Genomic DNA, 72,089 nt, shown 5'->3' on the forward strand with positions numbered 1-72,089 from the left:
AAGGAGGTGCAAAACTGAAATTTATAAAAACCTAGTGAGATGTTTTATGACCTCATGTATCAGATGTCTCAGCTGGGTATTCTAGGGAAGGGTGCTAATGTGGATGCTGTAAGCCTGAGAAAATCTGGTGTCCCATGTTTTGGTGTCAAGTAAAGTCCAGGTGAGCAACTTAGAAAGGTTTGTGCCATCTTTATCTCACCTTCAACTGCTGTCTAAAGTAGCGGTCCCCAACCCCCGGGCCTCGGACCGGTACCGGTCCGTGAGTCGTTTGGTACCGGGCCGCGAGAGTTGAGGCTCAGGTGTGAAATGTATGGTTTTCAGGGTTTTTATCGGTTTTCAGCGTTATTTTGTTATCGTTTACTCGGTTTTCCTGGGTCTTTTCAGGTGTGTTATGAATAAATCTTCTTTTTTTTCGGTACCGGTACTAGTTTTATTTTGTTGTATATATCCGTGACACCTTAAGGCCGGTCCGTGAAAATAATGTCGGGCATAAACCGGTCCGTGGCGCAAAAAAGGTTGGGGACTGCTGGTCTAAAGAATAAAGCTGATATGCTGAGCCAACAAGCAAGCAAAATGTCTTACCATGGCCTTATCTTTATCCATAAGTTAGCTATATAAAAAAAAACAAAAAACAAAACAAAACGTGGAAATCATGTGTGAGCCTACACTCAGTAACGGTGTGTGTGTGTGTGTGTGTGTGTGTGTGTGTGTGTGTGTGTGTGTGTGTGTGTGTACTATACTTGTGGGAGACCAACAGCCTTTATAGGGGACAAAACCACCATCCCCATGAGTTTGAAGGCATTTTTTGAGATTCAAAACGTGGTTTTTATGTCAGGGTCTTACAATTAGATTAGGGTTAGGCTAGGGGGCTTGATTAGAGAGTAGAACCACTGATCCTTCATGTTGAAAGGAACCAATTGCAGTGGTTTGGGCATCCAACAAGGATGCCACCAGGATTCTGGTGGATCTGGGTATGTCCAATTGGAAGAAGACCACAAGTCAGACTCAAAATATCCTGGAGCAATTATACATCTCTTTTGGCCAGAGAATACGCTGGAATTTCCCAGTAAAATGGATACAGGGATTTGAACCTTGGGGTACTTACTGCTGCCATTGTGACCACATTCCAGATAAGTGCCCACTACTGCAATCCACAGTACATCCTTTGTGAAAGGTACTTGGTTGGGATGGACGTGTTGACAAAGCAATGGAACATAATACAGGGCACTGCTGTGCTCCTGCCCCTTTCAAATCACTGGTAAATGTTAAAATATGACATCAAGTTTTAGAAATCCTTAATACTGTTTCTCTATTGTAACCATAATTGCAACCTTAGTTATTTTAATCCAAACCTGAAACTAACCAGATTTGTGCCTAGTGGAAAGCCAGGTTCAGTGCATCAGGTTGGCTTAACGAGCTAGCTCTAAATATGTGCTCAAAAAGCATTTTTGGGGGTTAGCTTGAATGTATGCTTCTCAGTGTGGATATGTATATACACTAGAAGTGGTTTTTGCCTAATTTGTGAAGCATTTTGCATTAAAATTGGCTTATAAAAAATTAATAATGATTCATTACATTCATAACCACAAGAAAAGCAGACCTTGAAATCAGATATAAAGTATGTGGGGCTTGTGTCAAAATTGCTGTATCTAACACAGCTCTGTATATTCTGCCTGTTATGGTTCATATAATGCCGGCATATTCCAGCACACTTTCCTTTCCCACAAAGAACTTTGTTTGATAATAAAAAAAACATATATCCAACTGAAATGGAAATACTTATATTTATACACAAGAGTAGATTTTTGAATAATACATGCACAGTTTATCACAGGCCAGTGCAAAAATGCAGCATGCATTGTATCTCTGTGGGGAAATCAAGCTTGTTTTATGGCTGAAACGTAATTCAGTGAGAAAATATCTTGGCAAAACATTCCAGTGAAGCAAAGAGATATAAGAATGAAAAGATTTTTCATAGATAAAAATATATCTGATACTCTTAAATATATCAATGCAGAATAATGCATGGAAACTTTGCACTTGTGGATATAACTTTTTCTCCGTTTTGCTGCAGTTTTTCTTCTCTTTTTACCTGCTTGATGGTTCAGGATACAAAAGAGTAGCCTACATAAAGTATTAGATACATGCCTGCATAATTTATGCCCACAGCTGCCATGCCACATATTTCTGCTTTGGTATGCAAGCATAAATACTTGCGTCATGATACACAGCTAGAAAGTAAGCGATATGAATAAACAAAAAGTATAAAAGAGAAGAGAGAATGATGAGGGATGCTTTCATGCTTATAGGATTAAAAAAAAAAAAATTGATTATTTGAATAATTGATTTTGTTTTTTATATTCAAAAGGAAAGTACGGTATGGGTGGGGATGCCCAGCTTTTTGCTTTGCTGGGAAACAGTTGCTAAATTAATTTTTCAAGAGTTTATAACTTTAGTTGAGATTATTTGAGCTCATTATCTTGAGCTAATTTAATAATCCTTTGTCTGCGTTAGCACCATATGTTATGTATAGGTGGGAGTTAAATGTATTCTTTTAAATCAGAAGTGAGTCACAAGTTCATGCGGTAGAACAATGTCTACTTACACAGTCCAAGCCCTTTTAGTATTATATATTTAAAGCTATGCTCGAATGTACTTATATTATACTCTAATCTATTTATACTCTACTCAAGCATTCAAAGCACTTTTTACAACATGTCTCAACATGTCAGCAAGTACTTTTTCTGTAGTGCTTTCTATCTAACTTTCACACTCCCATGTATGCATCCGAGAACAGCTTGGGGTTCAGTATATTGCCCGAGGACAGGCATGCAGACTGGAGCAACCAGGGATTGAACCACCAACCTTTCAATTAGTATGTGGCTTGCTCAACTACCAGCCATCCCACAAAAAGAAGTATAACATTGCAAATAAACTTACAATAATGTCAACACTATCTCAACATTCTCAACACTCCAGTGGTGGACTGGGTGCAATCCACCACTGCCACTGTCAGTTTTATGGAGACTTTGTCATTGCCAGGTCCCACTGGGCTTACGAATAGTGCTGGATGTAAATCCCCCAAACAGCTGGGAAGTCGGGGAGGAAAAATTAGTAAGCTTCCCTTAAGATTAAGTATTGTGGTTCCATTGCCCAAGGCACCAAATAACAGCTGCTCACTGGAAGAAAGTAGAAAACAGTTTTAACTGGAAACCTTAGCAATGTCAGTAATAAAAGACATTAGTTTCTTCAACTTGTATAAAATCACAATATATGTGGACTGCATAAAGAAGTTGTATTTTAATGCTCTCTATCCAACTTTGAAAGGACTGTAAAAAAAAAAGAAAAAAAATATGCTACAGGCAGTACAAAAATCCTCTAGAGGACATTTAATGATATATTTCTATTAAAAACAAAACTCGGCTAACAGCTCAACTATCAAAGTAGCATTAAAGTGAAGGATGTTATTCCATTATTCTGCCCCCCAAAGGAGGAAGAAACACTGGTTTATCTGCAAACCAAGCACAGAGGCTGTCTGTTTGACTGACAATCATTAAATTATCATCAAGTTTAGATGTTTATGCATGTGGAAGAGAGGGTGTAGGTAGGTAGTGAAAGAGGGGGTGTGGGGTGTGGGGTGTGGTGGCGGGGGGGATTTTAAAACTCTCACCAAGATTAGAAAGAGATAAGAAGGTGTTAGGGATGAAGGTACAACAAAGGCTGTATCTATTTAAAAAAAAAAAAAAAAAAAGTACAGGGTGGGCCATTTATATGGATACACCGTAATAACATGGGAATGGTTGGCGATATTAAAGTCCTGTTTGTGGCACATCAGTATATGTGAGGGGGCAAACTCCTCAAGATGGGTGGTGACCATGGTGGCCATTTAGAAGTCGGCCATCTTGGATACAACTTTTGTTTTTTCAATAGGAAGAGGGCCATGTGACACATCAAACTTATTGGTAATGTCACAAGAAAAACAATGGTGTGCTTGGTTTCAACGTAACTTTATTCTTTCATGAGATATCACTCACGATACTCCTTAGCAAAAGTAGGAAACAGTCTACACTAAGGTCTGTGTTTATGTTCAGCAGCAGTCTTATTAAGATAAGATAAGATAAAACTTTATTAATCCCTCGGGTGGGTTCCTCTATAGAATAAATAGGAATAAAAATAAAAATACAAGTGAATTGCACATTTCAAGTATTGAGGTCTATTGCACCATTGACTATTAACAAAAGTATTGCACAAAAAGTACTGCACAGTGAAGTGAAGAGGCACTACAGCTTAGTTGTTCCCCCCTCCTTTGTCCTCCTGTTTCCCCTCCCCCTCCCCTCCAGAGAGGAGTTAAACAGTCTGATGGCGTGTGGGACAAAGGAGTTTTTAAGTCTGTTAGTTCTTGTCTTGGGGAGAAGCAACCTGTCACTGAACAGACTCTTCTGGTTGTTTATGGCCGTGTGCAGAGGATGCCCAGCATTGTTCATAATGTCCAGCAGTTTTTTTTAGTGTCCTTTTCTCTGCCACTGACACCAGAGTGTCCAGCTTCATGCCGACCACAGAGCCAGCCTTCCTGATCAGTTTCTCCAGCCTGGATGAGTCCTCCTTTGCTGTGCTGCTCCCCCAGCACACCACAGCATAGAAAAGTACTCCAGCAACTACCGACTGGTAAAACATCCTCAGGAGCTTCCTGCAGATGTTAAAAGACCTCAGCCTCCTGAGGAAGTACAGTCGGCTTTGGGCTTTTTTATACAGGTGCTCTGTGTTGCATGACCAGTCCAGTTTATTGTCCACCCACAGCCCGAGGTACTTGTACTTGTTGACCACCTCCACCTCCTCCCCCTCTATCTGAACCGGCAGTGGACCTTCTCTGGACCTCCCGAAGTCCACAACCAGTTCCTTAGTCTTTGAGGTGTTGAGTTGCAGGTGGTTTGTGTGACTCCATGTGGTGAGTTCCTCACCAGACTTCTGTACTCCTCTTCCTGATCATCCCAGATACACCCCATGATGGCTGTGTCATCTGCAAACTTCTGAATGTGGCATAATTCAGAGTTGTAGCAGAAGTCAGAGGTGTACAGGGTGAAGAGAAGAGGGGACAGCACAGTTCCCTGTGGTGCTCCTGTGCTGCTGACCACAGTGTCAGACGTGATGTCCTTCAGCCTGACGTACTGTGGTCTGTCGGTGAGGTAGTCGGAGATCCAAGCCACCAGGCAGGGGTCCACCTCCATCCTGTTCAGTTTTTCCTGAAGCATACAGGGCCGGATGGTATTAAAGGCACTGGAAAAGTCAAGAAACAGCATCCTGACCGTGCCTTTTCCCCCATCCAGGTGTGAGTGGGCTCTGTGCACGAGGTACAGGATGGCATCCTCCACTCCGACATCCGCCTTGTATGCAAACTGTAGTGGGTCCTGGGCATGTTGTACCTGTGGTCGGAGGAGGTTGAGGAAGAGCCGCTCTAGAGTCTTCATAAGATGTGATGTATTGAAAGTAAGTGTGTGATATATACTTTAATTACATCTGCATCACAGATCTTTTTTTTTTTTTTGTGTATGTGTAAAATTTCAGTTTTTAAGGGTCATTATCCCCTTATCATAATTGGTAATATATTTCAAAAACTGGTCAAACAATACTTGAGAGTGGCTCAGAGCATTTGGATTTTTTTCTGTTCTAAATTCACAGATTATGTTTTTAACAGTGCCTTCATGATCACAATATGTTTTCACAGATCTCTGCATTGTCAGAGGATTTTCGTATCCTAAAATTAAAAGCACTTTCAATCTTTTGCAGATTTCTAAACATGAATCCTCTTCTCTTTCTCTCATCATGTAAAGTAAAAAACACTCCAGGGTTGAAATTTCAGAATACCAATGAGTGCTCTGCACATGATTAAAAGCCACATGATTGCGCAAAAGTAATTTTACTAGTTTGGGGACAAAGGTGTGCCAACTCTGTGAGAAGCCCTGAGGCAAATATTTTTCGGGGCCCTTACCACCATGTTGCACCAGAGTAAACACAGCATCTGATATTCTTTCCCTTTTACTATCTCTGCATGTGCACATGTAATAAAATAACAATAATCAATAATATCAATAACGTCATTCCAACTTTTGTACATCAGTACCATAGACAACTGCATCACAGGTTCTTAGAGATCACTCTTTAACAATTATTTAATGTGGACAAGCTTCTAGGATAAATCGCACACACGCACATTATGCTATGAATACATATTTTTAACACAAGTGGTAATAATGTTTCAATCCAAAGTCCTACCGGTACACTCATTCTGTTTTTTCTCCTTGTGCTTTTGAGATAATTTGTTTGACAGACAGGTGTAGTGGAGCAGGATTTAAGATACTCACAAAAAAGTGGTCTGTCTCTCCCATTATAAATACAAGATTATGGTGAAAAAAAATAATGCAACTCTGGACGGAAGCACTGCTCTAACACTCCTTAAGCTTTTCACACAGATGCCAATGTCAATTGTGGTGGCAGATTTCTTTTCTTGTGCATTAATCACATATTTTAATCATATCACATTAGTAATAGTAATGTCATTTTCTCACTTAGTTGTATGCATGTGCACTACAAATGAGCCTTGTGCTCTACACACACAGTGAGGCCATTGTTATGGGAGACGTTAAACAGATAGTGAGACTCCTGCTTATCAGGGATGTAAATCCTTAGATGACGGCCAACACGTAAGAGTCGTGGAATGTTCTTTGTTTGAGAAGGTATAAAATAATTCAGAGCGGTGTCCTTCCTCAGGATACTGTTTGGTGTTTGATCTGAACGTTTTCTCCATTGCAGTGTTTCTTTTTCTTTTAATAAACCTCACTTCAAAAGACACGGTCACCTAGAAGTTACAGATTTATTTAAGATTTTCCACAACACAATGCTGTCATCAAAGAGGGTCCAACGACTTTTTAGTTGGTGAAACCACAGAAACAATCTTAAAATGCCACAAAAATTAATCTTTACCAGAAGTCTAGTATGTGAAGCATCTTTGATCTGAGTGCAGCTTGAGTCATAAGGTCTATTGTGATAAATCAAAGGATAAGGAAGTTGCATACTTTCTCTGAAAGTGTCACAGAGTATTGGTTTGTTAACTCTTAATGCCATCAGTATTGCAAAGTGTTTACAACAACCGTCTAAAGATCAGCAGCCTTGAAAGCATAGTTTCTTAGCAACGGCTCCATGACAGGGATTTACAGGCAACTCTGCTACCATTCAGAACACAAGAGGTTGAACCTCTTCTGAAGCTCTGCACTTCACACAACAGCCTGTTGAAAGTGATCTCTTCAAATTATACAACAGCAGATTTATTTCAGTACAATAACCTCGACTGCACTGCAACATCACCGTGTGTGCAAATGTTTTTCAGGGTTTTCCGTTTGTTTTGCAAGTAATACCAGCAAAACACACACACGCCCACACAGGCACTTACACCAAAACCCATGCACACAAAGGAAGCTTTTGGCAGTAGCAGGCTTTATGGAGCAAACAGCCTGATTCAAATGCCTGAATGCTCATTAAACCCCAGCTCAACCTTCCTCACACACACACACTGAAAACTGCACGTAAAAAAAACACACGTATGAATCCGTTCGACACACCTGCTGACACGCACATGAACTTTATATTAAGCTGCTCTAGCACAGCTTAGCTTAGTGGCCTTTGAAGCTGAGTGCTAAAGCAGATATTGATCTGATAGGCTTATCTCCCTCACTTTATCCATCTCCTTCTTCCTCTAATATTACCTATACCCGCTTTTTTCTTTCTTTTCTTTATCATTTTCACAAACTCGCTCCCTCACCGGCTGTCTCCCCTTCCATATCTCCTCTCCTGCTTCTTTACACCTGTCTGTCAAATAGATTCTCTGCTAATGAAAATTTCACGGTTTTATGAACATCAGTGTTTTACTTTGAACTTGTGTTTTACATATTTATGGCACTAAAATCATTTTTATTTCATGCAAATTTACTAAGGAGCTACTATCCAGACTTATGTTGGGTCTAAAAAGACATTTGCCTCACTGTCTTATGTCATTAATTGCTTTATTATGCATGTATGCAAACCTTTTTTTGCAGACCTTAAACACCTTCAAAACACTTCAGTTTCTCATAAAAATACAAATTATTTGTACAAGCTGAAATACATTTATCGCTAATGCGAAAGCTTTTGTCATGTCATTCATTAAGAAGTCTTAGTGGCAGTCATTTGAATCAATTTACACAGATTATATATTTTATATAATCTCAATTCAAAGGTACCTTTGCTTTCAGAAGCATTCTGGGTGACCAGTTTGACCACCTCTGATCTCTTTGTACAGTGATGCCCTAAAAAGGTCACGACTAAGCCCAGACATGATGGGTTTAGTTGTGACCCTTTTAGGTTATTAGTTAATAGTTGATTAGTAGTCATTGTGCAATTTTTTGTATCTCAGAGTTTGTCTTTGACTCTGCCCTTTACTCCTATTTTTTGGCTAAGACACAAATGCAGTTTAACTTCAAAATTGATGCTGAAATATAAATTAAGTGTCACAGTTTGCACCGGCAGACCGTGTGGAGGGAGGAGGAGGACCCAAATGCAGACACTTGGAATGAAACTATAATTTTAAAAAGGTGAGCCATTTATTTGTGGCTGGGAAAAGGTACAAAACAAAAGGCAGATGCACACTGAGGAAAAACTAGCAGGAACTAAACTGGGGAAAACTAAATGCTAAGCACAAAAGACAAAGGACAAAACCTGAACATGGGAAAAACCTGGAAACATGGAGGCATTGAAACATGATGAGAACTCGACAGACGAACTGACACTGAAGGAAGACAGAGGACTTAAATACACACAGGAGGTGATCAGGGGAAGTGGAAACACATGGGGAAACACTGACTGGAATGAACATAATGATGGCACAGGGAAGTGAAACTAAACACAATGAACATGGGACATCAGACCTCTTCAAAATAAAACAGGAAACATAACGGGATGCAGACTTGGCAAGCGAGCCTTGAGACATAGAACACGCAGACATGAAACATATAAAGGATGGGGAAAATTTAAACACAGGGGGTGAAGACACTAATCTAATAAACAATGAAGTATAACAGAGCAACCTAGCCCAAATAGAAATGAGCTTAGTTTAGCTAATGAACTTAAACATAAACAATTAATTTCAAAATATGTGAAAACTCTAAACACTGGGTCAAGTGACCCAGGACTGTGACATTATGTTTCTTCGGGGGGTTTCTAGAAGTTCTTACTTTATAATATTACTCAGGTACACCCAGTGTTAGCACAAGCTATTACTTTGTTGTTATTTGGATATGACTTTGGTAACTATGTGCAATTAATTTGATATTTCGATATTGTTACGGGTCTTTTCCACCTTATTACTACACTGTTACCACCATTTTCACCGAGCTGTAATAGAACGTGCCGTCAGCATGTCATACTTATTCAATTTGCTTTTAAACTGTCTTGCAAAATACACACATGGGCAAAAGAAATGTTGATTCCGAGACAAACCCCCCCCCAAAAAACACAGGAACTAAGAATAAAATATCGAAGAACATTTTTTGATTATTTTGTAATCTTCTTCTAAAACTAAAATGCCAGAAAAACAAAACCACTGCCAGCTTTTTGGTTGTATTACGCCTTAATTTAACAAGGCGGGAGTCTTAATCAACAGATGGTGTTTTTATTTCTTTTTCTATCTGGTCTCAAGATGGAAATTACTAGCAGTATAGTGTGGAAAAGAGACCACTAAAGGAATGCTAATTTGACTGTTTACCAAAATTTGATACGTTTACCCTGGGCTGCTTTTGTCTGCAGTGATAGATTGGGTCTCTCAACGAAGCAATATGTATCTGTGAGTTATTTTCTGCATTCTGAATAGGAAATGTGAGGCCATAGTGTCTGAAAGTAAAACATATAGGATATAAAACTGAAAGTCACCTGTGTTTGTGCAAAGTGACATGGGCTCAGTTATCATTTTTTCCTTCTTTAATATGGAGTAAGAACATCAAGAAATAAAGACAACTTAAACATTGCATGTATATCTTTCACACATGAAGGCATGGCAAACTAGTTTAATTACAACCATGTGGCATTTGGATAACTAAACTGCGTTCCACCATTTGCTGTTGGTATTGAACTTGAGTTGATATGGTCTCTGCTTACGCAGGACAGACAGCCTGTCGGCACAACAACAAAGACTGACAGAAGGGTGGAGAGGGAGAGCAGATGCAACAGTAACACTGTGTCAACTGTTTGTCCACAGTCCACTCATAAGCTGTTCAGTATGCTGTGAAGTCAGCATGGCAACTCTTCAAGGTTCCCACTTTATAGTGAGCCAGCTGCACTCCGAGTCCTCCTGCCTAGCTTTGAGTCTGCAGCAACAGATACTTACACCAAATGTCTACAACCCCGTTTCCAAAAGAGCAGGCAAGATAGTGTAAACTATATGAATGAATACAGGATGGAGCTATTTGCAAATCCAATTGTGTTTTGTCTGAGACAGTGCTACTTATAGTTAAAAAATATATATAAAAATAAAATGCAGGTGCCCCAAGGACATGTAAATTTAAATTCAGTTTAAAGGCAAATATTTTCTGTTCTTTATAGTTAAGTATATTTCTTTCAGTTTTAGTCACCAGCTCCAGCTCTGGCAATAGTAAAAAACAAATTAAGTGTCTGTGCTGTAACCACATTTGTCCAGTTAAGACTGAACATTAATGGAGCATAGGTCACAGGAAATTTGCTTGTTACAGAAAACAGGATGATTTGAAGTGACAACTCACTGCCCTGTGGTGCTGTGCTGATAAAATAAGGCTATCAGACTGAGCATGGCCCTGTAAGCTACACTGAGCTCAATAAGGGATGCTTTAAAGGTCAGGGAGCAGCAGTTAATCTGGAGAGCACTGAAACCGAGCCAGCAGGAAGGCCAAGGAGATCTGATAGTGCCTCTTTCTCCCATACACACACTCATTCCTTTCTTTTCCCTAAAAGAGATGCTGCATTGTGAGGACTGTGTTTGTGGAAAGCCAAGGCCTGATTTAATCTGCACAGCTGAACTAGAGTATTGTCTCATTCACCAGACCTGCTGTAGATACTTTTCTCCCCTGAAACTGAAAGACAGATAGAAAAAAGGAACAAGAAGAAATGAAGTGAGCAGCATGGAGTGGGATTGGACTGTCACTGTCAAGACTAACTACGTGAAATATCACAGATAGGCTACACTCCACCTCCATCCCGTCCAGCCCACACTAGAAAACAATAGAATTACTGACGAGTGAAGAAAATAATGCTGTCTGACTGCAAGGATGATGGAGGTTTGGTTACATTTTGTATTCATTTATTCACTGATTCACTGGTCAATTTATTAAGTTAACATGTTCAAATGGCCGTTAATACAAATATCTAATCAACCACTCCCATTGTAGGAACATGGATAAGAAAACCTGAAGTTCAAAATGACATCAGAATAACGAAGAAAGGTCATTTACGGTAAGTAAATGGGGGCGACCGTGGTTCAGGGGGTTGGGAAGCTCATCTTGTAACTGGAAGGTTGCGGTTCGATCCCCAGCTCTGTCTGTCTTGGTCGTTGTGTCCTTGGGCAAGACACTTAAACCTACCACCAACTTGGCCAGAGGGGCCGATGGCACAATATGGCAGCCTCGCTTCTGTCAGTCTGCCCCAGCTGTGGCTACAAATGTGGTTTGCCTCCACTAGTGTGTGAATGTGAGAGTGAATGAATAGTGGAATTGTAAAGCGCTTTGGGTGTCTAGAAAAGTGCTATATAAATGCAATCCATTATTAAGCGACTTTGAACATGGTTGTTGGTGCCAGGTGGACAGATATGAATAGTTCAGAAACTACATATCTACTAGGATTTTCCTTCATGAGTTTATGGTCAGAGATAAGAAAAGACAAACAAGTCCAAGTAATAAAATAAAAATAAAAACACAACAAAAAACAAACATCCAACAAGCAGCAGTTCCCTGGATGAAACATGCCTTGTTGATATAACAGGTCAACAGTAACTCAACCATGCTATACAACCAAGCCATGCAGAAGAGCATCTCTGAACACACAGCATGTCAAGTGGAAGCAGATGATGGGCTACACCAGCAGAAAACTACACCAGGTGCCACTTCTGTCTGTAACAAACAGGAAGCTGAGGTTAAATTTCACATAAACACACAAACATAAAAAAAATGAATTTAAACGGAAATTTGGAAAAAAGCTGGCCTAGCTGGATTTATTCTGCCTTGTATCAATTATTCAACATGATACCAGCTAGCTTCAAGCAATACTGTTACAATGTTTTTCAACATTAAGTATACACACTACATGCACAGCATTTGGGAGTCATTTTTATCTGAAAAGGAGCTTTGCTCAGCTGATCAAGAGCATCTCATAGATGGTCGCTAAATTTGTATGTTTAATAATTGTGACTAAGCCTTTATTTTTACAATAATCAAGCACATTTACCTGCAACAAATTACCTCAGACAAATTATTAACCCTTTTAATCTGCAAAATATTTTGGTAATAACTGACAGTATAAAGTTAAACTTAACTTTATATAATAATAAGTACAGATTCCATTTTGTTATCTGGAGTCAGGAAAACTGTAAAAAAAATTATTCACTGTGAAGAGCTTTTAGCTGATGAGTTTGAGCAGTAACAATGACAATGGAAACTATAAAATAGAGAATAAAATGGGCTAAGTGTGATAGCAGTTGTTACACTGATCACAAAGAAAGCGATTTTTGAGCAACAGAGATTCAGAAGTAAAATGTTTGATAAGTGGCAGCATAAGTGGCAGCAAAAAAAGAGTGCTTTTGTAAAGCTGTGTATATCACCAACAGCTTCATTCTCTTCAAGTGCACTATTAAAAATTGATGAGCAACCTTCTTTGTTTCCTTCCTTCTTTCTTTACTTTTGGGACCATGTGAAATAAGATTCATTGCTACATATAGAGTCCACATACTTCTCTGTGCAGTAAAACAGAGCCTAGACAGACTAAATGGCCAAGATAAATGCAAGAGGACAGACAGAGACAGTGCCAAGAAAGAAAAGTAAAACAGTAAAGAGAGCTGAAAACATGACTGCATAGATTTTATTATTGTGCTCTGAAAGCTGAAAGTGACTGAGTGACAGGAAGATGGAAAAAGGAAGTGAGAGAGGAATATTGTGGTCGAGATGCTAACATAAGTGGCAGTATTTTCCTCTGTCTGCAAACAGAGTTGGATTTCAACCCCGTTCAGTCTGTGCCCAGGGGAGGGAAATTAACAATCTGTCTGTTCGTTTAGTGACTTGTCATTCCCTGACGCCTCCTGGCACCTCCTAGGAATCTTAACAAGGACCAGAAATGGGAACGAGTGACAGGGAAGGACAGCGACAAAGGAAAGGAAGGAAGAAATGTCAAAAGCGTTAATACCAGGGTGTGCTGTTTGTTCTCCTCGTTAAATTACAATCAAGGTTTTTATTGTTACTCTTGACTCTTTCCAAAGACGTATGAGCTCATATCTAACAGGGGAGGGTATGAACCAAATAAACATAAACATATACACATTCTACATGTAGGATAAGAATGTAAATAAAAGTAAACACCTTAAATAAATTACTTCAATCAAGTTGCAGCTGGAGTTTAAGCCACAGAATCTCACAGCAAAAAAATAAGCAGGTTAAAGTTCTGATCATATCAATTTTCATTATATGGAACCCAATTTTTTACAGTGTAAAGTAATTTTATGAAAAGGGTTCACAAAAAAGAAGAAATGTGCACTGAAATAACAGAATTGTTCTGTTGTTGTGCAGAAGACCTTAAATTATATATTTATTAGGAATTGCGTTACCGGAGGTGCTTAAGCTTTTGCAGTGACTGTTTTAATCCTTATTCTGCTCTGACCAAGTCTGTTCTTTGTGGTTTGTAGTTTCTGTGCATCTGCATACCCCACTGAGTATGTGTCACTAGGTCTCAGGTCTGTATCTGAATTGGTGTCTTCTACAGTATATAACTGTATTCATCCATGCATACATACAGCTGGTGTGTCACAACATGTGTTTCAGCATCCCCGAGTGTCTGTGGGTGTTCCCTGCTTCCCGCCCGGGGCTTTAATTAGTTCTCCCTTAGTAATCATACTGTGCAGTTCTGATTATTCTTGTTGTCATGGTAGCACTCTGAGGTATCAACATCTGTGAGATGATGGCATTTTTATGAATGTGATATACAAGGCTAGAGGAAATTCAATTACATCAGGGATAAACATCCATTTGGAATCAGGGATAAATGGATCAGAATTTGATGGTCAAAGATCAGTGTGACCTCATGAAACACGTTTCACTCAATGTCATGTTTAATAAACTAAAATAATGAAGTGGCTGACACATTATATGCCAAAAGTCAAGATTGGAAAGCCATGGCTGAAAACATAACCCTAAGTGATGCATACATCAATAATCTAGTTAAAAACAAACTCGAAGATGTGTTAAAAAGGCCAGACTCTTGACTTCAGCATGAAATAATTCAATACAGTTTTCAGCCTGTTTAACCCAGCTTGTCTCTCTATATAAAACCACAATAATAATAATAAAAAAAAATAACGTCCTGTTCTAAATAAGAATCAAACTAGTAATTTACATTATACAATTACAATCCTTGATTTAGAGAGGTAAATTTTGAATAAATTTGTAGGTCCTTTTCTTTAGATTGATATTTATACAGTAATAACAAGAGTACAAGTTATTGTTACACATATAGTGTATCTCTTACCAAATCATAATTTGAAATTAATGAGCTCCAGCACAGTGTTAAATGTTGCCTTGGTTGCAGAAATACACGCAAAAGTAAGCATAACTAAATGATAGATTCAGCCTTTTTCCAGCTGAAGCCCCAGACTGAGAGACATAAATCGTGTTTCTTCATTGTTGTATTTCTGAGTCAAAAGAGAAACTGCTGTTTTGTTTCTATTGCAGACACGTCTGACACCGAGCACTGCTCCTTATCTTTGCTTTTTGTAATTATGAAGAAGGCTGCAATTGTATGGCAAACTTTCAAAGTGGTACAAATGAGTGAAGCATCCCTCTGTGATTACACTGTATAGCTATGAATTCCACAATCAAAACACAAAGGAGCATTAAACAGTGTCTAAAAACTGACTGCTGCCCATGGATTTTTTTGTGTGTGTCAGAAACTTCAGAGATTATTTTTATTCTATTTTTTTTATGTTTACCTGTTTCAGGATTCTATTTAGCAATCTACGTAAAAAATAAAAGACATATTATGAGAGTCTACTATGAGTGCAAGCAACTTCTGACAGCAATTTACAGTAATATCAGGTTTGTAATGACATTGTTTTAATTCATACAATTCATTTTTAATACTATTACTTGTTATTTAATGGTAATAATTCAAAACTAAATCTTTGATTTCAGAGGCAGGATTCTCTTTCCTGCTCAGTAATGGACAATTTAATAAAAGTTGTGTTGTTCTGCCAAAATAGAATTATTGTTATTATCTGTAAATTTTCACATTTACTATAGTAAAGCATGTGATTACTTTTCATTAAGATGCCAAATTATAGTAATTTACTTGCATTCCTTCCTTTCTAATCAGACAAATAAGGCCATGATTCTCTGAAAACAGTATTTCTTATAAATCAGCAGTATAATGCATCATAAAACAGTGTAATGATTTCACAATCTTTAATCCAAGGCATAATGTGGCCTACAGTCGTATAATGACTCAACAATTCTTTGATTAGAAGTATAAGGTGGCATAAGATAGTATAATAATCTCGCAACACTAAAACAAAAATTGTTTTAGTGGTTGAATATTATGGTTGATTAATTTCCATTGTGCCAGCTCCAGTTTGGGTGAAATCAGTTTTGTGTAAATACGTTTTTGATACGTTTCTAAAATATTTCTGTTCTGATGTTTGTATGACTGCTCTAATCCACATATCATTGTTTTTACTATGCTACTCCACCCAGCCATACTACAGTAACTACACATTACCGTATAGAAAATAATCTTTTCCGTGTAATCATACATTATGATGTTTTGGGGTTTTTTTTGTTTTTTTTTTTTTTTAAATAGTCATGCTTCTTGGTGCAAAAACTCAAGCTACTGATGCTACACTCTCCCTACACACTTTTTGCTTCAAAAATAGACGCTGGTATCTAAATGTTTTTTTTAATTAATAATCTGCAAGAACAAAACATAAGAGAATAAGAACATAAGAAGCCTAAGAGCTTTCAAATATTAAGCCCCTTCAAGATAATGTTTGTCCTCTAAAAATCTAACCAGTAGATTATTAAGCAACACGGCAGTCTACCAACATGCAGTGCTGTCCTAAAAGGCTTTACAGCATCTGTTGGATCCATTCATTAGACCGAAAATTAGAATATAATTTTTCACCTCAGACAAAAATCTGAGGTAATGCATCATTCCAGACAGCATTACTTTGTCTTTCAAGGTCTCATGAACTGTCAGGAAAAGAAGCAGGAACAATGAGAGCAAGCATTGTGACAGAGATGATTAAATGCTCGGGACTCTAACTGGTGGTTGGGTGACAGCTCAGCATGGAAATAAGAACACTGACACATACTCACAGGATTAAAGGTGTGTGTGTGCGCGTTTATTCCACAGCACACACATATATAAAAGGACATGAAATTAGTAGATAAGTCAATGTCAGTCGTTTTTAGTAATACGATGGTTTTCTTATGTAATTAACATAGCTACTGAAATCTTCACCCTAATAAATGCTAAGAAAACAGAATAAATTAATAAAGTGGGACAACCAGTGTCAGTTTCCTCAAAGCATCAGGAGCTTTCTTATGTGGTGTATATAGTGCTGCTTAAATAACTTACAAAGGACATCTAGCATTACGGGGGGAAATTCCTACATTTGGATTTAGTTTCTCTCTATCAATGTCTACTGATTAACTGGTAAGTGCAAAAAAACTATAACTGTAATGTGATTGAGAAAGCGAGAAACCTACAATATCATCCACATGTCTGTGAATAAGTCAATACTAATGTTCAGTAATAATGAATGGCTCACCCACAACAACTTGTGTTATCTCGTAGCCATCAATGAGGCAGTATGTTACACATGGATGTCACAGCATCACATGATTATTATTTACTGAAATCTGCAGGTTTGATGACTTTGGTCAAGATTTAATTGTATTTATTCATTTAAATTTATTCAGTTCATACTGGATAGTAAGATCTGTCATTGTAGATTTGAATGTGCAGCACATGAGTCTTAATTCTGTATAGGAACTATGTCAAACTGCATCTTCCCTTTAAAATACAATTATTACTAATATTTTAAATTACGTACTCTGTATTAGGGCATTTTTTAAATTTGCTAAGCAAAAGTGCATGTAAGTCAAATACACAAGACACAAATATGCAGTGCCAATTCTGACACATTTTACTGCTAAAACGCTTGAATAAGTATGTTTGTCCAAACCTTTACATAGTACATTCGTACATATATTAAGTAAATATTTTGCTGTTCCAGAATACATCTTCGATTTATAACTGCATTAGATATGACATTTATCTTACTGAACACGTTGCTCAGTTCACGTCTGCAAAGCCTGACATTTTCACTGCGAACTTTTCTGCACTGTTAACAATTTGCTGGTAAAAAAAAAAAAGAAAAAAGAAAAAAGCTATGAATCACACTCTGACCCAGACATAAACCCCCACTCACTGTGATACCCACATATCTGACAGGAGTTCCTCACGAGTGTGAGGAGGGTGGGAATGTCGACATACTGTGGGTCTGCTGAAAAGAGAAACTACCTGTGTTTGCTCTGTATATTTGAAACCTTTGACATTTAACGTTGTCTCAGAGTGCTTTCTAGGACAAATGATTCAGGCTTAATGTCAACATGCTATGAGGATCTACTCATCAGCTCTGACTAATTTACCTGAGAGCAGTGAACTGATGCTAGCAGCACAGCAAGGCTTCAATAAAACATGATGCTCCAATAGCAAGATTTGTGAAAAATACAACTATTCTTCAAGAATGTTGCCAACAGCCTCAGAATAATCTTTAAAGGAGCTTAAAACATCATTATTTTCTGACAAAGGCTGAAATCTTCGGAGTTTAAATAAATAAAAGCTTTGCACCCTCTTGGCATTCTGCTAGCCGACTTCATTAGGTTGTCACCTTGAGGTGTCACAGGGATTACCTAATATGCTCAGCTCTTGTTGGCTGCTTTTCTCTTTTCTTATAAAAGGTCAGATCATCTGATGCAACACTTAATCACTTTCCTCTGGCTCCTCTCACAGTACATACTGGACATGTCGCATAAATTTTACAACAACAACAACAAAAAAACAAAAAAAACCACACACAAAACAAAGAGCTGTACATTTAGTACCTTCTTTCTGTCCCAGGCCTTCGAAGAGTTCCATGTGTGACACACACACACACACACACACACACACACACACGTGTGTATATACACGTGTATACACACACACACACACACACACATATATATACATACATCGCCATCACAACAGTAAGGGTATAGGGTAGCTACCAAGCGAGTATCAGATGGGTATGGTTTGAATTTTCTCTAAATGTTTTAGCAATGTATCTCAAATGGCAAAGAATCTCTCCTTCAACCCCTTGAGAGTATACTTTATTTTTTCCAGCTGTATAAATTGTGTCAGGTCACTGACTTTGGGTGGCATTTCCTTAATGTTCTATGTTCTCTGTGTTTAGCACCAAATATACCAATAACTACATTGGGTTGCAGCTCAACATTCAATGCTTCAGACAGTGTTTTGAAAATTGTTGACCAGTAGGCTTTTAAAGTTGGACATGACCAAAACATATGTGTTAAATCTGCAGAAGGATTTCTACATCTCTCACAGCTTGCATCTATGTTTGGAAATATTTTGGCCAGTCTTGCCTTAGAGTAATGAATGCGGTGAACAATATTGAACTGTATGATGTTTAATTTGGCACAAGAAGTACTGTTGTTTACTCTTGAAAGAGCGCTTTCCCAGGTCTCCTCTAAGTCCACCCCCAGCTCATTCTCCCAGTCCACTTTGATCTTTGCCATTGTTATAGCCTTAAATGAGGCTATACAATTGCTAATTCTTGAGATAAGACCTTTAGGCTTTAATGTGAGTTTCAACAGACCATCAACACCAGTAAATGGGGTTATATTTGGAAAGTTGGGGTTATAATGCTGAAGGAAGTGGCGAACTTGAAAGTATCTCAATAAGCTGGACCGAGGGAGGTCCAATTTTTGTGACAAATCCTGAAAACTTGCCAAGACACCGTCTATGTTCATGTCAGAAAAATTGTGGATGCCTCGTCTCTGCCAAAGAGCAAATTCAGAGTCTAGTCTGGTGGGAGGGACAAGGTGATTATTATGAATAGAGCTCAAACGGAAAAGATTTTTAAACCCAAAGTTCTTTCGAAATTGAGCCCATATTTTGAGGGTGTTAATATCAAATCAAATCAAATCAAATCAAATCACTTTTATTGTCACATCACATGTGCAGGCACACTGGCACAGCACATGCGAGTGAAATTCTTGTGTGCGAGCCCCACAAGCAACAGAGATGTGCAAACACAACAACACAAACGAGCAAAATACAAGAATGGCCGACCTGAAACTAATAAATATATGTACAATATATAATAGTGTATGCATTTCTGGATGTGTATACTAAATATTTTCGTGTGTGTGTGTGTGTGTGTGTGTGTGTGTGTGTGTGTGTGTGTGTGTATACACATTTTTACAAATTAAATAGTAAAAAAAACAAAAAACAAAAAAAAACAATAATAATAATAATAATAATAATAATAAAATATATAAAATATACAGAGTTGAATATGTGCAAAACAAGTGGCATTTATATACAGTGTGGAGTGCATAATGTTGAAGTTCCAGTAGTGAAGCTGAGGTGTCTATGACGTGTTCAGCAGTCTGATGGCCTGGTGGAAGAAGCTGTCTCTCAGTCTGCTGGTACGGGACCGGATGCTGCAGAACCTCCTTCCTGATGGAAGCAGTCTGAACAGTTTATGGCTGGGGTGACTGGAGTCCTTGATGATCCTCCCCGCTTTCCTCAGGCACCGCTTCCTGTAGATGTCTTGGAGGGAGGGAAGCTCACCTCCAATTATCCGTTCAGAGCACCGCACTACTCGCTGGAGAGCTTTGCAGTTGTAGGCGGTGCTGTTGCCATACCAGGTGGTGATGCATCCAGTGAGGATGCTCTCAATGGCACAGTGATAGAAGGTCCTGAGGATGCGGGGGCTCATGCCGAATCTTTTCAGTCTCCTGAGAAAGAAGAGGCGCTGCTGCGCCTTCTTCACTGTTTTGTTTGTGTGTACTGACCACGTAAGATCCTCAGCCAGATGTACACCAAGGAACCGGAAGCTGCTCACTATAGCTATAAGATAGCTATAGTATAATAATAGCTATAAGACTGGTGGTGTGCTGCCGTGAGGAAGGCTGGAGGTGACCAAGGCTCTAAGGGAAGTGGAAATGCAAGATGCCGCTTCAATTTGGCACCAATCTTCATCTGGGGTGTGGAGCCAATAAATGATTTTTTGAACATAGGCCCATTAGTAATGGCAGAAATTTGGAAGGGCTAGCTAAGCCGCCACCTACTGTAGGTGTTTAGGCCTCTGTAACAAATCCAGCCGTATTCTAGGATTTTACCCATCCCATATAAATGAGACCAAAGCTTTATCAATAGATTTAAAAAATGATTTTGGAAGGTAAAGTGGGATACACTGAAATAGGTAAAGAAACTTAGGGAGTACATTCATTTTTATACAATTTACCTTCCCTGCCAACGATAGATGAAGTGGCTTCCATTTCTTTAAGTCTGATTTGACCTTTTCAAGTGGCGGGCAAAAATTTTCTTCATAGAGATTGTGCAAATCTCTTGTTGTATTTATGCCTAAATAGTTAAAGCCATTTTTGGCTGTTTTGAAAGGTATAGCACTGCTTTGTATTTGAAGAGCCAGGTCATTAACAGGATAGCATTCACTTTTACTGAAGTTCAGTTTGTACCCAGAGAAGGAGCCAAAGCTGCTTAGGGTGTGGATGATATGGGGGACACATGAAACGGGATCAGATACATACATTAACAGATCATCTGCATAGAGGGACATTCTATGCTCTTTATCCATCCTATGAATGTCTGCAATTGATGGCAAGGTTTTGAGTGTAATACAGAGGGGCTCTATGGCCAGGGCAAATAACAATGGGCTGATCGGACAGCCCTGACGGGTACCTCTTGTCAACTTAAAATATCGTGAACGTTTACCATTAATGATTATAGAAGCTTTGGGTGATGAATATAAGTCTTATCCATGAGATAAGATTAGGGCCATAGCCAAATTTCTTTAAACAAGCAAATAGATAACCCCATTCGACCCTATCAAATGCTTTCTCTGCATCCAGCGTGATGACCACCTCAGGCACCACGCCGGACACAGGAGATTGGATAAGAATAAGAATAACTTTATTTATCCTGAGGGAAATTCTTTTGTCGTGTACATGCTCAAAGCAGCAGGAGAGACAGAGGAACAGATGAATAAGATATACAATATATACAATAAGAATAGTAGTATACAGTAATATACAGTAGGAATAACATTTAGGAGCCGACGGACATTCATAAATGAGTGACGTCCTGGAATAAAACCAGTTTGGTCAGCAGATATTACATCGTGGATTGTAGTTTCTAGACGTAGGGCAAGAGCCTTAGCCAAGATTTTTACATCACAGTTTAGGAGTGAGATGGGACGGTATGAACCGTGCTCTGTGCTGTCTGTACCTGATTTCAGCAGGAGGAAAATAGATGCTTCAGCCATTGTCTCTGGAAGTGACCCACAAGACAAAGAATCATTAAACACATTAAGTAAGATTGTTGTTAGTTTGTCAGAAAATTTTTAAAGAGCTCAATAGGATGCCCATCAGGGCCCGGTGCCTTGCCATTTTGCATCGCCTTTAGTGCAGTAGTCACTTCTGCATGATTGAGTGGAAGTTCAGCTTCATTCCTATGAGCCGCTGTTACAAGAGGAGCCTGAAGATTGTCAAAGAAATGCTCCATATCAGAGCAGTCATTTGTAATCTCAGATGTATAAAGATTTGAATAAAACGCAGTAAAGGTTTCTTTAATTTCTTCGGACCATCATCTTTTTGTATTTGTGGGATTTGTTGTGCGGCTGAGTGGCATTTAAGTTGATGTGCTAATAAACGTCCGGCTTTGTTGCCATGCTCATATACATAACCTCGTGACTTTAACAGAAGATGTTCAGTTTTTTCAATTGATAGAAAATTATATTGTATTTGGAGGTCTAGCTTCCTTCTATAAAGCTCAGGAGAGGGAGAGACAGTACTGAGCATCTACCATAGAAATGGTTTTAATTAGTTCCTCTCGCCTAATTCGATTCATTTTGTTTTTTCTAAACAAATATGAGATGATTTCTCCCCTGATTACAGCCTTTAGTGTCTCCCACAAGAGAGAAGGTGAAACATTATCTTAAAAATTAGAAAGTCATCTATTTTTATATATCTATCTATCTATCTATCTCTCTCATTTCACAGAAACCCTCCTCTGCCAGGAGAGTCCTGTCTAATTTCCAGGGCGGGCGTTCTGATTGGTAGAGAAGAAAGGCGAGGTCTGAAAGCACAGGGGCATGATCTGACTCTACAATGGTTAAATATTCAGTATTCTTGACTAAGGGGAGAACATTCTGATCAATGAAGAAATAGTCTATTCTACTATATGAATGATGTACATTAGAGAAAAAAAGAAAATGACTTACTTTGTGAAAATAAAAATCGCCAGGGGTCAAGACATCCTGTTTGGGCCATAAAAAACAGATAATATCTCGGCTTTTTTGGAGAGATTTGTAGGTTTAGAGCTGGAACGGTCAAGTGTTACGTTCATCACACAGTTCAAGTCTCCACCAAAAATCAGCTGTTTTGAGTTCATATCTGGAATTAATGATATTATTTTGCCAATAAACTTATCATCATCCCAGTTCGGGGCATAAACATTTATCAGAACCACAGGCTTATGGTACAGGAGCCCTGAGACCATCACAAAACACCCCTGCGGGTCTGAGATAACAGTAGAAGCATTAAATTGAGTTCTTTTATGGATTAACATGGCTGTTCCACATGTTTTCGAGTGGAAGATACAGTAGGTTTTCACTCTCCTCTCTTAAAAATATTTACAGAATTAGCGTTTATAGCACTCTGACTGTTCATCACTGCCTTTATATTTTATTTTAGCTGTGTGTCTCTCTTTGTTCTACAATCTTGTTGGTGTCTTCTGCTTTGGATTGTAGTCTGATTTGTTCGAAACAGTGAAGATGGAAATGAGCAAATTACAAAACTTAAAAACAAAGCCAAGATGTAATGGCATCCACTTGCCAGTCAACCCAGACAGACTGTTAAAAATCCTTAATGTTAAGCATGGATTAACCATTTTGCAACAGGCTATAAAGATACTAATTTCTGTCCATCTTAACTCTGAGGTCTGCTTGGTGCTAATACATTTGTGCTCATGAGCTACTTCGGCTGGGTGGCCAAACTTTCTGGCCTTTAGTATTTGTGTGTGATTAAAAACATTATATTTGACCACATTGTTTTAGATTGGAAATCTAATTAAAAATAGACCCGTTATTTGTTATCATGAACAGTGGATCGATGAAGTGTCACATCTCTCAAACTTGATGTGAAAAGAGGAATCCAAGACACTTTGAGGTCCTCAGCACCCAGTGACGCCAATACAACAGATCAGAACGGATGTTAAAGCGAGATTTTGTTTGGATAAGACTGCTGCAGTGGAAGCAAATAAAGGACTTTGACTTTACAATGAGTCCTCTCTCCATGAGAATCTGTATTTTTCTATATCTCTATTGCCTCAGCTCCCCTCTCATCATGTTTTCCCTCATATAGCAATGTGGATTATCTTTTTTAAATATATGATTGAACTTGACAATATGGTTACTCAAACATAGAAGAGGAGTTAAAGATGTACACTGGTCTATTGTCTGAACAGGAAGTGAAAATTCAACTGGTGTATGCAAAGGTACAACATTTCTTTACCGGCCCCTCTTCAATTTTGTTTTACTGAAAGCATCTGCCAGTATTGCTGCAATTTCCTTCTAGACCTTCTTTAGGGAGGTTTGAATTCTCCGACTGGGAGTGGAAAGTATTCTGACAAGAGCAAAGTGAAATATTACTTTAAACGTTAAAGAAAGAAAAAGTGACAAGCAAAAGTAGCACTGGGCCACTGCGTATACTGGTATCTATATGAAAAGCAATAGAAATAAAAAGTTCCCACATGTCTCAGCTAAAATCAGACACAAGTTGGTGAGGAGCTGCAAAAGAAAATGACTATTTATTCACTTTATGTGAAAAAAAACAACAACCCAAAAGTGGAGAAGCACTTAAGCACACAAAGAAGGTCAGTATAGCAGCTAATCTGAAACAAAACCCTCTCGTCCTTTTGCTCAAAAAGGTAGGCATTTAAAAATTAATCAGCCTATTAACATTAACCACAAATGCTTTTTTGCTTGCTGATCGGCAGCGGTGCCCTAAGAGGCAAGTCTGTCACACTGGAGGATGGTGTCTATCTTTGAAACATAGCTATAGGTTAAGCTATTTGATAAGGTATTTGATGTGTTGTTTAAACAAACACAGGCCATATCAGAGCAAAGCTGTAATAATGGTGCAACATGACTACACACAAAGAACTTTGATAATTTCACCATGTTCTTCTCTACTACACCTGCTCGCCTAGAGTCAGTAGAATAGCGAATACGAGCTGTTTAGGTGCCTCGTGTGTGTGTGTGTGCAGGGGATTGGGGGGGGTACAGTTCCCCCTGGTGCACTCAGAGGCTGGTAATTGGAGAGATACAAGCAAGATTGCTGACACATGACTTGTTCGAGCTGGGAGGCCTGAATCCTGCCTTTCTTCCATTCCTTCATTCCATTCATGTCCACTGGGCAGAGGAGCAGAGACCAGAGAACAAAGGCTGTTAAATCACATAGCCCCAATTTTAGCTGCTCCCACTTAACCAGCCTTGGATTAAATTGGCTTTCAGTTCTCTCTGCACTGAAAGCTGGCTGAACCCACAATTCACATAATGATGGGGCCTTTATCCTTAGTCTTTTGGTATAACTTTAGATTACAGTCTGCATCTATACAGTGCAATATTTTGTCCACCAGTACGTTTACAGTATGTGGGCACTGGTAGACTTTAAGTTGTGTTATAAGGATAACAGTTTGTGGCCTTTGAGCAGACGTCTCATGTAGGCAATTTATGAAAACTCAGTAACCAATCTACTAATTTTATTCCCCATCACTAGGGGGAACGTAACAGCATTTTTGACAGTTACAGGGCACAATGTAACCCCCTCAAAATAAAATAATGTCGGCATCTGAAAATGCTACCAGCTGTCCTTTACCCCACCTGCAAATTTCATCACTGCTCACTTACCCATGGCCTTGTGTGTGTCGAGTTTTTAAGCAAATTATGCATAACAGGCTCTTTCAGAGGAGCAGGCTATATCACAATGCTCTATTGTTTAGATACTAGTGAGTACAGTTACACTTTCCCTTTATTTCCAACATCTGCTCCTTAATACTCTGAGCATTTTCAGCAGTGCTAATATTTAACTGTTCCATATGTTTGCCGAATAACTATAAATATCCAACTGTTGCCTGTTTACATACCCCACTGTTGCAGAGTTTGCTGGTTTGCATTTGGAGTCATTCTGGCAGCGTTTCTTGGCACCAGACAAATGTTAAGTTCAATGTGCAATTTCTTTTAGCTGTTTTTCCTCTCTGCCAACTCCTGGGGGAAAGTTGCTGCTAAATGCTCAAACTTGTTTACCAGCATGTTGAGGCTGAAAACAGCGCTGTGCAAAACACACCAAAACAGTAAATTAGTGAGCTGGAAAGTAAACTGACCCTGAATTGGATAAGCAGTTAAGTGGATTGGATGGATTTATTTTTCCATGCACTATTATCTTAAACAGAAATTGGTGGTTATAAATGGCTATCCAATACAAAGTGTGGTAAATTCAACGAGTCTTTACAATTCGCCATAAAGAACCTTAAGTGAAGTGAAATGCATTTTCATTTATGAGACAACACAGAGCAGCGAAGCTTTTCTGGGTTTCAGAAGCTTAGACAATCATTTCATGGCAGAAAGTTTAAGGTGGAAGAGAGTTACAGATATTCTCTCTGTCACCGTCTCCGAATGAGTCACCATCCAGGCTGCAACATGCAGCAGATGATATCCCACGCGTCCTGCCAGGAAACTCATTACAATGAGTTAAATGCATGTCTTCGCCTCCTCTCAGCTTCCACCCCTGCAGTACTTGACTCAGCCCCTGTCCCCCTCTTCTCTGCCCACCTTTTATATCTCTTTCCTGTTGTCTTCATTCATATTGTGATTTAATCTACTTTTTTGATCTTCTAGTCTGTTTCTTTCTGTCTGTTGCCATTTCATTTTGCATAGCTCATTTTCTCATTCACTGGAGTGGAAATGCATAAAAAAAAAACCCCACAAATGCTCCAAATTCTGACAAATATTCAGTGTCATAGTTTGCAATTTTTCTATTGTCCTTCAGCATTTCTACCCTCATTCTTTCACTCTTGTCTTGCTTCTCGTGCCCTCTCACATACCCTTTCGTCTATCGCCGTCTGTGAGTCATTATATTTGTCTGCAAAAACACTTCTCTGAGTTCTGTTATGCATTTTTCTTGCAGGAAGACAAAAGGCCAACAGCACCACTGACTCCCCATAGGCCTGTACATCCAAGTGTCTGTTCCTCCACTTACTGAGAAATAGTAAGGACATATTAACAAAATCAATAACTACTGAATTCAGTTTTTTTATATTGCACCAATTCACAACAGTTGACTGCACGCTAAAGATCCTAAAACTTTAGAATAGTATTGACTGACACATTCATTATTTCAGTTGGCCTCAAGTGATTCAAACAATTAAAAAAAAAAAAAAAAGCATTGTGTCAAACTATCAAACCACTGCATGAAGTCATGAGAAAACATGAGATTTAACATTCTGACAAAATGTCATACATAAATATTCAAGTGAAAAATTCTTGAAAAGTTGAAAAGTTTCTTTGATTTCTCTCAGTTTTGCAGGAAACGTGAGTAATCAAATGCATCCCAATAGGGATCATTCTTTTCTCTGGACCTAATCCTAGAAATGACATTTTTTTTTAAAAATTATTCTGGTTGAATTGCACTCATGAGCAGTGCTAGAAATACTGTGACCTGAAAAAGAGCTTTAAAAAAAAAAAAAAAAAAAAAAAAAAAAAACCAATAAAGATGAGACTAATGACTGGGTCAATGGTGGACTGATACTTCATGAATATTACAAACAATAAGGCATGCTGTCAATCTATGTCCAGTGTCTGACTACTATGGAGTCCAGGCAGCTTACTGATATACATACAAGGACTTTGGTGTCAGGGTCATTTTACACAGGATTTATATTGACAGCACAGTTGGCCTTACTCCCATATTGTCACATATAAGTGCTTGTCAGGAACTGCTTGGCATCGCATTTAAACACACTGAGAAAGTGTCATTTTTCAGTTTGTAAAGTTAAAGTGAAGGACCGTAAATGTAATCCCTTTTGCTAAATTTAACCAAGTAGCTTTTTATGTCTATTCCTAGCCAGTGTGTGAAAACTCAAGTACAAAAATTGAGATTAAATTAATTAGGAAGTGAAATCAAACATTTTAGAGGTTCATGAGGGAGCTGGACCCTATACCAGCAAGAGTAGCTTTCTTCTACTAAAGTGTACTTGGCTCCATTAGATCTGAATATATTTAATCACACTTATTTTATGCATTTATGCGCATTCATTAAAATGGCAGTCCAAGGTCTGCTTGTATACGTAGTAACAATCATGCTAAATTATGACTAATTCATTATTAAAATATTTTAAAGACACAAGAAAAAACTGTAAATCAGATGTCTTTAAATGCAAATATGAACTCAGGGTGTACTATGCTTAACAAAAATGAGTAGCATGACATAAAAGATTTCAGCGTTTTCCCCCAAATGCACCCTCATTCACCTCCAAGTTAACTCGTGGGATCAAGGGTGACAATTAAACAAATAAATGGACTATTTCCTTTGCTTCTTAATTATTTTAAAGCCAACGGAGAATCTTTGTTTAAATGATAGGTATTTCTCTTTACTACAACATAAATAAAGACAAATAAAATTCAATGTTTTGGGAGGAAACAGCTTTTTAATACTTAAGAAAAGCAGCAGACATCCAACATTGATGATTAGGGTTATGACTTGTGTAATGAAATACAGATTTTTGCTCAAAAATACATGCACAGTTTGTTCGTGTGGGAGTAGGACAGTGATTAACAAAACTATGTTTTCAGTCAAGTCTGAACTTTATGTTCAGAGTGACCATGTAACTATTAAGATAAACAGCTGAAACTTTTATCTTAGGTCAGCATAAAGATGAGCTGATGACACTTGAGAAAACAGTGAGTGCTGTCACCATGACATGCTGAGAAAATGAAGAGGCAGACAATATTGCCTGTTACCTAAATTATCTCCAACTTTTACTTTTATTACTAACCATTTTTAATTGATGTAGAAAAAAAATCTTTCTAAAAGTATTTAGTTTCTCTCCAACAATCTGACAGCAAGTATTAGTCACACACGGCACTTGGTGATGCAAGATTAGTCATCTCATCTTGAAGGCTCATCCTCATTCATTGTCACACACAACGTTACACACACATAAATGCACGCAGCAAGCCACTGCATGCGACCAAATGTACTTTTCGTTTTATTTCACATCAACAAAGAGAAAAGAAAATGCAGAGAACTGCTGTCCCATTATAACTTCATATGACAATTAAAAAAAAAAAAAACTGTGTGGAAGGAACACAGTTTTTCATCCTCACATTATCCACTTAGCTCCAGTGACTGCTTTGGTCTGACTTCAGTGCAACATGGACCTCAATGGCTGCAGTCCTATTGTTAGAGAAAATCCATCAATGTTGTCTCCTCCCCCCCACCGTCATTCAATCCTTTTTATTTAGACAGTCATGGAACTCCTGAGTTTTTTGTCAAGATATACTAGATGAATATTTAGTCCTATCAAAGCACATGGCCATGCCACGGCTGACCTGCAAAGTTATTATCTAATCTCAGGCCTTTGGTAAAAGACATCTGGCTCATGATCAGCTCATGACCCAGCTGTTTATGTTCTTCAAAGTTTGCCTTAGTCTTTAATATACTCGATACTAAAATCATTGGCAAAACGGTGCTTTTAACCACTTATGTCATCATATCCTGACCTCCAGAGCACTGCAGGATGTTTAAAGACACTGTTTGGGGTCATAGTACATCCGATCTCTGTCAGTATTGGCGATTCCCTGCCAGAAAACTGTAGACTGGCCTTCAGTGTTAGAAGTGGGCAGTTGCCCTTAGTGGATTCAAGTTCAACTATCCTGAGGTGAAAATGGAAAATAGGATCAACTTGTGAACTGATGTGGTATCAGCAGTGAAGAAGACAATATTTTCAATATTTTTGAAATACACTATTGAACAAAAAAGCAAAGATTGAGGGCATATTTCTCAATTTACATTCTATGATAAACATATCATATAAACATATCTATGATTAAAAACTTTGTATAATGAGCTTGTCGAAAATGTTAGGTGCCCTTTGCTTAAACCCAAGGTCCACTCACTGGATTTTTCACTCAAGCTAACCAGAGTACATTGTTTTGTCAAGCAAAGTTTTCTGTATTTGTTGTGAATGACAGCCCTTAGAGCACAGGAGTGTTGTCATCCAACTAGCTTTCAACTCCTCAAAAGACATGTAACAACTGTGGGGAGCGCTTCACTGTGAAACAGCAAGGACTCTGGGAAAAAAAAGAGAAATATGACTGAACAGAAGAGACAACACCTGTTATCCCTGAACAATAAACTATACCTGTCACAGCAGCTGGGGGAAGAGGTCAAAGTGTCAGGAAAACCTGCATGTGGCCTGAGGTACAAAAGAGTTTTTGTAGTTTGTGTGACTGCCATTATTTCAATACACAAAATAAAGGCATACACAACAATATCTTTCATTTATAGCTGAAATAGTTAAAATTCTAGCATGTTACAGTATGACATGCTAAAAGGGCTTAGCAAATGAAGATCCCCATACAGTCATTGCATGGTCTCACATCCGGACCCCTGCTGTTTTCCTGTCACTGTCTGCCTCTTCTTTGTTTCCACTTGTCAGCTCTCAGGAGGAATCAGAGGGAAAGAGATTCAGGATGAAGGAGACAAGTGAAACTGAGTGCATTCTGTCCAAACTAAAGATATCTCTGAATCAGTCTCCTCCTCCCTTTCACTGTCACTGTCACTGTCACTTTCAATCTCTGTCCCTTCTACTTTGTCTCCCTTTGTGTCATACACTACCTAAAGTTTAGTTCAAGAAAAAGTTTTGTTGGAAACAAAAGTATAGACGATGCCTTTTGGTTAAAACTTTACACCGAAGACATGATTCACACATACAACTGGATATGAAGCAGTGCTTTGTTATTATAGGCTGCAGGTGCTTTCAATGCAAGTCAGTAATGGCATTACAGTTGCAATTGTGCCATTACTTGCATTACAAAGGTTTCCTTTTGCACTATAATCATCTGATTTGATGTCATGTGGCGGAGGCAGACAATATGGACATTTATTTTAATTGCATAAAAGGATAAGAGAGTGAAGCTCATCTGCAAAATACTGCATTATACTGCAATTTTATACTACAACTTTGTCTCTTTCCTCTCTACACAGACAGCATGCTAACGCAAAGCTAGCCAAGAATCCAAGAGCCCAGAGTGATGTTAACAGATTGCATACTTGTCCTCATTAAGACAGGGATTTGTTTTGTTGTGCGACGCTGCAGCCAAGTTTTACATTGTTAACATTGACATTTGAAGACTAAGGTGAAAGTAATGATACGAGTAAAATTATTAACTGGATTCCTTTATTTGCGTTATTTTTCTTAATCCAGCCACAATGAGATTAACTAATTCATTAACAAATACTGAATGGCCATAAAATTGGTGCCATTTGCTTGCAATTCTTTATCATCTAATTTTTATGCAAAATGTTCCCCAAATTTTCCAAAATATTGCATTTTTTCTGAGCAAGTACCTAATGTGATATTATATACGTACACATATATAATAAAGTATATTTAAAAAAATAAATTTGGGATTAAAGCTGCTATTAGGTACAATGGTACAAAACTGCTCTGTGAACCTAAAGCATTTCAATTATTTTCTCACCATTTTTCTATGCTTCAATTATAGAGACTTGCTTAATTCTATCAAAGTCTTTAAAGATATATAAAAGAAAATTACATGCCTTTCTCTTACTTTTAACTCTGCATGCAAGACAAGCAGTCTTCACAAACTCATTAGTGAAATCAACAGGCTGATAAAATGCCTGGAGACCCAACAGCTATAAAGCCGAGTCCATACAAAGGGAAGCAAAGAACCGTACTCATAACTGTGATGTGAGGCCAACATGCTTTTGATCTCCATGTGATGCTTTATTGTTCCTTTACTAACTGCAGGGAGAACTAGGGCACTGTCCATCATTTTAAATCTGTAATATTCTGATTGTAGTACTAAAATAGGACTTTTTTAAGTCTAATTAATGGTCTTGGTAATTTACTGCAAAATGATGAATGGGGACAAGTGTGACGAGTTATCCAGTGTGGTTCTCAGACAGTCCTGATTCACTATTCTGTGTAAATCTTTGAACAAATTGTTATCAAGCAACAGCCTTGTTGAACTGAATGACTGAAAAGTACAAGTTATGTGACTTCAAAAGTATTTTCACACTGCAGCATCTAAAGCTCAAAAAAATGTAAACGTGCGAGACACTCTGCTATGCTCTTCGTGTGAAGGAAACAGACTGTGATCTGTGGAAATGAGAGCTTTATTTTCTAAGAGTTTTTTAGTGTCTTAAAAGGCAAAGATAAGAAGGAATATTAAGCAGAAAAAAATACCAGGAAAAAGAAAAAGTTTGTTGAGTACAAACTTATTTTCAATTCTTAACATGAATTAAAGAAAAGTAAATCCAACTGTATTCGCTTGCTTCTGGGGTTAAATTGAAGTATAAAGGACATGAAGTGTCCTTTATACACTCCATGAATGGCAGGCATGGAAAGTCGCAATTCTGACACAAAACCTGGATCACATCAAGTTTGAGTGCATCTTAATTACATTTGGTTAAAAACATATTTATTTTTCTATGAAACAAGTAACTTATTGCCATTTCCTTTTTGTTTTACTGTGGAGCTCACTTGACTTCCACCCTTTTGTTTCACTCCTGGATGACATTGCTGAATGCACGCCTAATTCCTTTTGAGGCTTATTAGCAGGCATTTGACACCAAATTATTGAATTGCATGCGATATCTGAGCTCAGCTTTTCGTCGTTATGAGTTTTATGAAAGAGTGATTTCATTTTATTTTTTTGGACTTTAGTCTTTATGTTCTGATGCCCCTTACCTTGGGAGAAGGAGACTATGTTTTGGAAAGATGTTGAAGAGAGTGTTGTTTGGCAGTAAAGATTGAGAGTTGTATTTTGGGAATGGACAAAAAAGCCAGCTGGAGACCACCTTGCCTACCTTGCCTTACCCTTTCCAGGAAACTCATAATCATCCCAGTTTCATCTGTTATTCAATAAACTGCCTAAACCTTTATTCCTGCATCTGCACTTGTGTCCAGGAACCTCTATAGTGCATAGCATTGACACCTGAATCAGCAAACACTAACACAAAATCTACACATTAGGTGAGGTCTGACATCACACTGAGGCCTTGCACTAAGTAGAAATCCACCTTTAGTCTTTAGTCAACAGAATAAACTGCTCAGAGATCAGGGGTAATCCTGATCAAGCTGTGTCTCAGTGGTTCACTTCTCACAAGGGTACCTTTCAGTTCCTTTCTAGTGGGATTACTTGACCATGAGCATCAACTGGAAGGAGATCAAAAGTTAAACCATTTACCAGTTGGCTGAATTATAATTCACAGCTACAAAATTTAAGTCTATTTGTAATTCATTTATTCAGATTTTTTTTTTTTTTTTTAACTTTATGCAGTGTTATACATGTAATATTGCACAGTACACTCACCAAAACACAGCCAAAAGACATGGAGGGTACTTCTAGTCAGCAGCTAGAGGCAACTATCGGTGGTTGGGACAGGCATGAATTGGAGGGGTACTGGGGACCTGCAGTGACAATTTGATCTGCTGTTCGAGCTCTGTTACAAAAGCAGTTAAAGTATGTGCTGTAACATCTTACTGCTAAATCTTACTGGACACTCTTCTTTGGTGGTTCCAAGATGTTTTGGCTCTGCTAAGACTACATGAACAAGTAGAGTTTAGCTGTAGTATCTGAGCTTTCCAGTGTATGTTTTAGTTCAGCAAAAATCCAAAATGTAGAGTTTAAAATATGTTTGAATTTCAGCTGCACCTCTCTCTGTGGTTCCCCTCCTGTAAGTAGCTAGATAGTTATCATCAGGGATAAAAAGAAAGACAAATACAACTCAACTGTTTCTGTCTCTGGTGTCCTGATAATGGGCTGCCCTAGATACAGACTGACAGAGCAGCTATCCCCTGAAACTAGCTGGCCCTGTATCAGTGAAGAGCATCACATACAGTATAACTGGGTGGTTAATAGCTGTCACAAAGCTGTTCACAGACTTATATAAATCTGCAGGGATTCTTTTTCAAACACAACCCTTGCACTATATACCAAACTGTTCAGCGCGATTGAACGTGGGATATGGCAAACAACACATTTCATTTACTTTTTTTCCACTTTGAATTGTGGCCCAGAAGCAGCAAAGGTTCTTCAACAGAAAACGCCTTACATCTACAGACCTAAAAATGAAGATGCATTGAATATAGCGTTGCTATCTATCTATACAAAAACGATAAACACCCAAACTGGGTGAGTGACTCCAAGCAGATCCTAATAATGACATCTGAGATCTCTGTCCAAAAGAGTCCACTCATAGGAACAATATATAGCAGGTAATATGTAGGACTGTGAGAAAGTGGTTAGCCTTGAACTTATTTACCACATGTCCCTTAAACATATTAATCATTTACCCCATGTTATTTTACAAACACAAGTCATGTTTGCTTATGTTGCTTTGGTCACACTTTGTTTGTCCCTCTGTTCAGGTCCTATATCCAAAACAGGTGTGTGGGAGGGGCCGACCCAGCACTTCCTGTTTATATAGGGTCATGATGTCACTGGGTACAACCAAATGAAGAGTTTCCTTTTGAATAGCATTGTTTATTTTCCAGAGGTGTGGACTCGAGTCACATGACTTGGACTCGAGTCAGACTCGAGTCATTAATTTTATGACTTTAGACTTGACTTGAAAAAATGTTCTAAGACTTGTGACTTGACTTGGACTTTTACACCAATGACTTGGGACTTGAATTGGACTTGAACCGGTTTACTTGAAAAGACTTGATATTTTACCCCAAATATAAAATTTAACATGCATATTATATAGAGATTGAAAATGTGACGTCATTCACGGGTAGAACCGCAAAGGATTCTGGGAACTCGTGGCAAGCGGTACTAGCGCACGCAGGCTTTCAATTGAAATCAGTTATACAGCGATAAAAAGAAACACAAAAATGTCAAGAAGCTGTTGTATTATTAACTGCAATAGCCGGTCGCATGACAGCCACGGGAAGCCGACGGGTAAAGAGATCGGTTGTTATCGGATTACGTCGTTGAAGAGAAATTGTTCAGCCATGTTTCCGAAGTAACAAAGAGGCGACGGGTGGCCTGGATTGCAGCCATTCAAAGACCAAATATAACGTCCCAGAACACTCCAGCTCACAGGTTAGTCTGCTCCAAGCATTTACACACAGGTCAGTCTGCTGTTGTAGTTAATGCGTCATTTTTCTTAACATAATTGGTGATATAGGTTACAAGCAAGTCTGGCGCTGAACAGAAATTGTCGCGCTATGCTCCTTTATTTATTGTGCATAAATAGTGAATTGTCCTGACACAATATTGTGTTTCGCTTCTGTTATTATGGTACATTGACAAAAACATATACTTTCATTCACAGGGTAAAACAGTTGTTTTGTATCACCAATCACCCAGTACGATTACAGCATACAATATTATTGTCACTGCTACATTTCTGTGATGCTACCAGAAATTATTTCCACTGCTAATTAATTACCGTTGAGCTCAAAGGTCCTAAACGGTTAACGAATGTGTATTTATGACGACGATTTGTGAGACTGATAAACTTATGATATGTACGATGGTCTTTACTTTCTACACGGTGCATTTCAAGGTCCTGTACCCATCCGTCGGTAAACTGTACCTGGGCTTGTTGCAGTGACCGGAAGTTACTAAACTTCACGAGTGTATGCACTCACTCCAAGAAGCGTATAATTATAAATATGCATATAAATATGCTACGATGAGATAGCTGACTTCATCTAACTAGCAAATGTTTTCCAGGCTATGTTGGTGATGCAGTTTTTTTTTTAAATGATATTTTTAAAACAAATATCATTTATTTATGTATGATATTTTTGTCATGCGATTTTAAAGCCAGTCCTACAAGCGCATCCAAGAATAACATGCAGCTTATCTCAGAACTGTCGGTGAAAATTATTCTTGGAGCTAGGTTTAATTGAGCTGCATTTTAAAGAGGTGCAATTTCACAATTTGTGTATATTTTCTAAGTTCACTATTTTGTCATGTGTTGAGAAAAACACAGATTTAAAAATTACATGGTCTACATGGGACATTTACATATAACTGCAACATTATTTTTTCGTTTTTTTTTTAAAGACTCGAAAGGACTTGAAATTCAAAATTTCAGACTTGTGACTTTACTTGGACTTTTACACCAGTGACTTGAGACTCGACTCTGACTTGCCTGACATTACTTGAGACTTGACTTGAGACTTGAGGATAAAGACTTGAGACTTACTTGAGACTTGCAAAACAATGACTTGGTCCCACCTCTGTTATTTTCTTTAAAGTAACCTTTTTGAGTTGTATTGTATGTATTGTTTAACTTTTTAAACCATTTAGCTGTGCAAATGAGTTTGACAATTGGATGAATAATCTTATTCCTGTTTCTTTGTTTAGATTGTATTGTTTGATCTAACCTATTTCTTAATGGTAGAGACTGATGAAGTTCAAGTGTGTGTAAAATTCTGTATAAAACAAGTGAGATTTTTGACAACAGGGGTTGTTTCAGATTAGTGGTCTCAAACTCCAGCCGGTGTCGTGAAACTTTTCCAAGTGTCCCTGTTGCAACACAGCTGAATACAATTAGTAGGTCATTAGCAAGACTATAGAACTTGAATGCATGCTGAGATGGCAATTCAGTCGTCTGATTCATGTTACAGCAGCTCAGAACATGGTGCAATAAAAGTACTTTTAGAAGTAAACTTTTCCAAACATGCTTGCTCTTTCTCTTTTTTCCCCTCAAGTCCAACCTGAGGAAACTTATTGCAATAAATACTTGTGACATAATATGAAAAACAAATCTTCAAGGTTTTAATAGCTTAGTAAACTTACCTGTTAATTTGTGCATATATTGAACCGTATTTTTAAAAGCAGAACTGAAACATAAGAACAACAAAGGTGACTCACATAATATGTGGTAAGTAGCAGGTAGCAATTCAAAGAAATGACTACAGATTAAACCTAGTATTTAGTTATAAATACATCAGTTGAGACAGCCACTTCAAAACATACTTCATACAGAATTAACATGAAAGCGTGAAGTGAAGAATAAAATATTCAGTATGCTCCTCAATGATTGAACATAAGAATTTGCAGGAGATTCAGTTTCCCTCGACATCAAATTAATCCAGTGGAAGCTGTCTGCACGTCCATGGAGACTGCGCAAACATGAAGAGCTAGTAGCTAATTTGGAATAATTTTAATGAGACAATATGCTAAAACAAATAGACTGTTGGATTATAAGTAAGTACAGGCATTATATTTCTTCCTTTTTTAAAAACTCCTGAGGCCCTTTCTACCCTCATTACTTTACTTTCAAGACGATTGGTTCCAAGAGTTGGTCAAATCAAAAGGGGTTTATGCCATGTTGAGACATAAGGAATTGCTGCGGGCTTCAGTGCAACAAGTGCATATCACTTAAAATAACATGAAAATAAAAGTAGAATAGATGAAAAGTGCTCGTAGAAAAGCTAACTGATCGATATTAAAGCTCTATCTTCCCAAAATTCAAGGAAAATGTTCCTGACAGGATTGAACTTACAAAAGCACCAGTGAGTTCATATAAAACAGGTAATTGTGGCTGTAAATATTTTTAAGAGGATATGGAAAATTATCCAAATGTGCTACAGACTGGGGCAATGTTAAAATAACCTCCCCCTTACTTCTGAAACAACTTCAGTCCATAATCACGTCAGCTTTTATTGACAAACTCATACACATAAAGAAACACACACACAGAACATTCAGGAGAGTCCAGAGGAAGGGTTTTGATTTTCTAATTTAATCGGTTTACATGCACATTAATAATATATTGATGATATATCTATATAACTGATTACATTTAATAAAATTACACTTGGAAGTTACATGCAGGAACATAATGCAGATACTTTGGATGAGCTTAATTCAATTACTGATTAAAGATGCCACAGCTCACAGCATGGTTGCGGTACTTTTGAGGGCTGCACATTTTGTCAGGTACCTGATCAAAATCAATTTCTTGGCTTTGCTCAGCTGAACAGATGTATCATTTCTGGACCAGCACGCTGGCAGAGCAAGTAACTAACTTCACTGATGGTTCAGTATTAGTATTGCTGTAGTTCATCAGAACATGAAAGCATCTTCATTGATGGTCTGAACTCATTTTCCAAAACTGTATTTTCAAATTGCTTTCAGAGGGGAAAAAAAAGACATAACTGAGCTGCACCAAGACAGTAAAACCCAGGACCTTTTAATCCAGTTAGCAGCTGTCAGATTATTGCATGATCTAAAGACTGCCAAATTAGCTGGCATATAACAAGACATTTTAAGGTTGCAAACAAAACACCTGGAGCCATTTAAATAAGTGCTACTGAAAAGCAATGTAATGCTTAGTGACTTGCATATAAAGATCCACTTTTTACAAAAAAAGCTTTGCCCTCAAGTGAAGGTTGTGTAGCTGTAGCACCACTTCCAGAACTTTTACAGATAAAAGGTTTGGTTAGAGAAGCAAAGCTCCATTAAAAACTGGTTTTCTCAAAACACATATTTAACCCCTACCACCCAGACAGAGAAGCTCATACAGATGGAAACAACAAGGTGAATATACTTAAACACACATTCGTTAATCACACTAATGAGAATCCATTTTAACTGAGGTATGTAATTCATCAGAATTTGAATTTAAAAATCTGTTTGGACAATTAAAATATGCACACATCACTCTCTCTCTTTTGTTCCGTTTCTTTGTCTCTCTCACTCACCTACCAAACCTAGTATTTGCATTAATCAGCCATTCAGTAGACAGAAAATTCTGTCACTGTCCAAAAGGGCCAAATATATTCCACCTGCCTTAAAAAAGCCGTGGAGTTCAGTGGCTTTCCATCTGGACAAGCAAAGCTAGCAGTGCTTGCCTAGTGATACCTACAAATACTCATCAAAACCAAAGTGAATGTGGTCCCAGTCCTGTTATCTTGTGGCCACAATTGGCTATTGTGATAACATGTCTCAATTACATGAGCGTATGTATGTTCAGTTATTAAGCGCTTGAGCTGGTCAAACTGAGAGGCCAGCAGCGGGAGACAGATTTGAGATTAGTGTGCTGGATAATATTTAACATTGCAACTGATACGTTTTCTCTTCCTGACCAGCTTGGCCAACATGTTTAATGCAGATGATGTAGAGTGCAGTGTGAAGAAATTTCACTTGACTGAATGAATGTACAACATTTAACCAGCCATTTTGCTAATATACCACCTTCACTTTCCATTTATATTTCAATCTCCCTCTTTAACTGAGCTCAGCAGTAATATTATTCCGTATAAGACTGATGAGGATGATTTTTCTGCAGAATAATTAGTTTTACTTTATGTATAAGAATAATTTTATGCGTAGTGAGTATTTTATTGCTTCTTTCGATTTCATTTTTTAAAACCTGTCCTGGCAGTTTTAGCAACCAGAATCATGGCCCGAATGCTTTGCCAAGAGTAGCACTATAGACCCTCTATAGGCTCCTCTTGTAAGTATTTTTCTTTTGTTTTTTTCTTTGTTATATAATATTGTATTTTATTTTATAATTCATATTAGTATCTGTGTGGTTATACAATGCCTGAGCTGATAGGGTTGAGGGCCATGTTAGCTTTACCAAGACAATGAAGAGAGAAGAAGGTCGAGGAAAAGAAAAAGAAAAGGAGAAGAAGGACAGCGAGGAAAAAGGGGGAAGGACAAAAGCAGAGGACAGACCACGTGTAACATACAATGGGTCACCAACTGCTGAGTCTGTAATAAAACACACTCAAAAAACAAAAACAACCTGAAAGACTCAAAAAAAACTACACAAATGATTTTGTTGTGTTCTGTGTGAGAGAGCATGAGTGTATCTATGTGTGCTTATCATGAAGCATACTTGATAATGAGCCACAAGAATGTCCCCCAGAAGCCAGAGGCGGACAGCGATCCATGATACCCGGCCCCTCCACGGCCCTCCAAGAATACTGAACAACCGAGGTCGCACATCTGGATGACAACGGTGTGCTCGCTAAAGGAATATAAAATAATTATCAGTGTCAGATATTAGAAAAATTTTACTAATATAATATATGCTATATAGTAGTATTTTTTGCTGTAAATACAATATATTTGTATGTAATTATATAATGGTAAATGTTATAATATTTTGCAATTGTTAGGCCACGAATGAGTGCAGAAAGATGAAGACGTCCACAAAGGCACATTTAAAAGAATACAAAAACCAGGAAGCACAAAAACATTTTTTAATATGACCCAATTTCTCTTTTAAACAAGGGACAGGGAGAGCGATATTGCTTGAAATATGGCCTTTTTAACTTTTCTAACTTTATTATACTTTCATTTGTCCTATATGGGTTTGTGGAATCCAAGGGCTAAAATTAAAATGCTCAATCAAAGACTTTTTTAAACCTGTTACAATGGTATGAGCTGAAAATTCTTAACAGCTATCAGAAGCATTGCCATGAACAGCATTGCTCTGAGATGATAACAGCTCTGGTTTATGTGATATCACTTTGTTAGTTGTTTTTCTGAGTTTTTAATCCGACTGAATTATTTCTCAATAGATAACAGATGCCATGTTTTGCCTGAATAGTCCATAAGTAAGTTTACAGTATAAGATGCACTGTAACCTGCAGGATGGTAAAATATGTCCTGTGATTCAAGTGAGTATTGGTTATATAATGTTTTCTGTAATAACTGCAACTAGCCACTTGGATACTTCTGATAAAATATAAGCTGTGAAATCAGAACAGAATGTACTGAAGAAAAGTTTCAAGGTCAAACTCTAAAATGCAGCTGTATGCACTTCCTCTAACAGACTTATACAGACTGTACAGACATACACATGGAATGGCTGCATTGCATTCTATCTGTCAAGCAGACAGTTATTTGTTAGCAGTTTGTATCAAATCTGCGCTTTCACAACACTTTAATGTGAAGTATACTTTGCTGTCTGGATTTTATACTGTACCACTTACTGCCATCTAATTTTGTTCATGTGTTTCATTACTTATGTATATTCAGTAAGCCATTTTAAAGTGTTTTCCTTATAATGAATTCTTTTTTTACTTAACATTTGTATTTACATTTATTCTTGCATTACCTTATTGTATTAATTATCATTTCAGCCAAGGTTTTGGCTAATAGCTCTTTGTTGGTCAAACTTGGCTACTTTCGTAGATTTAACCAAAAAAAAAAAAAAAACTGATTGAGGACAATTATGATATATTTTTAACTGGCTGCTCCCAAAGTAAAGTAGATTTAAAACGGAATCTTTGCCAAGTTGTCCACTATGTGTAGACACAACACTGGATCATTCCTTTTGGGTTTGTGTTTTTTTCCACAGTAGAGTCACGGAAGTTTTAAAATAAACTGCAAACACCAGGTGAGCATGATTTCAGGTGGTTTAATGTGGCAACATGGAGAGAAACACTCTAGTCCAACATCAGAGCAGTCTCTGATTATGGGCACGCTTGCTCTTATATGCCTTGACTAAGCTCACAGACAAAGACAATTCCTCAACACATCGTGTGAGTCTATACCTTCCCTCAAAAGCTTACATGGGACCTCTGATTTTGCTATGCACTCAGACACTACCTAAAGATTTACATCACAAATCTGCTTCCCAAGATAAGAAGAGATACAACCCCTTCACGTGCAGCGCCTGGATGTCTGGCCTCCTCACACAACGGCCCCTCTGTGAAGGTGTGCAGGTGTGATAGAGCATAAAGACACATTTGTGGTGCTACATGCATATAACTAAGTTAGAAAGTGGCTTTACTATTACTAAAGTGATCAATGCACAGAATAAAGAAATTTCCACTGCAGTAGACAATTATAAAATGCTTTACAAACCCGAACATTACGACTAACAGGTAGATATCCCTGTTTTAGTGCAGCTAGCCAAACAACGTAGAGCCACTTACTGCTAAAGAGACAGAGAGAGAATTTAATGAGCAGCTTTTAGTGCATGTTTTTCTTGAAAGGTTTCATTAACTTTCTACAAAGCATACATGCTTTCACAGACACGCTCGCAATTCATGCAACACTGCACAATGTTTCAGTGACAGAAAGGGACATTAAAGTGGCTACTGGAAGCCAAGATGTCATCAATTGTCACATGTGTTGAATTAAACACACTTAAACAGTAAACAGTCACAGACAAAAAGTCAAAGATATGCATGTAAATCTAATGATAAAAACGTGTGTTTACATGCTTGCTGTAATGGTGGCGATCTAATTGCTTTCATAAGTGGTAATATTCAAAAAATGATCTTATTAGTCTGTCCTAAAACACATGCATTTGTAAATCACTCGTCACTGGCTTGGTGCATCACCTAGTGCAATGTCATAAATGTTCATATGACAGACACCAGTCCATTATTTTTCATTTCACATATTTTGTAATATAATTATTTATATTCACATTTATAATCAGCCAGGACTAGTTAACCTCCAATATTTCCCACATATTGGGAGGAACACAAAACATATCAGTCCGTGTTGGTGGAGGCTGAAAATACACCACAGCTGGCATTTGCAACAATTGATTTTGTGCTGTCTGCATCTCTGTGTTTATGAGTTTACTTTAACAGAATTCTAATATTAGACTGTCTCTCTCACACACACACAAACACACCCATGATATAGCTATTTGTCACTATAATGAACTAGAGAGTCAGAAAGTTTATCTGCCTGTTGCTGTGTTAACATTGCAAAATTCACACTGATAACAGAAATACACACATATATAGGACACACTACCAAAAACATATGCCTCCCGAGTGCTGCAGAACTGTCTAACAACCTTTATTGATAATGTCATTAGAGTCAGGAAGCGATGAAGGAGTGAGATTGAGAGTAAGCTGAGAGCTGAGTAACTAAACCAAACTGACTAGGCAGTCATACCCAGGCCCACACAGCCAGTTTGCCACACTTTGTATTCATATGGTGCTTGGTAAGCGTTCTATTCATGTTTCAGTGACGTTTAAAAAGCACACGTTATTTGTACCACACACAGCAGAATTTTTACTGCCTTTGGTAAGTAATTTTATACTTAGATTTCAAATCTTATTAATCATTCCAGCAAAGATAACTGTAGTCTTCCATTGGATAGCCTTGTACAGTGTGGGTATATTATTTGGAATATGGCCTTTTTCTTTAAATTTTAATTAAAATTCTGATTCATTTGCATGAATAAAGTACAACTAAAGTATGGGATGACTGTCCTACTGTCACAGGCCATTTGGTCCTGGTATAATTATTATACTAATTGTTAAGTCTAACCTGTTCTCTATGGGAGCTGGACTCCATTGGAGTTGCCATTTGTCATCAGTTCTATTCCAACCTTTATGGAAAAGAATATCCAGTCACGGCCATGTTGGAGAGGGTTGTGTGGGGGGGACTTTTGGGGGACGCAGAGTTTCATTGGTGCTCTGAGCAGATCATGTTGTTCTTTTGACTTTGGGCAGTGACCTCCAGCTTCCACAAAGGCAGTTTTCAGCATAGTGTGAAGAAGCTACAAGACCCTGGACTTAAGCACGCCTGTAAATCTCCTGGGTGAGGGGTTTCAGGCATGTGAGAGAGAAGTCTGGACATCTCTGTGGCCCAGAGTTTTGACAGACTTAAGCAATCTGTTTACTTGATATTATGTTTTAATTATTTAGTTTAAAATGTAATTAAAATAAAATAAAAAATGTAACCAGACATCAGAGAGAAAACGAAAGCATGAAGAACTTCTTTGAGATCAGATTTTAAAACCAGTGAATGCTGTAATTTGGTGTTCTATAAATAGAATTCAATACAATTCATTTGAAGTGTTGTGAGTCACGTACCTACGCCACATGACAAATTGTGCACATCTCTCAGGAACCAAAGAAAGAGAATACAAATATCAAAATCACATTCTGAAGTTTGAACTAAGCTGTCATAGTGTGTTCAATCAATACTAACAATAAACAATACTAACTTACTAACGGATGGAGGATATTTTCCCTCCTTTCACTGAAAGCAAATGTTTTTATTGTCATTATTTGTTATTTGTGTGCGTAAAGTTGGATACTGTAGGTTGATATGAACTCTGGATGTGCAGCAAAAAATATAAAAGGTGAGTGAACTGAATTTTTATCTACTAAACAGGCCTTTAATAACTATAGAGGAAGGAGAAAATCTGAAACTGAAATACAAAAAGCATATCTGCTAAGGGCTAATGTAATTATAAGCTTTTTAACTTGACACCTTCTTTCCAGTAACAAGTTAATAATCTAACAAGGGAAAAGTGATACGGTCTTGATTACATCACTATTTTGTGCAGCAGCACAAGTTTACAACTCTGTACAAAGTGTAAATCCATAATTTGCAGTGTGAAACATGCTTAGCTCTGTCTCATATTCTGCATTGTGCTGCTTTTTTTTTCTAATTTGTTCAACAGAAAGTAAGATATCAACAAAATAAGGCCACAGTAAATTATTTGAAATGCTGTTCTTTCCAGACTGTGATTAGTTGATATGTTGTCTTTCAACCAAAGTTCAAGTCAGCAAAATGCAGAAAAGTCTGATTGATTTATACAACTGAATCTTTGTAGAGTTATTATTCTCTTGTGTAGGAACCAACTGAACACACTTTTTTGTTCTGCTTGGGGAGTTTGCAACCTTGTTGACTTTGATTTATGATCCGCTAAATATTCAGCACATTTATATGAGCAAGCCCTATGCTAATACACCGAAGCATATATCGAAATGTATGCTTTTAGACACATATTTTACAGTCTACTATTCTCACAGCATCAAAGCTGACCCAAAACACACATAAGCTCACATCTACACTTTCAAAGATCTTCAGTACACCTGCTCCATCAATACGCTTACCCTTTGCCTACAGGCACACATTTATCACAAGTTAATATTTATATTAAAAGACAATTGGAAATAAACATTATGTCTCCCTGACACCATGTTTTGTCTTGTCTACTGTATTTTAACTGCAGGAACATCAGAACTGAGTTCAATGTGGAAATCAGTCAAGTAGCAGCATGAACAGTAAGAGTTTTAACAGGAGACTCCTGATTAACTATATTAATAAAGTTATAAAATCATGTAATATTAATTTGGTTCCTGATGTTTATATAAACAGAATATATTTTGGTTTTGAATAGTTGAAAGAACAAAATACAGAAGGTATTCTTCATAGTATTTTATAGGTTTTATTAGATTATAACGAAAATAATATTTGTACTTGCAACACTAGTTTATGAAAAATAATGTTGGGCTATAGTTATATAAAAGGGAGGATTGTAATTATGCATTAGCTATTTTTGTTTGATAACTGAATGAAAGAAAAATGTCTAAATGATGCTAACACTAACACATAATAAAAATGTCCAGTAGTGTCCAGTAGCAGAAGCTAAAGCCAACCTAGCAACCACCTGTCTGCCACTAAACATGATGACTCACCTATACATACATTTTTTATAACTTAATTTATTGATTATCCTTTAAATATGTGATTTTAAAAAATGTGCAGAAGAGGCAAACTAGCTTTAGAGTGTAAAACCTGATCCCGTTGGTTAAACCATATACCCTGTTACTTATGAGGTAACCCCATTCTGAAATTCTGATTTAGTATTGTGCTTTTTAGTTGGTTTATTGGGATTAAGCCTAGTGCCGTAGTTCATCCATACTGCTTTTGTTTTTGTTTTTTTATTCTGAAAATGTTTTTATTATTAAAAAACTGTGTGCTGGATCAAAGTCATTCAGACTTGTGTTATAATGTTCAGTTTGACTTCATGCTACAAGTACTTTCTCACAGATTTTCACAATTATGAGACGTATATTGTTGCAGTATAATGAATGTAGCTCCTGGGTCACAGGTTTAGTAGGGAACAGAATTGCCTTTGATATTGAAGGATTTGAAATAAACAGCTCTGAAAACCTTCACAAGAGGCTTTAGCTTGTTTAGAAAACTAACTCATTCAGGTGAAGATTTCCAGGATTATGCTGGAAACTGGCTCCTGAATATATGGCAGTAATATACACCTAAATAAGAACATATTTCCCTCAGGAGTTACTAAAGAACAAACCAGAGCCTAAATGAGATGAAGAATAAATTCTTCAAAAGAATACTACAGTTGCTCTATCTAGTGACTGTTTAAAGTAGACAAGTGGTTTTTGTATATATAGACATAACATCAAATTACTGTACGATGCTAGCCCCAAATGATCAAAAATCTTTCAAAGTAAGATTTGCTTACAAAATGCAGCATAATGAATGAGCAGTGCAATCTTTTATTGTGTGCACAAACATGACAGCTACCAGTATGAATCACCATGTTGATATCTGAAGATGAACACTTACTGAAGGTGTTTGTGTGCCATTTTTTAGTGCAAACCTCAGACATATTTTATACCTAAATTATCACCTTCAAAACTTATCTAAATTGCACTAATGTAGTTTCCAACAAAGAGTGCTGTATTTACCACAACTATTTCAATATGAAGTGGCTGAAGTAGCGTTCCAATATATGCCAGAAAGATAGCTGTAACTTTGTTTATTAAACCATGCCCTTAAGCTTGAAGAGCTGCGTGCCCAAGGGACAAAACTGGGGATGTTATTTTGTAAAAGAGAAGATGAAATCAGTGACCCAGGTTTTCCTGCTTTTGCTTTCAGTCTACTAGAATGTTTATACTGACCCAAATACATGCAAACGATTTAATGGAAGTGTTTGGGCGATGAATATATTACACAGCTACTGTAAGAGCTACAGCCAAGGGACTTTTCTGAGATATTGCCCTTCTTCTTTGCAAAATCTGCTGAATCCACAGAAAACTAAATTTTACAACTGACACAGCAGAACAGCCATTGATTGGCTATAAAAGGCTGGATGCAAATTGACTCCTTTATTCCGTAACCGACAGGAAGTGCATGAGCGCCCTCCATTTCATTCAGTTTTTCTGTTATGCAGCATTAAATTTTACATTTTGCAAAATCATTTATAACACTGACACTGAATATTAACAAAGTCAAAATAAATTATTTGGAAATACTGACCTAATTGCCAGTGTGCTTTGAGCATTTGCAACATATGCTTGTGTTAATGCACGGATGTATGGAGACATAGCACATTTTTTTTTGCTTAAATCTTTTATTACAAAATCTATTGAAAAGCCACTAAAAGTGACACCAACTGCATTTACATTAGTTGCTCATTGTCAATGGCATAAAGAAACATATCAACAATGGCATAAACAAACCCAGAAGCAGAAAAGACTGAATTTTTAACAGTGCATCTAGCTAGTGAACAGTTATTCTGTGTTTGTCGTGCTGTGCACACTATCAGTGTTGCTGGCTTATAAGTGAAACGGGAAAGTCATGCAGTACTGCACAAGTGTCTTTGCAGCAGTGCCTGATGTAATAGTGTTGACTGGGTTGTGTCAATGACTTGTTATCAGCTACTCTGCATCCCATTTGGAATTTGTCATCATCCTTTTGCCCTTTTGTGCAATTAAAAAAATTATAATAAAGTAAAAAAGCTAAGCCCATCTCTATTTCTCAGAAGCTGAAGAACCTTCCATCATTTCTCCCTCCCTAAATATGAACTCAATTATGCTGGCTTAAAGTAAGTTGTTCTAAATTTTAACTTCTCCTGGGAATCTGTACTGATACCCTTAGTTCCTGTAAATTAGTGACTTGACTCTCTACATATAGCTAGGAGGCAAGCTGGGAGAGATGAAGAATCCTTAAAACGCCCTTTTGATGGGTTTGTATTCAGAGCCCAAAAGTTTTGGGGTTTTCTTGTTTTGCTTTTCCTGACAGCTATTGTTGTTACATAAGAGTTACTAGCTGCAATCATTGTACTGCAGATGAGAACTAGCTCAGCTGTTACTCAAGCCAGTCAGGAAACAGCAAGGAAAGATGAAAGTAACACAAGATTGCTTGTTTTGTTGTGTTTAAGTCAAATAAACACTGATTCACACCTCGTGGATATTATCACCATTTAGTGTGTACCACTGGCAGAGTGCAAACATCTACTTGTGCGCAAAACCTGGATCGACTTTATCACCTCAAATTTGCTGAATCACTATGCGCTGCTGACTGTTTTCACTGTCCAGCAAACAAACTGCTTTCCAGCTTAAACGTTAGAATATTAATTCCTTATTTTCGAGCTTGTTTCACTACACGGTTCTTATTTCTGGACATATAGCGTTTTCAGTGGGAGAAATGTTTCGTCACTCGAGTCTCTGACTGAAGAAGTCACTTGGATGAGTGACGAAACATTTCTCCCACTGAAAATGCTTTTGGGGTAGTTAAACCTTTTCTGTCACATGCTCTGTGAAAAAGGGATTAAATCTGTTTTGTAATTCAAATCACATAAAGTTAACTACAACTGACACAACATTCTTCATACGAGAGTCAAACTTCGTCTTTCTTGACTCTGAATTTGTTTTCTCAACATTTCAGCCCATTTGTTTGTAAAAGAAAAAGTGTGAAATTTCCATCTCGGTGGCACAGCAAAGTTCAGAGACACACCAGCTGTCGGATGATTGCTGTGCTGTTATTGCCGTCATGGTTGTGCTGCCAAAAGCTGAAAGTGAACAATTTGATGATGAGAGTGCGTGAGAGGGATTCATCTATGCCAGCATTTATTACAGTGTAATGAAACATTAACTTAAAAAACAAAAATTTGTACTACCTGTTCTGGTCATCAGTTTGGACACTTTCACTCTTCAATTCCCAGATGCAGCATAATTTACAAAAGAATGAGCACGCACACATATCATATCATTCATTCATCTGCAACATTTCAAGTCCCAATATAGCAGCTTAAACCCAACAATTAAATACATGAAGAAAGAGAGAAAAGAGACGTTACTTCATCTGAAAAACCGAGTGTAAAAGTGGCATCATTTTTCTAATCTGCTCTGATGTACATTTGTCCAACTCTGTCTTTGAAAGTGTGCCCTGAAATGAGCACACACAAGCACCAATTCTCCCTTTCATACATGTTTTGGCACAGTTTGTGATTAATTATGCAGCCCCCCCAGCACATGGTTATCATTTTAGTTGCAGACTCTCATTTAACAGTGGAGTAACTCCGATTACGTTCCAGGCAGAAGGACGGCAGCACAATAGATTGAAGTGTTGTCAGAATTGAATGTCATTTTGTTACTTTTTGTTGCACTTAAATCTGACCAATACAATACAAAATGTGGACTGCTCACTGCAGGTTGTTAGGAAATGAGCAGAGTGGTGTACTGAGAATCTGAACAAAGTTACACTAGTCTCCTTAACATGACACCAGACTAAAGTGTGCAATCTACTGTGTTTGGAGAATTCAAACAGCTCTTATTATGGCACTCAGTTGGGAACCTTTCTCACACAAGCAAACTGCATGTTCCCCATGTACAATGGGGCCACAGCTGAGTTGAATACTGACTGATAGAAATGTTGGCTTCAACAACAGAAATCACTATAAAGAGGGAAAAGTGTTTTTAAAAAAAAGAAGAAGAAGAAGAAGAAGAAGAAGAAAGCAGTGCTGAGAGCGCTTTTGCTTTAAATATTTTATTTCGTTCCATTACACGTTTCATCCATTTTCTTGCACTTCTCCAGTTCTGGCTGCTTGGGAGGCACCTATGGCCAATTTAGGATGATCAGTTAACCTAGCATGCATTTCTTTGGACTGTGGGAGGAGGCTGGAGTGCCTGGAGAGAACCAACACAGGGACAACACACAAGAGTCACAACAAGATGGTTCAGATTAAAACCCAGGACCTTCTTGCTGTGTGGCAAGAAGGTGGTAACCACCATTCAGTCTAAACCATATCATTGTTCTTTACCTACATCCTTCTGTAGACAGATAAATAAATCTGTTTGTTCCATATTGAGGAAGGTTACCAGTGATGTTTAATTACTGATATACACAGAAGGACACATTTAGCAGGAATCTACCAGCAAACTTTTTTTTTTTAAATCTGATTTGTGTCTGAGTTAGTCCCAATTTTTGATTTAGGCTGGCAAGATAGCTATTTGAAGAGAAATCTGGCTTCATGTAGCTGTAGCGCCAAAGGGGGATCTCACGCCGTCATATTAAATGTAAGAGATGCACGTTAGCAGCAGGAGGAGGTTAGGTTGGAAAGGAAGCTGGGTGGAGACGTGTGATTGATAGATGGACTGAGGGTAAATTCAGGTGAGACTAGGATACATGAGAGACGGAGGGAAAGACTGTGAGAGCTTGTAGCTAATGATGAGAAAACATTTTACCGGTTGCCAGCAGCAAAGTGCAGTCAAGTGGTGGAAGAAAAGGAGATTAATGATAAGGAAAGGCAGACCAAGAAACTTAAAGGAGCCAAGATATATTTTTTAACATGCTGTAGTTACTTAAAGGTAATTAAGGAGAAAACCACAGGTGAGCAACATGAGATGACAGGGACAGAGTGAGGAGGAAGGTGACAAGAGGGCGGTCAGGCCGAGATGGAGATTATCAGGCTGTGAAAAAGAAATGGCTACAGGGTGGTTGAGAAAAAGATTCAATGGTATGAGAAATGAAAAAGGTGAGGGAATGAAAAGGTAGGAGGATTAAGAGAAGATAACTGGAGGGACAGAGGTTCAGCTTAGAGGTAAGGGAGGTTTTTTTGGATGATACATAAGATGAAGAATATGTTAAGGGGAGAGGAAACGACAAGATGATGAAGTGGCAAGGAGGATTTAATGAAAGAAAACAGAATGAGAAAATAAGAGAGGAAGATGGGGTGGATTAGCCAGTAAAGCAAGCACTGAGCTGGTTTCCAGCTGATGGATCTTGTCTATAGCTCTAACAGCTACATGCATTTACACACACACACACACACACGTTCTCTCACAACACCTGAGGGGGAGGGGGTAGAACAGCGAAATTAAGTGGAGCTGTTTCTACCCAGAGGGCCCTTTTTTATCTTCTATGGAACATCAATTCAGACACAACAGGCCACAGGGAAGACATGTCTGTGAGTGAATGTATGCATCTGAGAAAACGTGTGCATGCAGTGCTTCTTTCTGAAGACAGGAGGGGAAGATGACAAGATTCCTCACATAAAACTATGCATGACAAAAATTAGTTATTTCTTTTTGATAACTTGATATATCTTGATATTGCATTTATTTAAGATGTTTTCTTATTACAAAAAACAACAATTGAACGCTGGCTCCATGTAAATGCTTTTGTTTTTGTAAATTGTTGTTTTTAATGTGTAAAGTGCATCACTGTACATGTATATAATATCAGCTCTGTAAAAACAGCAAATCCAATCTGTCTTATACAAAGCACAGATCTCCACCAATGTGACTGATGGCTTTTTTCAACCGTCCACCTACACCCAAGTGGTCACAGACCTAAGTGGAGGGGGAGTGAACAGACATGCTAAATGCTCTGGCTTCTTCACTGTTACACTAGCGCCTAAGAGGAGAATAGTTTCACCCACACATTGTGGATACACACACACAGAATACGCATTAAACCTGTCATGAAACACCATTTATTTCAATTAAATGTCCAGATTGTGAATTCACTCGTTCCCTCTCTCACACACATAAGCTCAGGCAATCAGGTAGTTATATTGGAGCTGATCTACTCCACCTCCCTCTTCACTGGACTTCTACTATAACCTTGTTAGTGCAGAAAATCTACCCAATAAAAAAAGGACATCTAATATCGCAAAAAAGAAATAAAAAAAAATCAGTTAGGACAATATAAGCTTAGCTGAAACTAGTTTAGTCACTTGAAAAAGCATGCCTTTTTTAACTTCCATATCATGCTGGTATTCTGTCTCGTCAAATTTGGCAGATTTTAGTTGCTCTGTGGTGCCAGGTGGACACTGTGAAGCGTCCCAAAAAAAAGCTCTGCATTTCATTCTCTTTGATCAAGGTTTTTGAAGTTTGTTGATTCAACAACAAACTCAGCCAAGGATGTTGAGTCACTTTTGCAGAAAGCTACTGATGTTGGGAGGATTTAAATTTACCAGGATGGACTGTCAACACTGATTATTCTACCTGTACGGTAGGCCAAAAATTAACTTTTCGTCTCTTGCACACTCTGCAAAGAGGATAAAAGTCTTTAACTCTGAAATTCTCCTGTTTGATGTTATTTGGGTCATCATGAGTTAAATCCACTCAACTATTTTTCGCCCTCTGTTTCTTTTGCTGTTAATTTTTGCAGACTGGTGATCTCTCCAGGTTGCATCCTACCTTAACTCTAAGACAGCCGGGATAGGCTTCAGCACCTCTTGCAACCCTGAACTAAATAACCCAAAGAGGATCGATGGATGTTACATTTTGCATGCAAAAGGGTGGCACAGTGTTTCATAATATAGTTTTCAAACTAAACATACCGTGTCAGCTTCAATCATTTATTTTGGTTTTGCAGTTAAATCTCAGAAATTTGTGGAGCTGGTGAACTTTCTTTGATTTTTCTGGCAGGTGTTTCATTGCTCACAGCATCATCACTGAATCAAAGCCAAAAAACACAAACACACACAAAGAAAAAAAGAAAGAAAAAACAGAACTGCCTCTGTGTGATTCCAACCAGGTGTGAGAATCTTGCTCCTACATGAAGCTCATAATCTATGAAACCCGTGGATATAAAAAAAAACTAGCTTACTTTTTCTTGATTGAAAACGGGGATTTTACATTAGCAATAGCATTCAAACAAGGACTCTAAAGAATGGAGAAATATCTGCTGGTAATCAATCAAGAAGTACTTTATAATACTTTATAAGAGCTGGACATTCAGCTCTGTTGTTTGTTGTTTGTTTGTTTGTTGGTTGTTTGTTGAGTAGCAGAATAATTATGAAGTTTCTAAGGAAAATGGCCAAGCTTAGAAAAACAGGATCAGGTTAAAGACAGGAATATGCACGGTCCTCACCGAAAGACATCATCAGTGCAGCTACTCTAAGGTTCCAGATATACAGCTAGCAACTTGATGAAGTGAGTGCAGATTCTTTTGCGAAAGTGAATTCCTTGAAACACTCATTCTGAAGCAGCCACAGTGTCTCTTCCCACAGAGGATTCTTTTAAAGATGCCAAATAACAGTGCTCATTGTGAATGGGCAAGAGCAGCGAGGGCTGATATCGGCTCTGCTAAAGAAGACCAGATTGTAGAGATGATGTCAAACTCTACTGTGAGGCTGTGTCTGAATATTTTTATTTTCTTTTTTTTCCCCACCTGTCCCATTTGGTTCTTTTGCCATCATTATTGTCTAAAGGCAAAGAAAGATGCCCAACAGATTTACTTTACCAAATACGGCATCTTCTTACCTGTATTGGTCTATTTGATTCACCTTTGCTTTTATTGTTTATTTTATTTTATTTTATTTTCACTTGCTACACACGGGACAGACATGACTGGGGAAAAGAAAGGGGAGAAAGAAAGAGGGAAAGAAAAAGAGCGGGGAAGAGGAACGGTGATAAAAGGCAAAAAACAAAAACCAACAAAACAAACAGACAAAAAATACAATATCAATCACCTGGATCACCTGTTGAGAAAGAAAAAAGAGAAAACAAGCAAAAAAAGAGAGCAATATAATAAACAACATCATCGCGATGATCTATGTGAATATAACAGTAAATACTAAATATTGAATATTATTGTGCAGCACGTATGATCGACAGCGCAGTGTGCTTTGAGGTAGGAGCCAAAAAGGGTGTAGTTTGTGTGTGTGAGCACCCGTGTGTACACCTGTGAGTATGAGCGCGCTTGTATTTAAAAGGTTACTTCATGTAATAATCTGCTAGAGGGTGTGGGGAGCCACAGCCCCGTCCTCCAGGGCATGAAGCAGGTATGGAGGAGATCCAGGCCCCAGACATCCAGAGGCCCTCAGAGCACAAGAGACCAAGGAAGACCAACGGAGGGGCAGCCGTCTGAATATTTTTCAGATATTATGCTAATATTGTGCAAATAAAAGTAATTTGGGACAATTTCACAAGACAGTTTTTGCTTTTCATGTAGTTTTTCAAAATAAGGGTCTTCATTTATGACCTGAGAGATATCTGACCCTTCAATTGATCCATCCTACTGTTCACCAAAAACTTATCAGAAATGATCTCAGTGAAAGGGTGGCTGTCAAGAAGCTCTCCTCAAAAAAGGGAAACTGGGAAAAATGCTGAGGTATGTCAAATTTGACATTTTTGGTTGAAACTGTTGTCTGCATATAAGAAAATGAGGCCATCAGTGAGAGATGTAGAAGAATGTGGTCATACCAAAATGCTGACTTTTAACACAAATACAAACTCTGTTTTTGCCTTCTTATTGTATTGTACATGTATGTTTGCATACTTTGTAATAAATGTCGGCACCTTTTTTCCTAAAATATAAAGAAATGAGGGCCTCTACACAGTACTGTAAAAAGCAGATATTGCTGAGAAAGAAAAGTAAATGTAATGTTTTGTTATCATCTGTGAAAATGTTGCTTCTTCCTAAGAGGACAGAAATGTAAATAAGCACCGTTAATGCAAGGAGAAAATGCCCTAAAACAAGCTGGGGTGAGAATGCATGTTAACTGCATGTTAACACCTGGTGTGTATTTAAAATTAGTGCCACATAGTGAAGAGTAATGCATATCCATGAATATACGTACAATACTTTTTTTTCGCTTTAAACAGACTTACTACATGCAGGTTGTCAGAAGTGATTTAAACCAGACGTACACGGTGTTCACACATCCTGATTAACCCGCGGTGTCTGTGCACAACATGCTGCCAAAATGATGAAAAACATATTGTTTCAGTTAAACAGAAACGCATAGTCTGTGCTGAATTTCAAAGTTCCGTTTCATACAAATACTGAAGTCTTTTCTCCAGTGCATGTAATTTGGCAGAAATATTTTAAATTTAGTGGCTGAAACCAACAACTGGGATGAAAACTAATACACAGATGCTATTCTACTTTATTCGCTTCTGTATTTTGCCAAACATTGTTATGTTAATAAAGATGTCCCCAGAGTTAGCCCACATCAAAACCCTCTTACTAATACTGCGTGTACAAGTGGCACGAAACAGCACTGATGCTCACACTCAAAACAGTACTCTTACTGAAGGAAATTATATCAGTCAACTTACAGCACTCACCAAATTTACACTGAAGGACATTTCACCCCTCTGTCAATTTGTGGCAGTTTTATCCTCACCACTCAGAGCTGGTCACACGAAACAGATAAGTACTTGTAGCTACATGCACTTTGAAACCACACAAGAATAATTGTATCATAAATTATAAAATGCTTTTGCTCAGATGAACCATAGAGAGCATTAATTTCCAAATAAATATGGACCGGCAGTAAAAAAAGCTAAATGGTTGACTTTGTTAGTAAAAAAAAAAAAAAATACAATTAATAATAATAATAAAAATAATAAATTAGTGGTAGTAGAAGCAGCACTTATAGGTAAAACTATGACAAAATGTGTATTTTCTTCTTCTTCTTCTTCTTCAACTTAGAATTAATATAGACAAAACTTATTATATGGAATTAATCCTTGACTTTCAATGTGAAAAAGCCACATTTCTTTGCCCTTGCTTTGTGTTAAAGCTTCTAACAAACTAATTAAACTAATGACCCGTCAATCACAGATCAAAGACAATGCCCAGGGTATAGCAGTTTTCATATATTTGCAGCTTTTATTCTCTCTGTGATGAAATAATGTGCAACTGAGACCCCTGCTCTCTATATATGGAGTACAAACTGAAATGCTGGAGTAACAAGTCTGCTTTACCACCTTAGTTTATCATTAACACTTTTAATCCCTCCGTAGATACTGACAGTTAATCATGTCACTAAGCTCATTAATAGTTTATTCAGAGATGGACATGGTCCTCACAGCACAGCTGCACAATCAACACAAATATATGATTTTTCTAGAATGATGCATATCCATATATTGAACAGAATGGATTAAACTAACCTCTGTCTTAAGCAGTTGTAGCACCTTGACACAAATACTAATTCTCATACACGCTTGTACAAATGATCACAGACTTCCAGACATTCACAGCCAACAATATGGCGCTACCACATCCCGTGCACCTTAAAACACTCAAAACACAAAAAAACTCAAATACAAATATTCTCAACTCAGAATTCATGGACCATTTTGCAGTAGCTAATTTTCATCAGGGAGTGGTAAATAACAGAACATTAGGTGTCATGGCTGGTCAACTAATCTGGCCATCTGTCTCCCAGAAATAAATCAAATAAGGTTGGAAAGGATGAAGAAATAACAGTTGTAAGTAATGGAAAGATGATTTTAGATGATCTTGGGAAAAAAAAAAAATCGAAGGAAACCATTGTACCGAGGGAACTTCTGTAAATAATTCAAGCCATATGCTGTGATAAGTGTACAATGCTGTCATACCATCAATTTAAACAATACAAAGGACAGAAAGACCTTTCAAATAGTGCTGACTATTAACTGCAGTAAGTTCTTAGATTTGTTAATCTGTTAATTGGGCTCAAGGCAGTTCGCCTTGTAATCGGAAGGTTGCCGGTTCGAGCCCCGGCTTGGACAGTCTCGGTCGTTGTGTCCTTGGGCAAGACACTTCACCCGTTACCTACTGGTGGTGGTCAGAGGGCCCGGTGGCGCCAGTGTCCGGCAGCCTCACCTCTGTCAGTGCGCCCCAGGGTGGCTGTGGCTACAATATAGCTGCCATCACCAGTGTGTGAATGTTCTTTGGGTCCTTGGGGACTAGTAAAAGCGCTATACAAATACAGGCCATTTACATTTAATTTGTATAATAAACAATAATAACTGAAATGTAGGTATAGGTTCATAACACTGCTCAGATGGTGTCAGCACACTGGAAATCTTGCAGTTCCACTGGAGAGGTGAGTATGGGAACTGAGAAACCCTAGATGGGGAAACCTGGCTGGTAGGGTCAGAATATGGTGTAAACATAAAAACATCAGATCTATCCTCGCTTGTATCAATGATTCAGACTGGTAGGAATGGTGTAATGATTTGGAGGAATTTTTTATGGGACATTTTGGGCCCTGTAATACTTACTGAGCATCTAAATGTCACAGTTTACTTGTATATTGTTGCTGTACATGCCTCATGACCACAGTGTGCATTGTCTTTCTGCTGCAACTGTCAATCATTATGTCAACAGTCACCAAAATCAGAGTAAAATACAATAAAAAACAGTGGCCTCATGTGCCACTTTGTCTTTAACACCAGCTGCAGCTTGTGCTGAGCACTACATACAAATAGGCCATTACAATCATTTAATTTATGAAAACTAAAGAGCAAATTGTCCATTTAAAGATCACTCTGGTGTTTTTTCCCCTTTTATTAGGATTTTAATTTCTTTGGCACATCATATAACAAGCAAGCTGACTTAGAGGGCCTCTAAAACCTACGCCTCATATAATGCACAAAGAGATCCACCCAAACCCTTTTACACCCGTTTCTCAACTGTTTTTTAATCAAAAGGTGTGTAATTAGTTTTATTGGCTCGCCTTATTGGTTGAAATTTCTGTCAAGACTCTAACAATGCTCCTGGCGTTCCATATAAATTCTCTTTGTTTTTGGTTAATTTGAAATATTTTGTTTTTATACACAGTTTTTATCTTGCCTTTGCACCTTTTCCTGTGTTATATTGTGATAAGTTGTTTGCATTTAACCCTTTACTGCAACCTTGAAACTGTTATCAAGGTCTTATTGGCAAGACAGAGCACTAATCTCAGTGGGACTAGTGAAACAGGGTTTTAGAAAGTAAACCAATATCCCTTCAGTTCTGCTTTGGGGTGGATTTCCCTTTTTATAGCCTGAGAGATCCCAAGAGCTCCTTTGGAAACCCAGTTTATCACCCTTGCAGCAGTTACAGAGGTGCAGCTGACTCTCTTGAGAGCTAATATAGAGTCAACACACCATTTCTGTGGAAAACACTATTCAATGGCTCAGATGCTACAGCTTTTATGCTCCTTACTTCAAAGTCATAGTGTCTAGAAAAGCAGTTCCGCCCCAGCTTATACCAGCTTTTAGTTTTACTGTTCTATTATCAGTACTTTACAAAAGTGGGAGCAAAGTACTGAACCAAGCAATCAAAGCCGTGTTACTTTATTTAAAAAAAGTTAAAAAAAGAATAAAAAAAAAATTCTGTCACATACACTGAGAAATGTGACCACAGGCATCAATGCTACTTTTCTTATAAAAGTTAAAGTTAAAAGGTAGCATACAAATGAAAAAATAACTTGTGTAATGACAAGTACCTCAAAGTTCCACTCCCGCTGCATAATGTACAGTACTTGACCAGGCTTTTCTATATTTTAGCACCAGCATTTTTTTCAAGAACATCAAAAAGACCAAAAATAGGACAAGTTTGTATAGCCTTAAACAACAAAAAGCACACACGCTGACTGCTCACAACCAAAAATAAATGCATACAAATTTCACCTTAATTTTTGCCTTGTATTAAAAAAGATAGAAAGCGTGCTGTACAGCTCTTTCCATATGAATATATATGTGGTTTCTATATCGTTTTTTGAAATGTTTTTTCAAGGTCAACTTTGACTTTAGGTGCTAACAGTGAAGATCAAGGTCAAATGCTTAGCCAATCTAGGTAATGATGTCCCCCAAGGTCTAGTATATTGCTGTGAACTTGAAAATGATCCATAAAAAACTGTTTATTTAAATTTGGTGTCACCTTGACCCGATTTTCACCAAAATTAAATCAGCTTCAGCTGTTATTGGTATTAACTATCACAAGAATTTGAACATGATATCTTGAAAACCGGGGACAAAACTGACAACAAACAGACAGGCAAAAAAACAAACAAACACAAGTAGCCAATTACATACTCATGCTCTGTAGCAGATTGGGATCATGCTGTTTTCACTTTTATTTTAATTTTCTTTTATATGAAATCTGAATATGGATGCATTCCCATAACTTCACACTCTTCTCTTATCATTAAATAAATAACAAAGTAATAATAAAGTGGTTACAAAAAATATCAGCAAGTAGCCTAGTAACAATTAAAAAAACATGTTTTTACAATAAAAATTATGTCTTTGATTAGATTTGTTTTTTTAATATGTTTTGGGACTTATCCAGCTTTGTATTCAGGTGACACTAGCTGTATAGCTACATTCACACATTAAATAATTTCTAAACCACAAAAACACTAACATGCTACAGACAGAGACAAAAGTCACTGAAAATTGTATGCCAGGTGGCTGACACACAAGTTCAGAGAGTCCAGTCAACAAAGCTACAAAAGAATGGAACCTAATAACATGAAAACATTTCTAATTTTCTGTATTTTCCTTTTCTTCCTTTTAATACTAGAACCACAAGAAGGAGTAGGCTGCACTAAAGGCAAAGATGTCATTTCTTGGAGAAGTTAAGTGTTAACTTTAATCAAGTTTGTCAGATCTTACTTAAATTTAGAAAAAGTAATATAATTTTCCTTTTTATGGAACAAAAATCATACAACGGCTAACACATTTAAATTAGTTAACTATCACAGTAGAAGACCATCATGAAAGTTTTTTTCATTTTAATAACAGGAGATTTAAAAGAAATCTTTATAGAACTGTTATGTTATATTTGCAATTTCTGTTGGTCTTGGACAGTGCCATTGGGGTGCGTTTGTGTGGCTTCCTGCTGACAAAGGGTCATCTCCCCTCACCCCCGTATGTGGCTTAGCTTCCTCTAACAGTTTACCATATACAGCACAGGTGAGGACATAAAGGGCAGGAAGTAAAACATCCTCAATAAAAAAGCAGAACCCTCACATAGGATGTGCCTACAGTTACACTATAGCCCCCCTCACCATTCAACAGGTTGGGGAAGGGGAACAGAAACAGAAGAATGTCCTACAGTTTAAGGCAAGGCTTAAATTTAAGTACAACAATGACAACATTTAACAATTTCAACCTAACAGATATCATTCATGAGAGAAATGTTTGAGATTTTGTAATGTTTGACTAATTACATAAGAGAGTTGCATAATTTTTTTAAATGTCAGGGAGTCAAAATGACCCCCTGAGTGGTTAAATTCTTAAAAATGGTTCCCATCCTCTACGGGATGATTTTCAGCTTCTTTCCTCAGGACGGAGGGTTTTTTCCAAGATGCAGGACGAAGCGTTATACAAACAGCTTTGTCCCTGTTGTTGTCACTGAATTAATTAAGAATTCTTTTTGTTTTCAATTTCTAGTATTAAGCCTATTCCAATTTATTGGCTACAGGATTGAGTGCGGTCAATAGAAAAAAGCTTGTAGCTTTGCAATTTGGAGTTGAGCCAGTTAAAATGGGAAGCAGGCCAAAGGCAAGCAGCAAGTTCAAATCTGAGAAAGATCAATATGTCACACATCAGGATACTTAGGCAAATGGCTGAAAACCCATTTTCAAAATTAGCTTTCCACTATAATAAACTTCTTAATTGTACTTCTATTCCTGGAGCTGACTCCCTTGCCATCATCATGGAGGATATTTCAGTAGTGTAAATACACCTGGTAGTAGATGGGGAGCATGGACAGTGTACATTTTTTTTGTTCTTTTTTTTTTTTTTTTTGTATTTTGTACAGAAAATGTCAGGACACAGTGTGGTTTAAAAACCACACTGTGCTAAATAACTGAACCTACACCTGACGCTATGGCTCATCATCATCTTTTTCATCATGATTATCTTCTTCATCATCTTCAACTGAACACACACCAACACTTACAACCTCCTAAACTTTACTCCTGTGCACCGTTGCTTCTGTTTCTTAGTTTAAGAATTTTTCTAGTTGCTCTATATCTGCTACATTTTAATAAAACATGTTCTGTTTCCCTCTCTTGACATTTTTCACACTGGCCTGTATTATGTTTTCCTGGAAGCTGCATATTTGAGTTTAATCCTGCCTGACCTTGTCAGGCTTTGGTTGAAAGGACCCGAATGCAAACTCACAGGCAGGATAGAGAAAAAAATAACCTTTTATTCACGTTGAAGGAAGAAAACCTTAAAAAATTTAAAAAAAAAAACATCCCTCCAGAGGAAACACAGAAGCAAAGGACAGTCCAGAGTAAACATGAAGGCAAACAATCAGAACAAACTAGTGAGACAAAAAGAAACTGAGCCTATATATACACCAAAGCACACTAAGGACAATCAAGGAAAGGGGAAACCCCTGGGAAACAAACAACAGCTGAAACTAATCTCAGTTAACGAGACGGGGGAAGTAAAATTAAATACGAGACACAAGAAACAAAGGATACCATGATAAAACAGGAAGTCGCTTTCTAAACGTGGATACAGTTTTTAGACTGTCTAAACTCTCTCTAAGTGACGTATAAGAGGCAGAACTAAACAGAAGAAACCAGGAAAGCATGTCCAACATTAACATAAAACAGAACACAAGGTAGCAGGAACTGAAGGCTACAAATCTTAGCAGTAAACAGACAGAGAAATAATGAGCTAAGAAATCCAACAATACTAGAGTAAATTAATCTAAAAACTATGAAACAATGACAGACCTACTCTTAATCCAGAAAATATAGTTTTCATTTTGTCTTGACTCAGTGCGCTTTTTCTCTGAATTTTGTATTAGTGTCTTCCTTTTGTCCTTGTGTCCCATTTAGTTTTTTCACTTCCACTTTACTACAGTAAGTGCCAACTCATGTTTAATTGCCACCATAGCCAAAGTATTTCATTTCCCTGAATTCCCCGTATTTCGTTTTCCTGAGCTTTCTTTATTTCTGATTCTAAACAAACGAATTAATCCATTTTTTTCCATAGATACCATAAAATAGTGATAAGAATTGCCTTCTTTTGATAACATAACTAAGCCTTTCACTTTTATCTTCTCCATTACTTTCCCTAAATGAGAAGTTAAAAGCATTGGTTTGTAACTGGTGCTCTTACTTGGGTCTTAACTTGGGTTAAGTTGGGTTTAACTATTGCAATTATTATTGCCTCTTTCTATCTGAGCAGTAGCCTACCTTCCTGTCATATTCTACTGTAGAAACCTAAAAAAAATATTCTTTCTTTTTTTGCCAAGCTGCTGTAGGATAATCAGTCTTTCCCTGGGGAAGTCATCTGTATGCCTTTAAGTGTGGTTTTTAATTCTAAATCTGTTAACAGAACATAAAAACTGTCCTGTTCTCCAAAGGTTCCCTGATTTAACAGTTCAATATGATTTCTCTCATGATTACCTTAATCATCCATCCATCTTCATCCGCTTTATCCGAGGCCGGGTCACAGGGGCAGCAGTCTAAGCAAAGGCACACAATGCACCCGACCCCTATGGCGCCTCCTGCGGGTGGTGGGCCTGCGGGAGGATGGGCCCATGTCTCCTCTTCGGGCTGTGCCCGGCCGGGCCCCATGGACTAAGGCCCGGCCACCAGACGCTCGCCCTCGGGCACCCTCCCCGGGCCTGGCTCCAGGGCGGGGCCCCGGTAACCCTATCCCGGGCAGGGTAAACTGTTCCCTCGATGTTCTTTTCATAAGGGTCTTCTGAATCGCTCTTTGTCTGGTCCCTCACCCAGGACCAATTTGCCATGGGAGACCCTACCAGGGGGCAAAAGCCCCCAGACAACATAGCCCCTGGGATCCCTGGGACACACAAACCCCTCCACCACGATAAGGTAGCGATTCAAGGAGGAGTACCTTAATCAGTAAAGTTTTAATTTTAATTTTATTAAACTCTTTGGCCAGCATTTCTACAGTCTGTTCCTTGACCTACCAACACTGGATACTGGTATTGTTTCCTGACTCCATTCATTCTCTTAAATCTGAATTGGTGTAATTCTGCCTAAAATGCTGCAACACTCCAGTCAGAAGGCTTTTAGCTTTCATAACACTTTCACTCAGCACTGTGCGAACTTGGTAAGAATTTATCAGATTTTCTCCAATTACAAGTTCTTTGAAGCTTCCTAAATGCTAGAGTTCTGTCTTTGACTCTATTAAAGCACCAACTTTCTCTTTCCTCTTCCTATACTTTTTGGCATTGCTTCCTCCTCTACATTTATCAAAGTTCAGTGAACATTTTATTTATATGATCTATGTCTCCATCATTTCTAATACCACATAGCCCATGCCCAACTTTATGCTTAAATACACCCTGCTGAACCTTGTCAAATTTCCACCTTCCCTTCCTCCCCACTCATTCAATTTTCATCTGTTAACCTTACTCTACAAATAGTGGCACAATGGTCAATAGCTGATAGATGTCCCGATATATTTCCCATTTCCCAGCGATGTCTCTTGACACTAAAGTTAAATCCGGCACAGACTCTTTTCTGAGGGGACATTAATCTGGGAATGTGCCTTAAAGGGTATTGAGATTGGGCCAAAGTCTGCATAAATGGGTTGCCACTGATGGGTCAAGATGGGTCAGTAAATAGACAGACCCCAATCCCTTTAAAGTTTATTGTAGCAGACAGAAATGACAAAAATAACAGACTTTAATTTAACCAGCAGAAGACTTATCTGCAACAGAAGGGAAGATTTAGTGACTCCAGAGAGCAGGCAGAACAGTATCCAGAGCAGGCAAACGAAGGCTAGCACACCTTGGAGGATTTCAAAGTAGAAGGAAAGCAAGGCTGGTAAGTACAAAAATGAGTAAAAACATTAACTAGTTTAACTTTGACAACTTTAGGGAGCCTAGGGATACTAATGCATAGACCATAGCGGCAATCTGGCAATGAGTGGATGACTGAACTGGAGTTTTAAACTGCAGGTAAGCGGATGATGATGCTTAACAGGTGCATTAGCTGAGGATGAGAGCCCAGCAAAACAGTCACACACCCCTGATATTACAACCATACCACACTTGCAGAGAGAGAAAGATAGGAAACATTTCTACTGACCATACTGAGAAAGATTTTTGGCCTTGCACATAAAGCTGAACCATGCTAAAACACAGAATGCATATAGCACATGAGAGACTACAATTACAAACAAACCTTTTGTCTTCAGTTCATGAAAACACATTTTCTGTCTCTGTATCCATCAAACAGTTAAATACATTGCAGTAATTAGTAAGTTGATATATTGCTTTAAAGAGAAGGAAATATAGTATAGTGATAAATGATGTTTTCTTTTATCCTGTTTTCACGCCACAAGGATAAAGGGTCATGTGACGAGCTTGATGGCACAGTGTCCTTCCTGATTTGACTTTTCATGACCTCTTCCTGGAGATTTACAGGAGAGCTCTCCTGCATTCTTTCATTGTCACCATCTACTTTCTGAGTTATTGGCATGAATCAGATGATTGAATTACCTCTTCAGCATGCTATCAAATTTGGCCTGGTAACAAGTCATTCGTCTGATTCAGGTGTGTTGGAACAAGGATGCATCTAAAAGCTGCAGAACAGTAGCTCTCAAGAACTGAAGTTGGACACCCCTGTTCTAGATGAAGGTTTCTGCTCCAAGTGCAAAACAACATGGTTTAAAACTTGTTATTGTTTTTGTTTTGTTAGTAGTGAAAATGTGCATGTGAAGATGGATGACTCATTACTGCAGAGCAAATCTGCCCATGGGGACAAACAAAGAAACCTGAAATTAAACCTAATATTATTATTTTGCTTGTTTAGTTGTTGTTGTATTAACTGGGTGTAGACTTAAGCATTTGCGGTAGTAATATTGATGCATATAAAACTGATGTTCTGTGTTTTCATCATGTGTTATTGTTTTTACTAAATCAATAGTTCCTTCGCGACTTTATTTATTTATTTATTTATTATCAGCTAATAGTAAAAATGTTAACTTTTGCAATTCATCAATCAAATGAGTAGAAAAAAATTCAAAATTATGAGCAGTGTACTTTTCCAAGTCATCTGGCCTCTAACTTTGGAAGCACAAAATGCGTGACTAATGCACACCATGTCGGCTTTTAGCTGGTGTTAGGATATGTAATAACATTTAGAAACAAATCTATGCAGTAAAGGGTTAAATATTTGGCTCTTTGAGAATCAAATTTTGCCTGATGATGTTTTAACTGGCAAGTCTATGTTTACTGTCTTTTCTTATATGGTGTTTATAAACATTAAAGTTTATAATGTTTTATAATCTTATAAACCCTAAAGGTCAAACAGGAAAAGGGATTAGAAGAATGAGAAAAGATAATTTAAAAAATAAGAAGTGACAACAAGCAGATTTGGGGAGGAGAAATAAAGTGAGTGGAAAAGCGAGAAACCAGGAAAGAGGCAGAAAGAGCCAAATTAAATGGATTAGACAGCTCATTCCCCCTTAATTCCCTTATCACCTCCTCCCACAGTGGATTGGGTTGCCACAGCAATGTTTACATGACCCCATATCCTGCTGAAGCCAAAACAGGCATGGCCCACATTATGCTAAATCTCCCGTTTACCTGGAATAATCCTGCCAGACAAACAGTCTGCAGCTTGCTACCTGGAAGTCAAGAGGCTGATGGGAGGCCACTGGCTAATGGAGAGGAAGATCCCATCTTCTTTTGTATTAAAAGAAAGAACTAGGGGGGTGGTTGTCAACATAAGTTATCTCACTCAGTTTTGTGTCTTTGTTCCCAAACTGTCTCTTGCTATGAAAGCTGAATACAGGCTCTAAAAAGAGTGTTTCAAGTAATCCACCTGTTTTTGATCCTCTCCTCTTCTGCTGCTGCTTCTAACACGTCTCTCCTATTCTCATCTCTTTTTTTCACTCATCATCTCCCTCTTATTCTGAGGTGTATTAGGATTAAGTAATATGTTGTCCTGCCCCAAAGCAGGTTTATGAAGGGATCTTTCAGTCCCTCTAAGATCAAACAACTCACCAGTTCTCTGCTTTTTCATTGGGTTTTCCTTTTGGGTTTGGTGTCTTGTTTTTAGTGGCTTCATTTACTAATTAAATACAGTTACAGTTTGTTGGCTACCTAATCTGGATGGTGCTATCCTCTTTATATATTGCTGTATTCTGTTTTTTTCCTCTTATTTGTAGCTGTAACAACCCTTCAGCAACCATATCTAACTATCTAAAAACTAAAATGTGACGTTTTAGCGTACACAGTTGTACTTATCAAATCAAAATCAAAGTATAAATCAATAATTTATACTTTAATTGCATAATAATTACACTTAAAAAGCTATAAAGAGCTGATTAGGTTAGTATAGGTGTCCAGTGACTTATTTCTAATTTCAGTTAAGCATGAGGAGAATTTAAGGAATAGCTGGTCAGAGACACAGATGCTATTCATGCTTCAAAGAAGTCCTCCCAGTTTACTCAATGATTGTAATTTTTAAAGGCCGTTTTGTGTATTTGTTAGTAGGCCACAAATGGTAATAACACTTCCTGACTTTGAGTCCAGTCTCCTTCTATTTTGCTTCTTCAGTTGGGTAAATGTTGGTCTTTTCTTCTTTGGGGTGCTGTAAATGCTCTGCCAATATTTATTTTATTTTTTGTTTTCTTTTTACTGGTAATCGCTCACACCTCCAGCTTTCTTTTTCATTTTACAGTTTGCCAACCAGTAACTCACTGCTTCCACTAAATGCTATAAAGTGTATAAATGGTATCATTAATTTTTATGGGAACCTTTAATCGCACCTTATTGCTTTGGGATACACATATGACCCTCAGTCTAATGACTAAATGGACAATCATCTTCAATTTTAGCACCTTAGAAATAATATATTATTAATAAACTGTTCTTGTTATTAATATTTAATGCTGTTAAGTGTTATGTCCCCTAGACACTAAATCAATTTAAAATGTCTTATTTGCACTACTGTGTGCATATACTGTAGTCATATACTGTCAAGTGTGCACAGTCTTGCTACAGTAAGTCTGCCAAGTCTGGACACAACATATAGTGTTAGTCAAATAGTGCAGTAAATAAACTCTGATATTGTGTGTAAATCTTTAGGAACCCGATAGATGAATATAAGTTTTTCACCCTACATGACAAGAGTTGCAAAGAACCTGGTAGTAAAAAAAAAAAAAAAAAAAAAAAAAGCATCCTAAACTAGTTTTATTTTGGAAAATGCTCTGAAAAGCAGAGAGCACAGGTAATCAGTAACCTACTTTGATATCTACGGTCTTCACTGGACTTAGTTTACTGACAGTACAGAGTGTAGAACTGCAAGTATTAAGAAGGGAACCAAGCAACGAGTTTTCAGAAACAAGTAAACCAAAATTGTTTGTTGGCACTAAAAAAAACAAAATCTTTTCAGATATTTTAGAACAATATTCAGTGAAAGATTTTAATTAGCACTGCCCACAGTAACCTTGTATATTAGCATCCTTGAGTAACAGCAGGTGATCACAATTTTCTCATCTCTGAAGTTCTTAATTACTTTGAAATTATGCAACACCAGCTCATACCCTCAGGTCCAGTTTTCTCTCAAGCAAATAATCATCCTTGCTTTTGAATTTAACTAGCATACAGAAGAGATTATTTAGTGCTTTGTGGCTCAACACATTTATGAAAAGGGACCTCTCGTTCAGAGTAAGAGGTTTATTTAGCACAAACAATGTAGACAAATAGAAAGAGATGTAAAGGCGGAATTGCAGAGAACAGGGGATATATACTACATAAAAGCTTTGACAAGCCAGTTTTGCAAAATACAATGTTTATTGAAGTACATATAATAACAGTTATACAGCAGCACTGAGGCTGTTGAAGCAATAAAAAGGATCACAAATAAATTACATTTTAAGTTCCCTCCGGGCATACGTGTATTAGTCTGTGGTGTAGCTGGGGTTTATGAAGAGACCACCATGCAAACTACGAACCAACAAAAGATTGCTGGGAAATCTGCCACAGTAAGTCTGATTTGCAGCAGCTTCAACTTGTTACCTGAAAGAGTTCACTGAACCTCTACTAATTGTTTTGGTGCCATATCCCCAAAGGGACTTTTAGCATTAAGATGAGGAGCACTCATCTTATCGGTGTGGTGGTGACAGTAGGCAGATATTCCGCTTGGTTTTTAGACCTTATCATACCAAATGTTGACAGCTGCAGCAGGCCACAATGTTTGACCTTTTAAATAGCAAATGGCAATGAAAAGATAATGGCAGCATTACTCAGCATGACTCCCTTTTATTTTCTTTTACTTCTCAGAATAAACAAATTGACGCATGGCTGTCAAACTCCAGTCCTGAAACTTTTACATGCGTCCCTGCTACAACACAGGTCATTAGCAAGACTCTATAGAGCTTGACTGCATGCTGTGGTGGCAACCCCGACCCTAGTCAAGTAAATTTAAATAAATGTAAGTAAATGTAAGAGTTTAGAAAAATGCACTTTTATTGCACCATGTTAATTCACTCATGAGCTGCTGTAACATGAATCAAATGGCTGAACTGGCACCTCAGCATGCAGTCTATGAGTTCTATAGAGTCTTGCTAATGACCTACTAATTTTAGGTGTATTGTAGCAGGGACAAATGTAAAAGTTTCAGGACACCGGCCCTCGATGACTGGAATTTGACACCCCTGACCTACAGCATAAGCATAAAGTAACTGACATATTGGGAACATCATTTAGGGTTAGTGTTTTGAATTTACTCTGATTTCTCAAAAGGATCAGAATAATATTTGTTCCTAATGAATCTAAAATGAAAATTTTAAGTTAAAATTGAATAAATCAATTGTATACTTATCTTATCTGCAGGGGTGGGGGAACTCCAGGCCCCAAGGGCCGGTGTCCTGCAGGTTTTAGATGTGTCCTTGATCCAACACAGCTGATTAAAATGGCTAAATGACCTCCTCAACATGTCTTGAAGTTTTCCAGAACTAATCATTTGATTCAGGTGTGTTGACCCAGGGTGAGATCTAAAACCTGCAGGACAACGGTGCTTGAGGCCTGGAGTCCCCCCCCCCATCTTGGTAGCTGATGTTGTCATAGCTGGCATGTCATGGGTCTGATGCCAGAAGTGTGCTGTGTCACTGGTATTATGTGAAAAAACATGTTGGATCTGGAGAAATGAACAAGCCTAAGCGTTTCTCAGATGCTCTCACACACTTGTCTGGTTATGATTCAAAAGATGCTGAATCTGAGAACTGACTGTCAATGCCTTTCACTTCTTAGATGCTGCAGCTACAGAATAAGTTCATGAAATGAAAATAGTCAGTTCAAGTCAAACAACTTGTTGCCAGATCCATCCATATTGGATATTTCGTGTAAAGAGAATACTAAGAAGGGAGCTTCAAATGTATACACAGAGGTGCCTTTTGTAAAAATCTAGAATAAATATCCATATCCGTGAGATTTCTTTTGCCAGGGAAATGCAGACCAAGGTATGACCAGAATAATTATAGAAAGAGAGTTAGAAAAAGCAAAGCAGATGATGTGATCTAGAAGTGTTTAGAAAATTTATATTCCATGAATCTCTGGAAAATCTTTAAGGAGTATACAAATTTAACTGTAGTTTTGTTTGCAGAGAATTTTTATAATTCAGTGAATTATTTCAGTTTTGCTGTTTCCAAGAGGTAAGAGTTCAAACTGGCTCACGATGTCAGCAGGGAGCACGAGGGAGGACATGAGTGAGTGGAGACTAATGTAAACAGTGTGAGAAGAGAGAGCATAGGTTAGCAATGGCATGCTATGCTTCATGTAAACTCAAAAACTGAAATGAGGGGAAAGTTGCCAAAAGGAGAATGGAGTCATGTCTGTCTAAGGATGCAACACAGAGGGAAAAGTGAAAGAGCAACTGGTGTGATGAGAATATTAATTGCACAGCACTGTGTTTCTTAAAGTCCATTACTGCTGGAGAGCTGTCACAAAACTATTAATGAGTGCATGATGGAGAGAGAGGCTTAGAAAAGGAAAGAAAACTGCACATGCTGAGCAAGGGAATGGAGGGAGGAAGGGGTCATGTTCCGGATTTGCTGCAGTAATATGATCTTGAGGTGGGAATCAAAGAAAGATTCAGACAGCAATTAAAACTAGATTAACAAAGAACTAGAGAGAGTGGGGGAGAGACCAAGAGACAGAGAGCGACAGATGAACACGTTGTGGATTTTTAAAAAGAAAACTACAAACCTCTTGCTCAGTGGCAGAAGACTAATGTATGGACCCTTAATGCAAATTTGAGTGAATGTGCATGCTGTTTAATGCTAATATGTTTGTGCTGGGAGCTTATGTTCAGTAGGTACAAGGTGGTGAGGGACTGCTTATTCCTAAGAACAGGTACAGTAAATAGTTGCTGAAGTAATGTTTATTGGTTGTGATTAAAAAGGCATAACTGTAGACTGCAGCTCAAAAAGAGGACCCAAGCACAGCTATTTTAATAAAAGCAGGAGGAATAGGGATGGGAGCGGGGGGGCTTTATACAAACCAATTAGCCAATATTTTAGCAATATTTTCCTTGGAAACTTTGGGTCTTAGCATTTCTGTTAAGCATTTATGCTTTCATTCATATCACCCACCTAAACACTACACTCCCTGGTGGCGATTTTTATTAATGAAAATATACAATATAAAGAGTTGTAATTCTTTATTTGCAAATATTTGGCAACCCATTTATTGTCTCTTTCAGCAGCAGGTACATTGACTTGAGGAGTTTCAGTACAACACACTTAATTCTAATTATCAAACAGCAGGTAGAGACAGCTGAACTGATTTCATACACAGACATCCACTGCTGCAGAGGCATTAACACCTCATCACTGTCGCCTACAACAATTTATTCACAGGCAAGGAGTTGGAGCAGCCAATATACTTGCTTTAAGTGTGCATCGACATACAAACTACGTGAAAGAAACACTCTTGTGATGATGCCAGAGCGACTGCAAATTACTTGCAGCTCAGAGAAGCATAATTTCAGCTTGACATACAAGTCAACAGAAGTTAAACACAAAAAAAAATCTGGCATCAAGAGAGGTTATCTTATTAGCCTTTATTTAACCAGGAAAATTACTCTTCAGATTTAAAAATGTCTTTGGTAAGGTTGGCCCAGCCACAAACGGTAGTGCTTCAGTCAGTAGTGGTTCCATATATAAGTGATATTGTATGTATTACACAATATAGAGAGTACACTAGAGTAAATCAGAGGAAGAGTTACAGGCATAAGTCTTGGGAACAAAGACAAAAACATCTCATATTTTTTTGATACATCAAGGTTGGTAAGTAAGATGGAGCCGAGCATGAAAAGCTTTGTAAAGAAGATACCAATGGTAGATTCAACAATTTAATGAAGACCGTCCAAACCTGAGCGAGATAAGGGCTTTAAGGGTGAGTCTCAGTGCTTCTCAGTGCTATACACCATATACCAACCCAGACATAAAAGTGGTAGTAATAAGTCTCCTCCTTGCCTCAACAGAATGGCAATATTGGACCTAGAAAATAAAGACCCAGTGTATATTAAACACTGAATGCAGCTGACCCAAGCAATGCCAGTGACAAAACAGAAAAAAATTAAAGCACAACACCTGAAAAACAATGGAAAAACAACAGAAACAAAACAGCATGGCATCCCTCAGAGCAGTAGCAGCTTTAATATCTGAAAAAATGACAAATTGCATTCAATAGAATGCAATTTAAATTCAAAACCAAATGCAGAGGAAAGGGCAGCTTATACCTACCAGGCCTGCTGACCTACTACACCTGGACAGAAGAGGAGTGCTTCCTGACCCAGCAGCAACAGGTGACACAACATGTCAGTAATTTCTACCATGCAAACAGCTCAAGTTAGAATAGTTTCAATCCAAAAACTACCAAAACTGAGAACAGTGCATACCTCTTCTGCTGTATTATACTCACGTGGGGAGGAGAGGTAAACTTCACACGCCAGCACGAACAGGAGACGCCACAAGCAAGAGGCTTCTAAGTGCACAAACAAGTTAGATTAAGCAGAGAGACATCCACAGCTTCTGTGCAACAGGTAGAATTTAAACATGCAGCCGACCAGGCAGCGAGCGACAAAAGACACCAGGAAATGCAACCATCAGTGAGCATAAAGAGACAGGTGACACAGCCTCCTTATATACTGTGCCCCTGCTGGCAATAGGTCAGCAGATTCAAATCGGGCAAGATTAGATATGGAGAGCAGCCTTAAATCTTCCTGCTACATTTGCATTCCTCCTATTCATCATTTTCCTGTCTCTTAGACAGGATTGCACTATCACTGCATGTCAAAGCCTCGCTTTCTACTCAGAAGAGAACTATGTTTGTCCAAAAGACATTTTATCAGTTAAGTGTTTCCTTCAAAGGTCAGAAACACTGGACATGCCAGTATGTGAAGGAGCTATGCAAGATTGATTTTAGGAATCACTGCATTGTGTGGTGTCACTTGAAAACTCAATGCAGCGACACTACAGTCAGTCAGTGTAGC

The 72,089-nt window shown here is 37.9% G+C and overlaps 1 long non-coding RNA gene across 2 annotated transcripts; it reads right to left on the reverse strand.

Annotated features, from left to right (window-relative positions):
* Positions 1-28,201: 28,201 nt before the first annotated feature.
* LOC120740448 lies at positions 28,202-34,396 on the reverse strand. Of its 2 annotated transcripts, none has more exons than XR_005697370.1 (3): positions 33,236-34,396; positions 30,037-30,090; positions 28,202-29,965 (listed from the first exon to the last, which is right to left on the reverse strand). It is a non-coding gene; the product is annotated as an uncharacterized LOC120740448 (long non-coding RNA). The 2 variants fall into 2 exon arrangements; XR_005697371.1 differs by lacking the exon at positions 33,236-34,396 and adding an exon at positions 30,256-30,977.
* Positions 34,397-72,089: the final 37,693 nt, after the last annotated feature.

The sequence above is a fragment of the Simochromis diagramma genome, unplaced genomic scaffold, assembly GCF_900408965.1.
Source record: "Simochromis diagramma unplaced genomic scaffold, fSimDia1.1 OVJJ01000304.1, whole genome shotgun sequence".
Lineage (NCBI taxonomy): Eukaryota > Metazoa > Chordata > Actinopteri > Cichliformes > Cichlidae > Simochromis > Simochromis diagramma.